General features: G+C 39.3%; 2 protein-coding genes and 1 long non-coding RNA gene across 5 annotated transcripts; 1 reads left to right on the top strand and 2 right to left on the bottom strand.

The window, feature by feature from the left end:
* Positions 1-12,824: 12,824 nt before the first annotated feature.
* On the bottom strand, positions 12,825-18,528 carry LOC124270591 (sporozoite surface protein 2-like). The gene is made up of 4 exons (XM_046705605.1): positions 18,517-18,528; positions 15,081-15,352; positions 13,487-13,742; positions 12,825-13,289 (listed from the first exon to the last, which is right to left on the bottom strand). The coding sequence occupies exons 1-4, from the start codon at positions 18,526-18,528 to the stop codon at positions 12,825-12,827; spliced, it is 1,005 nt and encodes a 334-aa protein (XP_046561561.1).
* A 3,239-nt stretch (positions 18,529-21,767) lies between these two features.
* LOC124270630 (diencephalon/mesencephalon homeobox protein 1-like) lies at positions 21,768-49,274 on the top strand. 3 transcript variants are annotated; one of them, XM_046705667.1, is made up of 7 exons: positions 21,768-21,945; positions 31,083-31,206; positions 37,222-37,313; positions 37,713-37,814; positions 42,731-43,422; positions 44,091-44,170; positions 47,456-49,274. In XM_046705667.1, the coding sequence occupies exons 2-7, from the start codon at positions 31,119-31,121 to the stop codon at positions 47,623-47,625; spliced, it is 1,224 nt and encodes a 407-aa protein (XP_046561623.1). In that variant the 5' UTR covers positions 21,768-21,945; positions 31,083-31,118; the 3' UTR covers positions 47,626-49,274. The 3 variants fall into 3 exon arrangements, with proteins under 3 accessions (XP_046561623.1, XP_046561622.1, XP_046561624.1); XM_046705666.1 differs by lacking the exon at positions 21,768-21,945 and adding an exon at positions 26,477-26,629; XM_046705668.1 differs by lacking the exon at positions 21,768-21,945 and adding an exon at positions 30,446-30,799.
* Positions 49,275-58,446: 9,172 nt separating this feature from the next.
* LOC124270583 lies at positions 58,447-70,570 on the bottom strand. The gene is made up of 3 exons (XR_006896829.1): positions 70,558-70,570; positions 67,779-67,781; positions 58,447-58,545 (listed from the first exon to the last, which is right to left on the bottom strand). It is a non-coding gene; the product is annotated as an uncharacterized LOC124270583 (long non-coding RNA).
* Positions 70,571-72,089: the final 1,519 nt, after the last annotated feature.

Here is a 72,089-nt window from a genome sequence, read left to right as displayed (position 1 = left end):
ATAACTAGTGTTTCCACCCATTAACTGAATTAACTCCCATTAATAATTCTGGACATGCGTGCATGTTAGTCGACTCAGGTGTACACATCAATATTCTCCTGACATAATGCATTGCCATCCCGCCCGTTACAGACATTGCTTTATCACAGTAGCGGGACAAGAGTAGATACAACGTTAGAGATGTGGAGGGGTGCACTTAAAAGTAAAACCAAAGCTACACGAGTGAATGTGGAATTACAAACGAAATAATTCTTTTCGGAAATAATAAAGTATGTAATCCCACACATTGCCATTTATTGTTAGACATAGTTTGTTATATTTCTTTTTTCTTTTTCTTCTATTGTGGATGGGTACAATGTGTGAAGCCCATTTCAGGTGTCCCCCGCCGTGATGTTGCTCGAATATTGCTAAAAGCGGCGTAAAACTAAACTCAGTCAGTCAGTCAGCCTATTGTGGTTGGGATGTGGTCGTGGGCATTGGGTGTGGGTGTGGGTGTGGGTGTGGGTGTGGGTGTGGGTGTGGGTGGTGGGTGTGGGTTTGGGTTTGGGGTTGGGTTGGGGGTTGGGGGTTGGGGTTAGGGTGGGTTGTGTGTGGATAACACTAAATAATGCTGTGTAGGCTTTGTAGAAGCAAACATGATTGAAACTCTCTTTCCCGAGCATAACCGCGCCCAGTTCTCTGGTAGTGGGTTCCACGTGTTTCTCGTGTTGAATTCATCACTACTCCGATAAATACATTCATACATGTTAATTTCAAACGGTATCTTGTGAATAAGATTTTAGGTGATAATGAGAAAATGCAACCTAAACATGTTTTTTTAATATCGGCTAACATGCCTTGTCACCACTGTGAAATGTGTTCTGTTGAAACCGATAAGACGTTCTTGTTTATCTGGACACTTCACAATCCGGACATTCGGAAACATGTTTATATATATCTGACTCAGTTGTGTATAAGGGTCAAGGGAATCTAGCTTGCTCCATCTTTATGTAAGTGGCGCTGTGTAGATGTACATGGACATTGTGGACAAACGTACTGACAGTTATATCAACTTATTTCACAGCCTATTTTCTTCAGTATTTCGTTTGAACCGCATCTGGTCAACGTTAAGTTGACATCAATACCGAAGTTACTTCCTTCCTGGATGTTTACTACCTGAGTGAAACGTGCCCATCTCTGGAGTGTGTAATAATTGCGAAGAGTGTCTATCCTGTCTTGTAAAAGGGGCACAACTCTCTATAGCCAGATACATAGACCAGGGCTCCGTCTCCACTTCAGCTCATAAAACACACACGAGTGAGTTCAGTTTTACGCCGCTTTTAGGAATATTCCAGCAATATCACGGCGGGGGACACCAGAAATGGGCTTCCCACATGTGTCCATGTGGGGAATCAAACCCCGGTCTTCGGCGTGACGAGCGAACGCTTTAACCACTAGGCTACCCCACCGCCCCTGACACAAACGAAACGGAATTAACTACAACAACCCTAGATTAGTCAACCGCACCTTCTCGCCACCCCTCCCACCTCACATCTCCCACCCCTCCAACCTCACATCTCCCACCCCTTCCACCTCTCTATCCTCAACCCACAACTCCCATCCTCTTCTCCCTCTTTAGTGTACCTGACCCCAGGACACGTGGGCCCCCTGTGTGATGCAGGGGGAGACAAAATGGTTAGTTCGTATTCTCTAACGTCCGGTCCGTGACAACTTAAGTTTAATAGAGAAATTACGATATTTCCAGCAATTTATTCTATGAATTTTTCACGACTAATCACATTACCGCCGCTGTGTAAAGCGAGGATGACAAAGGTTGCTGTGCCAGGGGAGGCTTTGACATGTGTGCCGGTCACGTGGTTGTCACGTGATTAGGGATGGCGGGTTATGCGTAGTCCGATCTATTTAACTATTAATGACAATATCCTTCAGATTCCGGCGTAAAGAATCGGTGGTAATTGCTTCCTCTTTGATTGATATCGTTATTATTGATTTGTTTTTGTTGTCGTTCGGGCAGGAAGCGTAATATTATGATGTAGTTAAACGTCCCTTTCTTCATGGGCTCCTCACAATCCACATGCATATACGTGGCATTCATTGTGAAACTAGATCTATACACTTGCTAGTGGTGTTCACTGAATACAGGCCTGAGCATAAAGACGAAGATTACAGCACTCGCCACCATCGCCAACTATACTACTCAAAATAATCCAAGGAACAGTGGTAATTTTGGGTCAGAAGCTTTTAGTTAATATGCTGAAAAAAAATACAGAGATTGGGTGTTATATAATGATGTCATTTGATCGACAACTGGTAATGGTTTAAAGGTCACATTATGTGAGGACGATAAACCGACAGAATTTTGAAGGGTTTGAGACATTTTCACGCAGTTTTGAGTTGCAAGCTGAGGCTTCCATCGGTCTTATTCTCCCGAATACACCCAAACCTGCTAGTGCACGTGATAGTGCAAATCTCCCAGAACATCATGCACAAATTTCCCTTATAAGCAACGTTTGGAACACAGATCAATCACATGTTGAAAACCATGCCTATACGTCGCCGTCTAAGCATTACTGACATGTGGGGAGCTCTTGGGTGGATCCATACGAGAGGCGGCGAGAAGACTTTGTTTCTACAATGAATTGACCTTAACCACCAATGAAATTTGTTTTCATCGTATCATCGCATCGTATGTGTTTTCTTTATAATAAAAAAACCTAGGGGTTCCTTGGATTCATTTGAGTAGTATACTATTACCACTGTAACCACCAAAGCCACAACCACCACAACTACCTACTACTACTACTACTGCTGCTACTACTACTACTAGTAGTAGTAGTAGTGTTGCTACTACACTTGCTGGGTGCCGTGTTAGCTGACTCATCGGGAATTGTATCCTTTTATCCCACATGTTTCAGTAGTACTTCCAGGTGTATGTTCACTGGAAGCAGGATCCTTGAACGAATTGAAGATCAGGTTACACTCAACCTGTGTGCTGCTGATGATGTTGGTAATTGTGCTGTTGTTGTCGTTGTCGTGGATGTGGTGGTCGTCATGAACAATATAATCAGGATGAATGTGATCATCATCATCACCAGCAACATCATCATCATCATAAGAGGCAGGGAAGCCTACTTACTTCCCTAAGACGCGCCACAAAACCATGACTGTATTGCTGTTGTCATCCTTACTAAGATAATTGATTATGACAATTGCTTTTAAAGAGCTGATAATCAGATACAAAAAGTGAATTGCAATCGTGTGACATTTAAGCTCTTCAGAAAAATAATGGAAAATCGGAAATAACTTCAAATCTCCGAAACTGTAAGGGGTATTAGTTTCTAGTAACGGTTCTGTGATATTAACAGAGTGGTAGTGAAGTTTGACTGATGTTATGACCGTCAAACATCCATTCACTTAGCCTTGGAGTCTAACGCACTCACTCCTCTTGTAGCGCCTGACCAAGTTCAGACAATAATGCCGTCGCCTTATAGCGTCAGCCGAAAACATTCCAGATTTGTTCCCTGGAGAAAAGGTCTAGGTCTCTGGCATTCTATGGATTATATGGATTATTATGGAGGATGAAAACTCCATGCACGGTGAGAACGAGAGGTGTCGCCCCACACGCCTTTCAAACTGGACATCAGAGGGTGGCAGTATGGGGAAAAGTGGGATTGTCTCGGTCATAGTGATGCCATTCCATACCATTCCGACCCAATGCCAAATGTATATTGATCTATGGATGACATTGGTTTAGTGTTGTTACTTGCAGATTCCCAAGTTCAAAACTACAAGAAATCAGATCCAAAACGAACTCGGTATGAAACTACCAAACAATAATTGTGATGCAATTAACACCTATATTTCCAAATTAATACAAATAACTACAAATGTATTTCGGTGCCAGGCAGTACAACATAGTATTACACTACAAGTTCAAAAGCAATATATACTGAACATCATTGAAAACGCACCACCTGTATTAGTTTGGATTTCCAAGAGCATAAATGAGCAATCGGTGTAAATTTTACATACTTTTGTAGTCCAATGATTGGTAAAGAAAAGAAACAAGAACCAATCCAGCAAAACAGTGAAGTTTTAATTCAGCTGACCATGAAAGAAAGATGGAGTCAAGTTGGAAAGTCAGTAACGTGTATGACCACCGTTAGCAGCAACACAAGCTGTGCAACGTCTCCTCATTGAACTGATAAGTCTCTGAACAACGTTTTGAGGCAATGCATTCCACTCTTGTTGCAAAGCATTCTCAAGTTCCCCAAGGTTGTTGATCTGTGGGCGACGTGAGAGGCGTTGGCCGATGTAATCCCACAAGCGTTCAATGGGAGACAAATGTGGTGACAATGCAGGCCATGGAAGTAGAGGAATGTTGTTGTTTGCCAGAAACTGTATTGCAACACGTGCAGTGTGCGCTCGAGCATTGTCCTGCTGGAATGTGTGCAGATCTTGATGTTGGTTAAAGAAGGGAACGACGTTGTTCTGAAGAATGGTGTCACGGTAGTAAAAGGCATTTACTCTGCCACGACAAACTACCAGAGCGGTTTTGTGATGATAAGTGATCTCCCCCCACACCATAATGCCGTCTCCACCCAACCGATCTTTTTGCACAACACAGTCCTGATGGTAACGTTCTCCCCGTCAACGCCATACCCGTAGACGCCCGTCAGCATTTCGTAAGTGAAAACGTGACTCGTCGGGGAACACAACACCATGCCAACGTCGTAACAACCACAAACGATGTTGTTCAGCCCATCGTCGGCGTTCACGGCGATGTCTATCAGTCAGGATGGGTCCAACATAAGGTTACGGCGTCGGACGGTGGAAGCACTGATCAAACCACGTCGGCCTTGGACAGCGTTGGCGGTTCTGGCAGACGGTTCTGGCAGCCGGCAACGTACGATCCCGAATATGGCGCCGAACAATGTCTCGATCTTGGCGAGGGGTGGTAACACGTGCCTGGCCAGAACGTTGGCGGTCCCTGGTGGTTCCTATTTGTTGGTACCTGTTGGCAAGTCTTATGATGGTGGAATGATGGCAACCAAATCGTCTGGCAGTAATCCTGCTTGGTGTGCCAACCTGCAACATGCCCAACGCCCGTTCTCGTTCCTCTAGTGACAATCTTGGCATTGCAAAATAAACTTTACTTACGAGGTACAGCTAAAATGAAAACGTTTTTTAGCCGACGGTCATTTATACCCCTAATCAGCATGTTTTCCGCATGCAATTTGTGCTTTTCGTGTTTGTTGTGCATGAATTTTGTTGTTGTCATGTGATGTGTTCCATGATGTGTTCGGGCAATCCGTTCTTTACTGTACAGCATTATTCATTGTCTTTTGTGTTATTAACAACATTTCCAACGTTCATTTTCACTCTCAAAACAATCCTATTACCATATTTCAAAATTTACAGGTGGTGCGTTTTCAATGATGTTCAGTATATTTCGAAAGTAGTGATTATAGCCAAAAGAAGACAGAGATTATAATTTTCATCTCAATGATGCAACAATGATGAGTCAGTATGTGAGTTTAGTTTTACGCCGCACTCAGCAATATTCCAGATATATGGCGGCAGTATATATGTAAATAATCGAGTCTGGACCAAACAATCCGGTGATCAACAGCATGAGCATCGATCTGTGCAATTGTGAACCGATGACATGTGTCAACCAAGTCAGCGAGTCTGACCACCCGATCCTGTTAGTCGCCTCTTACGACAAGCATGGGTTATTGAAGATCAATATTCTAATCCGGACCTTCACGGGTCGCAACATTGATAAGTTTCAAAATCAAACCTACCGCGTGCCGCACAGGTAAACTGAAGGTTCTTGCATCCGCTTTTGGTCGTCAGCATATACCTGTGTACTACATTGGTATTATCACCTGTAATTCATGACTCTCTACTTTTCTGTATGAGTATAAGTTATTAACTTGAAAATTTGGACCTTATTTATAAAGTTAATATGTTCCACAATTCGTGATCAGGAAATGTAGATGTCAATATTGTAATTTGCCTGCGAAAATATAAGATAAACATTTGACTATTTATGTTTGATGGATGCACAGCCTGCAACCTAGTTGTGCACGGACTGTGAGGTGTAATGATGTACGTTATACAGGACAAGTGACAAAGATGACAAGGCCAGACAGAGCATGAAGGTTCGCCAACATCAGCGAATAATTAACTTTTGTCAGATAGTGCACCTGACACATACACCTACACGCATATGTCACACAAATGGTCTCACAACATTATCGAGGTGTTGTTTGATTCCAGTGAAAAATTTTATCGTCGGCCACTGATATACATATTCACACAATCTGTTGCAAGATAAACATTCGTGCAACCTCCGGATAATGACTACACCTATGATATTACATTTGCGCTCGAAAATTATTGAAATCGATATCGATCAATAGGTGTCTGATGCTGATTCTGTATGGAAAATGAATGGTAATTAAGGTCGGAGAGGAGTTATCACCCTTCCCGGATGTACGTCCACTGAAGTTTGAGATGGTTTGGCGCCAATTCTGACACTCGCTGAAAAGGCGGGAAAATCTGTTGCACGGAATCAGCTTTAATAGCACGGAAGGTATTCATGCAAGGAACTTTTCATAATGTGACGTTCAAATTATTGGAAACAAAGTTAGTATCTTTAAAACTAATCGTATTTTTTTGCAAATTGCCTATGGAATATCTTAATGAATCATAATTTATCACGTTGGAGAAAAAGACAGCAGTCAAAGTGACTATGGTTTAATTTCAGCCAGAAAGAAAAGACATTTGTGGCGTCCTAATTTTACACTTAATACACTCTCAGGCTTTTGTAGCGTGGGGCCATTATTATCAATTTTGAATGTTGCAAACGATCTTTTTCAAAAATTTAATTGAAATCGTGAAATGAGGATATCCAAATGTATGTAATTGCCTTCACGCTTGACAAATGTGAAATACATAAAAAGAAAAAAGAATATTTTGACAAATGATAAAGACTCAAAGTTGAATTTGAAATCCTTTATTTTTTATTTGTTTTTGTACGTTTATACCCCCTGGCTTTTAAAATGTGATTTTAGATTCTGCAGGATTTAAGTTGATATGTCGTCCTCTGAATAGTCTTAAGGCTATACTGGCACTTAATACAAATAATACCATCTTTTTAATATTTTACATTTGCCCGAAACCATTCTGAGGCAGGTTTAAGTACTTGAAGCAACTTCGCTTGTTGACAAAATGTTTTTCAGTGTATGAAATTGTAGATCAAATCAATTTAGTTTAACAGTTTTTTGGCAAAGAATATTTCCATTTCGATTATATGACAGGTGATGAATGTCTTCGAAGTTGGTTTAGATTAGAAATTCAAAAGAAAGCAATACATGATATAGAGTCACACAGATATTCTTTCTAAGGTGATTTTGGAAATAATTTCAATTTGCAAATGCAAATGTGTTAAATACGTCACTAGCGGCTGCTTAGGTAAGCAGCAGGTTCTGGTAGCCGTCGTAATCATCTGTTGTAGTAGTCGTCGTCGTCGTAGTAGTAGTCGTAATAGTTGTCATCGTAGCAGTAGAAGTAGTAGTAATCGTAGTAGTTGTCATCGTAGCAGTAGTAGTAGCAGCAGCAGCACGTGGTAGTAGTAGTAGTAGTAGCAGTAGTAGTAGTAGTAGTAGTAGTAGTAGTAGTAGTAGTAGTAGTAGTAGTAGTAGTAGTAGTAGTAGTAGTAGAATAATGTAATGTGTATACATGTATTACGCTAACCTCCTTAACATGGCGGATGCTCAAAGTGCTGTTGTCATTATCCCGGTCAATGGAACTGTTTGAAATTGATTTCCTACGAAAGGTCACGCTTGCATCCCAAGTACTAAGTTGTCACTACTTTGGTCAGTGACTTAGTTTGGCTACATTGTGTTGGCTGACATGAGGACAGTATCCGGATTTGATATCATGATATCAGCAATAATATAGAGAAAGGTGGTACAAACTGCTCGTACATCCATGTGATATCAGTCACCTAACTATCTAGGCCAAACTATTGGAGACTGCGTTAATGGTGTGTATTACCCATACAGTCTAGGATACGCAGGTGATTATTTTTGTGATAATCGCACATGTGCTTTTCAGTTATTCTCAACGTTGATTAAAATGTGATTTTAGATTCTTCAGGATTTCAGTTGATATGTTGTCCTCTGAATAGTCTTAAGGCTATACTGGCACTTAATAGAAGAAATATGATTGGTTGACGGAACTACTTTTCATGATCAAAGTCACCGTTTCATTGATAATTAGAACGTGCTGTACTCACACATTCCGAGATTAAAAAAAGAAAACATAAACGTTAAAAAATATGAATACTCTTTTTATTAGACATTATTATTTTGCAATAAAATTGCGTTATAAATAGTAGTCTTTCTAAAATAAATAACCATTAAAAAATCCAAAACAATCGTTTGCATTGTTTGTAAACAAACATGGCCGCCATTAGGCTAACCCCGATCAAGGCCCGAAAAGGTCTCATCCAGACCCTCTCTGACAATGGTTTACGAGTACATCAAATCATGCAAATTTCCGGGCACAAAAATGTTCAGTCAATAAACAGTTACTCTTAAATTAATAAGAAACAACATCAGTCCAATTGTTTTCAAACCCTTGTAACTCCACCACTCTGCCCATTCATCCTCAGCCTCAGACTGCCACCATGACGTCACAGTCTTTGTCGCATGCCGTAATTCTTCATTCTGTACATACACTATTCTCAGGTCCAATTTATGGTAGTGTATTCCACTTCAACATCTCGAATGACTCCTCTGTCAGTCGACCATCGGCTCCAAAGAGGCGTATTCTTCCCATTGACTCGGATTCCGACTAGAGTTATCCTTCTTGGAACTGCTGTACTCTACTGGGACCAATGACGTGACTGTATCACGCCTTCCACAGAAAAAAACTGTTGTTAAACTTCAAACTTGTTGAGTTTCTTGACAGAAAACTTTTTCTAGATGTATTTGTGGGATGATTGTCTTTTATATTTCCAAACTTTTAACCGTTGACTTTCCCAAAAATTGACAGGTTTTTGCCAAGGTTTCAACACAACACCGTCACCCATCACGTGAATGAACGATGTTCCGTCGCACTGACTTGGTCAAATAACGGTTTAGCAGTTACTAAGTTCAATGATATATTTAAAAGATCATTATTATCATATCACAAATGTTAATGTATTATTCCAGACAAAATATTTTTGTTGTATTTTAAAACGATTTTACTAGGTACTATTTTCCATAGCGTAGTTATGTTATTACCGCTGGAGAAGTTTAATATGCGCATGAATACGAATCAGTTGTTTGAGGTCACAAGTCCTGTCTCCGGGTGGTTTTATTTAGTGGTTCTTCTTTTTAAATTACATTATGGGTAAGGCTCGGCACTGTGAACATTATTTCAACTCGGGCATATTCCCCGTAATCACTCGAACCTCGTTGGTTATTCTCTAAGTATTGCTAATAGGTCAGTGTAATTCCATCCGAGGTCCACACAATGCTGTCAACGATGCTGAAGTGTCTGGATCCCACAGGTAAATAAATCTGACTCCTGTTGGTGTGAAATGACAATTGAAGCAAAAATTGCATGAGGATCAATTTACATAACAATTTCCAGACGTATATGAACCCACGTGATGAATAACGTTCGAAATAACAACCTACGTGTTGAATAACGTTAGAGATAATCTGCCTGACAAATAACATTTTAGATAAGAACCTTCAGGATGAATAACGTTGAAGATAACAAGTTTCATGTATTGAATACGGCTGAAGATAACAACATTAATAGTGAATAACGTTGAAAATAACAAGTTTCATATGGTGAGTACGGCTGAAGATAACAACATTGATAGTGAATAACGTTGAAGATAACAAGTTTCATATGAATAACGTTGAAGATAACAAGTTTCATATGGTGAATACGGCTGAAGATAACAACATTAATAGTAAATAACGTTGAAGATAACAAGTGTCATATACATGGTGAATACGGCTAAAGATAACAACACTGATAGTTTTTAACGTTGAAGATAACAAGTTTCATGTGGTGAATACGGCTGAAGATAACAACATTAATAGTGAATAACGTTGAAGATAACAAGTGTCATATACATCATTAATAGTGGTGAAAATAACAAGTTTCATATACATGGTGAATACGGCTGAAGATAACAACATTGATAGTGAATAACGTTGAAGATAACAAGTTTCATATGGTGAATACGGCTGAAGATAACAACATTAATAGTGAATAACGTTGAAGATAACAAGTGTCATATACATGGTGAATACGGCTGAAGATAACAACACTGATAGTTTTTAACGTTGAAGATAACAAGTTTCATATGGTGAATATGGATGAAGATAATAACATTGATAGTGAATAACGTTGACGTTAACAACCTGCTTGGTAAATAAGTTCGAGGATACCAACACTGCGTCTCGGGATCAAGGGACAAAACAAGGAATGACCAGTGACCCCATCACCAATCTAATTGACCCGATGACCAGATTCAGTTTCTTAGCAACATGCCTAGCTCGCAGGCTTCACCGAACCCGTGAAGGTCGGGCCTCCCTCCCACAACAACCTGACACGCCGTCATCAAACCCAAACACATTTTAAGAAGGCGTTAAACCAAACTCACGAACGCACCTACCAAAGCAGCCACTGCGACAACATCAACGACAACATCAACAACGGGGACTACCAGAAAATTAGCTGTTTCGGAAAGGCATATCTCTGTACACACTGGCAGGGGCGACATTATACTCTGCCATTGCTACAGTACACCGTGTAATGAACCCCGCTAAGTTCCAATTGTAATCCTACACAGAGTTTGAAAAAATCAATGCAATCTTTTTTTGTACACCTCCCAGTGCGTAAAAAATTGCGAAAACGACGCTGTGATAAATACGTCTCGGTCGTAGTAGCAGCAGTCGTAATTGCCCTAAACTAGTTAGGGTGACTATTCCCATCCACTGGTACCAAGCGTGGGGTTTATATTGTTTCAAGGAGAGATTAGCTTGTACATGAACTTCAAACACCCTTGTGTCGCAAACTCACCCATCGGGTCATTGGGGGACTTTTAGGCAAATGTATAAAATTGTAAAGACGTGCTTTATCATAACGACTGTCAAGAGATTATCGTTTAGTATTCCGAGGATATTTGTATGTAGGGCAGCCCCTGGGTGATCTTGTAGATATCTTTCAGACCATGAATGGCCAAGCGTGGCCCAGTGGTAATTGCAGCTCGAAATGCAGCAGATTCGGGTTCAGTCCCAAACGGAGGAGGTACAGTGGGTAGTCTAGTCGTTAAAGCGTTCGCTCGTCACGCCGAAGAGACGGGTTTGATTCCCCACATTGGTACAATGCGTGAAACCGTTTCCTGTTTTTCCCAGCCGTAATATTGCTGAAACACTGATTATTGGAAGTAGCGTAAAACAATACTCACTCACTATAAACGGAGATACAGTAATCATTGGGGCAAATTATAGTAAACTTTATGTGACACAACCTGGAGTTGTAGATGATATTCTATTTTTTTACATGTAAATATATTTTAATAAGGAAATTATGCATAACAAAGAATCAATAAAGTTGTCATGAGATTTCATTACACATATATATCTTTTAGAAAAAGTAGACATATCCTTGTTTGACCCAAATGCGTAGATCGATGCTCATGATGTTGATCACTGGATTGTCTGGTCCAGACTCGATTATCTACAGACCGCCGCCATATATCTGGAATATTGCTGAGTGCGGCATTAAACAACAAGCCCACACACCTCGTTTGACCCCTACACAGGGGACTATAGACTATCAGTATATTTACACATCACGGCAACAGAGACTATCGGTTGTTCAGTAACTGTAACATGTGCAAACTGTACATAATGGCAGCAATCGTCGTTTATAATTCGATATTGTCTAGATCGAGATTAACATTTCATATCAGTTCGATCTCATAGTTGACATGCTCCTGTTTGTTACAAACGTGCTTGACTGCCATGTATATAAATTGAATTAATGTTAACAGCTAATGCTGTTACTGCCGCTCAGATAAGATGGGAAGCCTTTCTACAGGGCACGTGGCCCGAGAGGCCGGAGATAAGGGATTTACTTCATACAGTTTTATACGAGCCGACATAATAGGCGTGAAGATGTCCCGCGGCCTGTTTGCTTTTCTGATAAGTCGCTGGTTTGCATATTCGAGCATTGTTGTTCTGCTTGACAGAGGTTGTTTTGCTTGACAGAGGTTGTTTTGCTTGACAGAGGTTGCTCTGCTCGTCGGGCGTTGATCTGTGCCAGTAGGGCGTTGTTCTGCTTGTCGGGCTTCCTTTCTGCTTGATTGTGGTAATTATCTTTCTACACTATTTGATCTGCATATGGGGGGTTCTTTCTGTTTGTCGGGGGTTGTTCTGTTTGTCGGGGGTCTGTTTGGTCGGGGGTGTTTTTTCTTTGTCGGGGTTGTTCTGTTTGTTGGGGTTCTGTTTGTCGGGGGTTGTTTTGTTTATCGGAGATTGTTCTGTTTGTCGAGGGTTGTTCTATTTGTCGGAGGTTGTTCTGTTTGTCGGAGGTTGTTCTGTTTGCCGGGGGTGTTTTCTTTGTCGGGGTGGTTCTGTTTGGTGGGGGTAGTTCTGTTTGTCGAGGGTTGTTCCCATTTGTCGGAGGTTGTTCTGTTTGTAGGAGGTTGTTCTGTTTGCCGGGGGTGTTTTTTGTTGTGGGGGGTTGTTCTGTTTGTCGGGGTTGTTTTGTTTATCGGAGATCTGTTTGAGGTTGTTCTATTTGTCGGAGGTTGTTCTGTTTGTTTGCCGGGAGTTTGTTCTGTTCTGAGGGCTTGTTTGTGGGAGGTTGTTCTGTTTGTCAAGGGTTGTTTTGTTTGTCTTCTGTTTGTCGGGGGTTGTTTGTTTGTCAGGGTTGTTCTGTTTGTCGGGGGTTGTCGGAGGTTGTTTGTTCTGTTTGTCGGAGGTTGTTGTTTGTTTTGTCGGGAGGTTGTTCTTGTTTGTCGGGGGAGATTGTTCTGTTGTGGAGGTTGTTCTGGGGTTGTCGGTTTGTCGGGGGTTGTTTTGTTTGTCGTTTGTTGGATTGTTCTGTTTGTCGGGGTTGTTGTTCTGATTGTCGTCAGAGGTTGTTCTGTTTGTCAGAGGTTGTTCTGTTTGTCGGGAGTTGTTCTGTTTGTCGTGGTTGTTCTGTTTGTCGGAGGTTGTTTTGTTTATCGGGGGTTGTTCTGATTGTCGGAGGTTGTTCTGTTTGTCGGAGGTTGTTTTGTTTGTCGAGGGTTGTTTTGTTTGTCGAGGGTTGTTTTGTTTGTCGAGGGTTGTTTTGTTTGTCGGGGGTTGTTCTGTTTGTCGGAGGTTGTTCTGTTTGTCGGGGCTGGTTTCTATTTGTCGGGGGTTGTTCTGTTTGTCGGGGGTTGTTTTGTTTGTCGGAGGTTGTTCTGTTTGTCGGGGGTTGTTTTGTTTGTCGGAGGTTGTTCTGTTTGTCGGAGGTTGTTTTGTTTGTCCGAGGTTGTTCTGTTTGTTGGGGGTTCTGTTTGTCGGGGGTTGTTCTGTTTGTCGGGGGTTGTTCTGTTTGTCGGAGGTTGTTTTGTTTGTCGGGGATTGTTCTGTTTGTCGGAGGTTGTTCTGTTTGTCGGGGGTTGTTCTGTTTGTCGGGGTTGTTTTGTTTGTCGGAGGTCATTCTGTTTGTCGGGGGTTGTTCTGTTTGTGGGAGGTTGTTTTGTTTGTCGGAGGTTGTTCTGTTTGTCGGATGTTGTTTTGTTTGTCGGGGATTGTTCTGTTTGTGGATTGTTCTGTTTGTCAGGGTTGTTCTGTTTGTCATCGGAGGTTGTTTTGTTTGTCGGGGTTGTTCTGTTTGTCGGGGTTGTTTTGTTTGTCGGGGTTGTTCTGTTTGTCGGAGGTTGTTCTGTTTGTCTTGTTTTGTTTGTCGGGGTTGTTTTGTTTGTCTGGGGTTGTGTTTGTGGGAGATTGTTCTTCTGTTTGTGGGGAGGTTGTTTTGTTTGTCGGGGGTTGTTCTGTTTGTTGGGTTGTTCTGTTTGTTTGGGGGTTGTTTTGTTTATCGGAGATTGTTCTGTTTGTTTTCAGGTTGTTCTGTTTGTCGAGGGTTGTTCTCGGGGTTTTGTCGGAGGTTGTTTTGTTTGTCGAGGGGTTGTTCTGTTTGTCGAGGGTTTTGTTTGTGTTTGTTTGGGAGGTTGTTCTGTTTGTCGGAGGTTGTTTTGTTTGTCGGGAGGTTGTTTTGTTTGTCGGAGGTTGTTTTGTTTGTCGGAGGTTGTTTTGTTTGTCGAAGGTTGTTTTGTTTGTCGGGGGTTGTTCTGTTTGTCGGGGATTGTGTTTGTCGGAGGTTGTTCTGTTTGTCGGAGGTTGTTTTGTTTGTTGGGTTGTTCTGCTTTTATCGGGGTTGTTTTGTTTGTCGGAGGTTGTTCTGCTTGTTTGTGGTAATTATCTTTCTACAGTATTTGATCTGCATGTGGGGGTTCTTTCTGTTTGTCGGGGTTGTTCTGTTTGTCGGGGGTTGTTCTGTTTGTCGGAGATTGTTCTGTTTGTCTGGGGGTTGTTCTGTTTGTCGGGGTTGTTCTGTATGTTGGGGGTTGTTCTGTTTGTCGTCGAGGGTTGTTTTGTTTGTCGGAGGTTGTTTTGTTTGTCGGGGTTGTTGTTCTGTTTGGGGGGTTTTCTGTTTGTCGGGGGTTGTTCTCTTTTCGGGGGGAGTTGTTCTGTTTGTCGGAGGTTGTTCTGTTTGTCGGGGGTTGTTTTGTTTTGAGGGAGGTTGTTTTGTTTGTCAGGGAGTTCTGTTTGTCGAGGGTTGTTTGTTTGTCGGGGGTTGTTCTGTTTGTCGGAGGTTGTTCTGTTTGTCGGAGGTTGTTTTGTTTGTGGAGGTTGTGTTGTTTGTGGAAGGTTGTTTTGTTTGTCGGGGGTTGTTCTGTTTGTCGGGGATTGTGTTTGTCGGAGGTTGTTCTGTTTGTCGGAGGTTGTTTTGTTTGTTGGTGTTTGCTCTGTTTATCGGACTTCCTTTCTGCTTGTTTGTGGTAATTATCTTTCTACAGTATTTGATCTGCATGTGGGGGGTTCTTTCTGTTTGTCGGGGGTTGTTCTGTTTGTCGGGGTTCTGTTTGTCGGAGATTGTTCTGTTTGCTGGGGGTTGTTTTTCTTTGTCGGGGGTTGCACTGTATGTTGGGGGTTCTGTTTGTCGAGGGTTGTTTTGTTTGTCGGAGGTTGTTCTGTTTGTTTTGTCTGTCGGGGGTTGTTCTGTAGGGGGTTTTCTGTTTGTCGGGGGTTGTTATCTTTTTCGGGTTTTGTGTTTGTCGGAGGTTGGTCTGCTTGTCGGGGGTTGTTTTGTTTGAGGGAGGTTGTTTTGTTTGAGGGAGGTTGTTTTGTTTGTCGGGGGTTGTTCTGTTTGTCGGAGGTTGTTCTGTTTGTCGGGGGTTGTTTTGTTTGTCGGAGGTTGTTTTGTTTGAGGGAGGTTGTTTTGTTTGTCGGGGGTTGTTTTGTTTGTCGGGGGTTGTTCTGTTTGTCGGAGGTTGTTTTGTTTGTCGGGGGTTGTTCTGTTTGTCGGAGGTTGGTCTGCTTGTCGGGGGTTGTTTTGTTTGAGGGAGGTTGTTTTGTTTGAGGGAGGTTGTTTTGTTTGTCGGGGGTCGTTCTGTTTGTCGGAAGCTGTTTTGTTTGTCAGAGTTGTTTTTGTCAGGGGATTTTCTGCTTGTTGGAGGTTGTTATGTTTGTTTGGGGTCTTCGAGGTGAGGTGAGGTGAAATGGGGTTTAACGTCGTACTTAAGAATATTTCACTCATATCACAACGTGCATGGTTCGGATCATGCTGAGTTTTAGACCGTTGTTTTGAATTACAGTAATACACAAGGATACCAATAATATCACCTGCTCACCTGACACGCGGGAAGCCCGAGTTCGATTCTCGAAATGGATAATTCGTAGTAGCCGCTACTTAAATGTGTTCAAACAATTATGTAAAATCAGAGCGATATCATATCAACTCACGAAAAAACACTTTTACAAATGTGAAAAAATATAAACAACAACATTTCTACATCAATTATGAAAACAAAACAGCTTTATCTACTAGGACTACTTTCATAAGTCGTCAAAACTAGAAACACGCGCACATGCCTCCAATTGTAACCGTTCGGAGTGGGAATATCAGAATAAGTGAGGGAGACATGCATTATATATGAAGGATGAATAGAGGAAAAGGGAGGTATATACTAGTATATGCACTGATACGAGGGTACCATCAGAATGGGTGTGGGGGGGGGGAGAAAGTTGCGATATATAGACACTTTAGCTAGCCATTGTACATATAAATTTTCAATCATAAACAGCTTATATGTGTCTGTTCAGACATACAGACAGGTGAGACATCAATAAATATCTCTTCTCACCTTCCACCATTGCCCCTCACCCCACCCCCCTGTCCCTCTCTCTCTCTCTCTTCTTTCTCTCTCTCACACACGACACTTCAAAACAAAGAAATATTCTGGATTTCTTGCATATATTCCGCACAAACACTTACTATATATCATGCTGTTTTAGGAAAGATGCATTGCCTCATTGTTAGATGTGGAAACTCTACCAAAACACTGATTATGATTTTGCTCAGAAAATTATGAAACATTTTATTTCTCTGACCACGCAGTTAATTGTATACAGAACTGTACTCAATAAATCATCGTTGGTTATAGACAAATTACGCAATTGGGTTATATCAATAAATGTCACGTATCATGTCTATTTCAATCAGCTGATCGGTATAACCATGGTCGCATCCAGTGCATCTACGCATCAATCCAAATTATCAACTCGAGAACAACGTGCCTAGATGACGAACGATAATATGCAAAGTCATATACTTTGTATTTTTTCGTCATCAAGAAAGGAAATCTGGGTTTGACCAGTTGAGAAATGAGACTGTCACCCACCCGTTGACCTCTGTCTTTCTGTGTTAGATGGACTACTGGGGGTGACGTTTATTTTTGCAGACTGCTTTGGGCAATCCCATCAGGGCCTTGACAGGGACAAAAACACAGTTCTGTGATCTTTCCCAGAAGAAACAAATAATTAATGTGTTAGCACAAGTTACCTGCAAAACATTTCCGATCCAACAAGGTTTTTGTTTCACAATTTCCTAAACATTTTATTTTGCGTTTGAACAAAGCCGGTAATCGAACGTACACTTCATTGCACGGAAATAACGCTCAGAAAAACACCCGGATATAAGAGGAGACATTTCAATTAGCCTTGTAATTGAGCAACGCCTGGGTAGCGAGCCCTGACAGTCAGGGCGACGCTTTCTTTCTGTAGTCTGAGTCGCGCTCAGTCTGATCATCACTCACGACGACGTTTTGCGTTGTTTGTCACTGCATGGAGCTTCCTCCCATCCTCTCCCCCTCGGAGTCCGGCGTTAGAGATTATTTACCCTCGAAGCTTCACAGTCGTAGGGACAAACTTCGTCTTTCGTTTAAGCCTGGAGACAGTGCCTCAACTAGAGAGCTAATCAAATTTTTATCATCCGTAATTGCGCTTAATCAAATAATAAAGCTGAGAGAATAATTTGGCACGCTATCGCAAGGTTTCGTTTATACGGCGTGGTGGAAGCGAGCTCTGCTCCGTGTCAAACTTGCAGCGGGAGGCCCGTCTTATCTGTAAGAAAGCGAGCTGGACCGATGAAGTTCAATCTCCAAGCCATTCCCTCCATACTAAGTCGGCTGGCAAGCAAGGCGGCATCAATAAAACGCAATATAATTGAATAATACGATAAATGTTTTAATATGATTATGTTTGATGCAAGACATTATTATAGATATGAAACAAAGATGGCAGCTAAATTATTTATCCCCGAACCGCCAAATAATCCAATAACGTTGATAAAGTGCAGAAGCATACCGCTCTTGTGATCAGCACAGTGACATAATAGAATTTGGATGGCAGCTTGGAAAAGTGGTGGCCACATCGCGGGAGAACGGAATGCTGTCCAGATAGTATTTGGATGGAACGTATAATTGTCTATTCTGCGTATATCATGTGCCCTTTACAACAGTGCGACACGAGGAATGGAATACTGACTGACACAAAACATATGTTTGTGGCATTTCCTTGTAAGACCAATGGTACTTTCACCAATCTTTTCTAAAATTCAAATTTACAAATTGACAGATTTGATCAAGTGTATGGGAAGTTCTGAAAACCCAGACGCTGCAAGTAAATATGATTGCAATAGTTGAATTTCGCATACATTGTTATGAAATTAATCATATATGTTTACAATGTGGAGAAAATATATATTGCCAAATAAACGAAGATATGTTTTAAACATATGAGGGTAGTTGTATGCAATATCAAAACGCACATGAATTATGGATTTCCATATTGTTCATTATTTACAATCCAGCTGTTCAATTGTTAAAAAACATGTGATTAGTCATATGTCTGTATGATCCACGAGAATGATAAGATACACGCATGGACTTACAGTTTCTGCCATGTTACAGAATACTTAAGTCCACCGAATACAATTATTGCACGGATGTAAAATTATTATACTTAATGATATTGTTTTAATTAATTGCGACTGGGACAGAACACAGTGATAATTAATTTTACGACATACGTCATCATATACACAATGATAATTAATTTACGACATACGTCATCATATACACAACGATAATTAATTTTACGACATACGTGATCATATACACAATGGTAATTAATTTTACGACATACGTCATCATATACACAATGGTAATTAATTTTACGACATACGTCATCATATAGAGGTATCTAAGTACACCACGGTTTCTGTATGCTAAATCAGTACCAAATTCATGAAGGTAATAATATGGTCATTTGGATGCCGTATCTTGTACTTTGTATTAAAGGCGAAGCGACAGGGCTACCCACTGTTATCCTACCAGCAAGAAGCATAATCGATGTCGATAAAGAAGTCTGGTTGTCACACGACCGTCGCGGATTGTAAGGCGCTTCGTTAGTGTCTTGTAAGAATATTGTGTTTCATATCACCATAATGGCTGAACAATCATAATGTTGTCATTTATTCAGTGTTTGTGGATGTGTTAGTTTACTACTTATATCATCCAGTCTCATTATTCGTTACATCCGAAGCATAATAATTCCATCATATATTCTGTAGTGTAGTGGTGTTGCGTTTTAAGCCTGCCATTTATATTTTGTATATATTTGGAACTGTTGGTATAAGCGTTTCAAGCTTATTGGCAGAGTGATTAAAGGTAACTTAAATTGTTTCTGTGTATTATTTTGCGATGTAGAAATTCTAAATAGAATGCTAGTTATCAGTTAAATCAATAACATTATCATTGTAGAATCATTTTGGACATTTTCACAAACATTCTTTTTAATACTTCTGTCGAATGTCTTTTACTCAATTAATATAATCCATTATAACCACCGTGTTTAGAAAAATAACATTAACCTGCATCAACTGACACAAAACACTGACAGCATAATTTTGGAGGAAAGGGCAACATATGTTTCCTATTCTGATACAAGTGTGCTGTGTGTATTGTAAAAGTACTTCCTAAACGCAAACTGAAATGTACTCATGCCAATAATGGTTGTCACCCCCCTCCCCACCCCAACCCCACACACATCTCACACCCCCACCCCACACCCCCTCTTCAATTAAAAAAATTGAAGGGGGTTACAACCATTATTGGCATGAGTATATCTCAAAGAATATGAACGAAGTGAGCCTTGAAGAATATGCCAGTGGCACTATTTATCATCTATCATACATGTAAAAATATCGAGAAAAATAATTTCAGTGTATTTCATATAAGCAAAGCCTACACTGAAAAATAACAAACCTGCAAACATGACATGGAGAGACTAAATCTGAAATAATGCTACAATAACGACAGAATGTACGAATTGACCAAAATAAGAAATAATGCACATTACATCGGCGCTGTCTTAAAATTAGAAAAATACGCCGTATGTGTATATTCATTATTTTAATTGTGTTTCATATTTATCATACGCGTGTCTCGTAAGCTGACAGGTCTCGTAGGCCTCATATGAGGCTGACGTTGTTAGTTTCATCTATATTGTTATTTTGATTTTGCACAATGTAAATGCAAAGTGAGACACAATAATATAAACTATATTTCTTCTTCTTCTTCTTTTCTTCTTCTTGTAGCTGGTCCAAGTAACCAGTAGTGACTGAATAGGTCATATATCAATGATCACCTGGGAACAACGCATAATGTACACCGAGAGGGGTAGAAAGGTTACATTTCGTGTTTTCGAAACACATACGCTTTTATGGTCCGCCCTTTAACATATTTTAACAAAAAAGGGAATCAAATCAGTTCAGAACATTACAGTTAATTACAAAGGTACTTAACGTCCATCATGTCAGCTCCCGGGTACTTGCCATTTACACATGACTATGAGTTGCGAAAATTAAGAACCATATCAGTTTTTAGAATGGTCACTGTAAAATAGGCAACATATTCTAGACAGTTGTGACAGGAGATTGAAATAGTTGCTTAGTCTAACTGGAACATCACTGGCCACAAGAAGGAGTGTGCTTTTTAAACAAACTTGCAAACATTAAATAACATGTTTGGTATATTTTAACTTTAAAATGAACTAAAACATTTTCCACTTAATGCAAGTACAGTGCTAATAAACTTTGGACTTTGTGATTTCGTGAAAGTGTTTCTGTCAAAAACAGATGTTTCCGAAATAACATAACGTTTATTTTTTTTTAAATATATAATTCATAACGTCACGTCGTTTTAGAAAGATCACACGAAGCCAAACGGAATGAAAGTTTCCTTCAAATTCTATTAATCTTTCATTTGTGCGTATTAAAAATGTTGATTTATTGGGTTGGGGCGTTGATTCATTGCAAAGTACACCCGGGGCAACATAAAGCATAAATTAAACATATGATAAGTTAATTTTCTACTGCTTCGGTCATATTTCCCTCTAGCGATTGTTTAACGTGGCAAAGCAAAATATGTTTCACTTTTATGTGAAAACTGCAATGAGAAGCCGTGGGCACTGGTGAGACAGCTCAATTAAAGAACCGGCTGTGATGACGATCTGCCTCCGAACAGTGAACGACGACTCAACGCTGGACTACGTTGATCAGGCTGTGAGGGCTATGTCCAGTGAGATGACCATACGTTACTTTGTCTCCGGGAGAGACGAAAGGACTTACTCGCATATAAATTATGCACAAAGTAATTTGAAGTGGACACTATCGATCGCAGACTGACTACACACAAATGCGCGTGTAAATCGGCTTTCCTTCCACCGAGGGTCGAATAAACTCGAAGAATCTTTCTTTCTTTTGAGGGATTAGTGCTAATTTTCCCCACGGAGCGATATTAATAGCAGTGAAGAGTTCTTGTACGTTGACGGATGACACGAGTGCAATAAGCTCCCAGTTCGCAAGATTATTTTCGCATTTCCATCACCGAACTAAACCACCACGAATGGCTTGTTGTAGCGCTCGTTGATAAAGATTCATCCCGACAATATTAGATTACGGACTGACATAATCAAGCCTAATTTGACGACCTAGCCTTGTTTTCCAACTTCGGCTAATATCTCTCCGTGGAGAAGTCTCCATAGCGAGTGGTCGATTGCAATCGACCTCTGACCTCTCAACTCTGGCCTCCGCGGCGAGCGTTTAAAACCTCATTATGCTAATTAAAATCCTGTTGTCATGTGTCCAGACATCAAAGAGGGGTTGACGGGCGACGATGATATATAATATTGTCAGTATCCGTCGCGTCGCGAGTAGGAGCCCATCGCTGATATTGACGACGTGTGTGCATTACATCTTGGACATTAGTGACAGGCGTCACTTCCCTTTACACTGAAATAGACATCCTAATCTGCCAAGGTGAGATATATGCCTGTTGTGTATTTCTCATATAGCACGCTATCTTAATATTTTATTTGGTCATAATTCTTACTGATATTTAACACTTCATTTTTTTAAATCTTTTTAGAAGGAGGTGTTTTACTTGCGTTTATTCCGTCCTGCCTACTGATTTCGTTTACTACTATTTGTCTTTTTAGTGATAAATCTAAACAATTAACGATAGTTTAGTATTGAATATAACCTGTAGATATGGTCTCGGGTACGTAGATTACCAAAACTGTTTTAATCCGGGTGCTGTGACCGTTGTAACAGCACATCTGTCACAATAGGATGTGCTTGTTAAGCACCACTAACCATACCGACTTCTTCTAATTACAGGAATAACTAATATTTTATGTTTTATTCCAATTATTGCATGTATTTCAAACTAATCCCAAACGTCAGAATGTTGTTTATGCAGATCATAGTGATAAATCAAAGTTAAATAGAGTATTTCATTGTGAATCTGAACCGTTTACCCATGATGTACTATCTACTCTAGAACGAACAGGGAAATAAGGTGTTATCAACAGTTACCACATACGCCGTTAAGGATAACAGTTTCTACACAGCTCACAAAGGGAGATAAACTAGGGCGAGGACATTAAATTCCCCATAACGAGATTGTGACATGTTGAAGACTTTTAACGTTATTGTTTCGTGTGTTAAGGCGGATGTACACATTTTACATGATATTTATTCCGATCAATATCAGCTGCACTCCTGCTTGTGCGCAATTGTATATACCATAGCCTATAACACAATCTGGCTGATTTCAATGGTTAGACAGCTAAAGCACATTAAGAGATCACGTATACGAGGAGCCGAGTTTGACAACTTGTGTCTGTTTTGCGTATGGCCTATGCTTAACAAATGTTTTATAAAGGAGTTTAAATATTTAAGTATTTATAGATGCATAAAAGAGCAAGTGGTGTAATTATATACCTTTATACATGGAACATAATCTTGGAAATATCACGCCAAGAGAGTTCACTGTGAAGTGGTGGCATGACGTTCAAAAGTCGCTTGATGTGTGTATATAGTGTCCAGCACTACCTTTTATTCAACATAATATGTGATGGTGGGTTAATATATACCTGAAATTGATATAGCATCAACTATTACTACAACTACAAGAAGTATATAATGATTTGAGATTTATCAAAATTGTTTTACCTTCACATCTAAAACTGTTTAAAAAATACATATGTTATTTCTTCATCTAAAATATGTTCATGGTTTTAAAACAAATTTATTTTCTTTTTCATTTTATGAGAGTATATGAATAAAATAAATATTAGCTCAGGTCCCAGGCCCTCCCAAAGATTATGAGTCCATTAACGACATCTTGAAATATTTTCTTTAAAAAGGTTTGTACAGAAATATTTTATTGTAGGTTGTGTGAGTTTAGGTTATTATACATGCACATATTGGGTATATGTTCAGTCATACAGGTATAATCACAACAGGAAATTAATATTTGACCAATATATATTAGATATATGAGCGGCTGCTGTTCTGTGGTACGCAACGCGTTCTAGCTGCTTTAAATGGTGGCCCTGGCATATGTAATTTAGTTAAAAGCCCCAAGTGTACAAAAAACGAAACGAAAATAATAGCCATCCTTCCTCCAAACCGGTTATATCAGTTACACGATTATTTCCTTCTCAACCGACAAGTAAAATCCATTTTATGAAAAACTTTATCTAATTATTTAATTAGGTGTTGTTTTTAAGCTAACCTATCGAAACGAACGACGTTAATTGCATTTATCTAGTTTAAACTCCTATTGCAAGATGGGGCAATGTAAAACGCGCATTTTAAAAATACGAAGTTCCTTTCCTGGAGAGAATATTTTCCTGGGAAACAAGCCTAGAGGTAAAGTAAATCTTGAAGTTTCAAAGTCGCGCCCTGAAAAGTGTTTATCTCAAAATGTAATTGACTTATTAAGTTTTCCTAATTGATGAATGATACGACTGGGCTTGCATCATTTTAATTCAATCAAGACTTGTAAGTACGTCATTTATCACGCAAATTAGGTTATGGACAATCGACAGTATGCGTTACATCGCTAAATAAGCAAATTGAATTAGGTCCCAGTCGGTCTTTTGTCTTTTTCGATGGCTTCACCGTGGTTTGGCTTGTCGTTGAATGAAATCTCACAAGGAGCGCTAAGACAGCAGACAGCGTTTATGCAGATCTCTTGAAGCAATAAAATACAACCTTTCACAAATTTGTTTTTTGTTAGCGATCGTATGTCCTATGTAGCATTGGGGGGGATAGAGCGGGATTGGTATTGATCGGAAAGAAATTGTGATTGTTTGTTTGTATGTATGTATGTATGAGTTTGGGTGTAAATGTCTGGTGTTGGGGAAGGGTGAGGGGAGTGTTAACTGAAGCAGGGGTCGGGAGGAGAAAATCGCTGGGTGGAGGGAGAAAAGACAACAAAAGAATAAGAAAATATTGGAGGGAAATATAACCTAAACAACGCCAAAAGATAAATGCAGGCACTGATATTAAACAATTTGTTATAAAGGGAGAAAGAGTTGCGATATAAAGCCCTTTCAGCGCGCCATTGTACATGTGTTTTGTTTCTTTTTAATACCGATGGTTTTTAACATTAATATGAACAAACGAGTGAGGAGTCACAGAGGAACTGTTCCTCATCTCTTAAGAGTATATTTCATAGTTAAGTTAAGTTACGTTAAGTTAGAGAGAGAGAGAGAGAGAGAGAGAGAGAGAGAGAGAGAGAGAGAGAGAGAGAGAGAGAGAGAGAGAGAGAGAGAGAGAGAGAGGGAGCACACGGGAAAATACTTAAGAAGAAGAATATGGAACATGTGTTAATTGTTTGTGACGAGGCATAATTTCAGTATGAATTTCATTCATTACCAAGAGGAGAAAGAGACACCGCTTCTCTCCACATTAATTATTTTAATGGTTCCATCTCTTAATATTCTATCAGAAACAAGGAAGTTTGTTTACACACAGTCTTACATAATTACTCTAATTATATTTGCTCTTGTTGAAACATGTGTTATGTTTCTCAGCGCAGTTTATCTTTTAAAGGTTGCGCTAAAAACATGTATGCTTTAATTTAAACAATTAACGATATGTAATCATAGAACAATTAAAATACATATTGTATGGCAGACACTATCGGTGAATCAGTTTATCAAGTATATGGTTCATTAATGTTTTACATTTTAATAACGAAGAACAAGTGATGCTAGACAGAAAATAATATTGTTTGTGGGCTACAATCAGAAGGGATATATCCTCATAGTTAGAAAATATGTTACCTGTCAGCGGGATAATCATTATTATTCGAGAGAATAGCTGTATACATATTGCTGAAGTATTTATAAAGCACTCACTCTGCTTGAAACCAATATAACAATTGAATTTCTAAATAAGGTGTCAATTTGCGCCGAAAGCATATTTAGCTGACAAATGGAATCCTTTATTCTTCCTTTATAGAATATTCCTTGTGTATCATCCAGTGAAAGTTGCCTTTGTATGACTAAACATGACACACACACTCAGGTGCACGTACACGTACATACGGAACTCATTGTTTAGTTATGATAACTAGTACATGCATTGTGATCAAAAGTAAACTTTGATTTCGCCATTTTTTTAAAAATCCACTAATTTGTAACTAACTTGTAAGATATTAAATGAGTGTTAAGTTCGAAAATTTTGTATTTTAACTCTCGGCATATTTCGTCCATGAAATATTAAAGAATGTGTATGACCTCATGAGTGATAGCTGTCAGGTGTTTATTGCAAGGCGAATGACACGTGTCAAAACATGTACACATCAATGTTTAAATCGATGGGGAGTTGATCAGTGGAATATCAAACATTAGGGCCTCTGATTCACTGAACGTCGCCATTAAGGGCCCTGACTGACATCCCTATATATTATGCATGTCCTTTGATCGGTTTCGACACTTAAAGATGAATTTACGTGAAAAGTATAGGGAAACGAAATCACCTTAAGAGTAATACAACAATTCGCACGTGATAAAATTGCAGTGGATTGGTTGAAATCAAAGTGAGGGGATATCCGCGCCTGTACCAATATCTTTAACATCATCAATATTTATGGCCGTAATCTCATGTCGGCCTCCCATCGCGCTCTCAGACAAACCTACCGTTGATGACAAATTTGAAAATTGGCCTCAGCTAGTGATCGCAATTGGTATGTTATATGTTTATATTACCATGTCCACGGATTTGCTCTCGGTTAATCATTTGACTCTGTGAGAGAGCGCAGGCTTGCCCGCGGCAAACGCAATTCCTCATTATGACTGCTCTATTTAGCTGATTAATTGAGACTTACACCAAGTAAAGTGAATTAGGAAAAGTGGCCCCAAATCGGCGTTAGGGATTACATCGATGTAACAAACGCCTATAAAGCGCATTGGCTTGTGATAAGGCCCAGGCCACTATCGCTTGCAAATGCTTGCCAAATCACATTACGCGAAGCTATCTTGCATTACCTCCGACCGGCGGGCCCAGTCGCCCGCTGCCCAGGCAAGGGACATAATACCGTCAGTTTAAGTCTCGTCAACGAACAGACCGCACGAGCTCCGCACGCGACAGGGTGTAGGACCGCAGATATAGGAGTCTTTACGATCCCATTGGTTGACTTAACACAGTGAGTATCCGCACTACCGTGTACATAGTTTGATTTGGAAAATATTCCAACCAGATTTTATAGTTTCTAAACCACCAGTCAGTGATAGAGATTGTTTTGTTTATTTTGAAATCTGTCTTTTCTTGTTTCATCATCGCTAGTGATGGATCGTTTCATAAAGCGTAAACTTTCATTTTCATTTTTAAAATACTGTTGTTTCGTTATCATTTTAATCTAAAATTTTACACCTGAGATGTTTATGTGAGACTATAGCATAGTACTCCTTGTTTTTAATATGAAAAAAAATAAAATATCATGAGTTCAAAAGCTCAGACATCCCAACTAACAGATATTTCAACTATCCATTCATTAACATTGAACTTAAGCAGCTTGGTTTCCGCTATATGTTGGTTTAGGGTATATGTGCTGCAAGTTGCAACAACAGAAGCCTGACTTTCCTGTCAAATGAATATTATTGTGACTAAATGTGAATCAATACGTGAACGCTGTTATCTCAGAGGTAGTTGTTCACGTTTGTCAAGCACTCTGCCGCGACTGCTGTTACGGTAGGCCATTCATACCCAGTAGGGACTTAGGTTTTTTCAGTCACTTAAGTTTTGCATGTCTAATCCAAACTCAGAAGATTAAAATCACCAACTTCTACAAAACCTTAAAATCTAAGTTAGACTGCACATACGTTACACGTAGGGTGAATCCTAGACGCCTACAGATTTGCCATCAGGCAAGACATATTGAGATATCTCAAGCACTCGTCAGTAAGCCTACTTGTTTTGTACTATTTAAAATTATTTAAAAAACAAAACAGGTTTGATCTTCGAAAGCTCCTTTTCCTTACGTTTTCCAATAATCTGTTTTACCTTCATTATTTATGATAAAACGTTGTTTTGTAGAACACCGAGTCATGGTTGGTTTTGTGGGTTTTTTAAACAGAACATGTACATTGAAATGATGTATGCGTTTAGGGTATCATTACTTGATTAGTTAAAAAGGGATCTTAAAAATAGCTGTTGTATAATTCTGTGGAATAAGTGCCGACGGAAAGAGTGGTTTTAATGTTTGAAATGCCTTTTCAAACCTTTTTCAACTTGAAATGTCTCACATGCCATGTTCGTATAACTTGCATTGCTGACCTTTGACATGCATTTAAATTTTTGGATTAGTTTTCTTCAAGCCATTCATGACATCAGTCCGTTTTTAGAAGATAACTAGGAACTAGTTCATATCTTCAATATGAATGTTTTTACAAGGTGTTTATGTTATTTTGGAGCAGTATGTAAGTTTGCACGATGTGTAAAATAGGAGATAATTATGAAATCATAAAAGTTGTCATGTAAACTGTCGGAAAAAGGAAGTTCACCCCATGTTTGATGGCAGTTGAAAATGAACACCCTAAAATTGGTTACTGTACAGTTATACTGGCTTTATAGTTGTGTTTGGGAAATCACGTTTGGAGTGTTTAGGCGACTATTTTCAGTCAAGTAACGTTTTGAAAACGTTTGTAATTGATACGTCAAACCCAATTTTCAAGTGTACAGTTGGTTTTATTTTTGGATGGGCAGTTTATGAACTAGGGATCTTAACAACAGTCTATACGTTTGTAGAGTCAGCACATTACTGTCTTCAAAATGTTAGATATCATTTTAGCTACCTAAAATAAATATTCGAAACACCAAAATACTGATAAAAAAATCTTGCTATAAAAGTTGGTTTTCATGTGAATATCACAATTTACTTCCAAAGTAGTTCTGTGATTTGGTATCATATATCCCAGCCAAAGAGTCATTTCTAGCCATATACTAGAATATTCTGATTTTTTCCCCCTAATTTTAACGAGTTTTAAATTACGGTAATATTCAGCTCCAAATTGTTATAAAAATGTCATTAATTCTGCAGTCTTTATTAAATAACCCGAGTCAGTTTAGATTTATTTTACATCAAAAATTCTAAAATGAAATTAAAAATCGTTTACGATATTTTTCCGGATTAGATTAATCAATTTCTCTCTTTTTCAAGTATGTAATACACTTCTAGTATTTCAAGTATCTCATAATAATGAAATATGATGCTATTATAAAGACGAAAGTACTCAACAAATTTGCGACAGTGTCTCCAAGGCAAATCCAAATCAGTATTATTAAGATAATTATGTGACATACAATCCTATGAATATATCTCACGAATAAGAAACCAATGTGTTCACATTTATAGTTTTAATTTATTAACTGCTCTTTCCTTAATGTGTGTAAAATGTTGAAATATTGTATTTCATGTCCTAAATATGTCAAATAAGGTGGCGACCACAGAGGAATAGTTATCTAAAACGAGACCACACACGAACAGCTGTTTGTTCTGCAGCTATAACGGTAAAGTTTAATGTATTAGTTGATATACGACTGATTCTTGAAGATGCTTGAATACTTGATGCTTAATTTCCCAAAGTTGTGTTTAAGGAATGTATGCAGCCCCCTTCAGACTAACAATCATATGATGTAATTTTAACATTCACGAAATTTTAATTACTATCATTCAAATTAAAACAAAATGTTGGCATGAAAGGTATACGCATAACTGTTCTTCTTAAACTGTTCAACTGTGTAATACAGTTGGGATATATTTAAAGGAAGGGATCTATGGTTACAACTGTTCCGTTACTTTTCGCGTTTCACGTATACACGCAGCATATTCATAAATAATTATTGATTTTACACTTGTGGGCAAGTAGCACAATGTGAGTGGATATATTGTTATCTATCAAATAATGCGTGTATCCTCTGGCGGTTTACGCCAATCGCAGCTCACTTATAATATGAAGATATTATATTATTATATATATATATTTATTTATTGTGAAACATAAGCGTTTTTCATCAGCGGGTTTGCCTATTTCTAACATCTCCGTCTTGCAGAATCATGCAACAGACATTTGGCATAGCAATACATCATACACTTAAATCAATGGTTAACATTTGGGATCCATACGTGCTGATATATTGCACAAATAAAAAAACCAGAAAAAACTTCCTACCGGTTCAGTCCCTAGTGGCAAATTCAACCTAAAAACAGCAGTCATCATATGATCATTCATACTCCATGTTGCGATCACACCGATGTTTCTGTGATCACTTTACTGATTCTGTGATTTACTTTCGGGCAAAACGAATATGTGTGCAAATGATACTAAATTTAAAAACGGGATAAACATTAACATGCTCCATTTAAGAATGTCGAATAAACATTTAAATTTTATAGGAAGATTCCACATTTTAAAGTAAAATAAAAATTAAAAAATAACGTAATACTTTGTTACATTATTTTTGACTGAAATATGAACTGGATTTAGAAACATGTATTTATATTATCTTGTTATCAACAAAGATAACAGTAAAACGACGAAACACTACCAAGTGTAACTGTATTTGTTGAATGAATTAGTGCAGGTAATTATACCTTGACTGCATCTGTTTATACGCTCCGTCCTAATTCTTACTTCACCTGTCACTATACGAATATCACAGGTGTGCAACATTGTATCCAGTAGTGTCAATCACAGCTGAAATATACAATACAGTTCCTAACACGGCTGATAGAATTTAACACATATGTTACCGTCGTGTGACATCAATTATTCCAACTTCCTCATTGGAAACTCAATATTTGGGTTGACGGACTTGGTGCTAGTTTTCGCTCCAGGTGTGGGCCGTCCTCTGGCTCAGGTGTGAGATCCGGGAAATGCTAACTGCTTCTATAATTACCTCAAAGGCTTCGGGAAACTGTCAACACGTAAGGCCATAGCGAAATCCATGTATTCAGATGTGGACCATTTGACTGCACACGACTGGATAAAATAAAACACGAAAACCCCGGATCTGTTTTTTTTATGACCGACAATATGTCTCTCCAATAGGATATATTTGAAGAATGTTACCTGTTTTAAATACAGGCATTAATTTTTTCTCGGATTTATTGTCGATTGGGAAACAGTTTCAAACCTGTTACCACAAGGCCCCTTTGTTCCCTGATGAATAATTCATGTATTGATTTCGGGCGATTAACAATGACTATTTGACATAGGAAATGTTTATTTCTGTATTTGCTGTGGGTTTAATGCATCTACAAGAAAACACCGAGAATTACAGAAATTCTGCCAGAAAAGAATAAAAATGTGAACGTGTAGGCATATGTGTTATTTGTCTCTGATATATATCGTACATCGATATTTGATTCACACTATAATTATTCTAACATTTGATATGAAAAAGAGCATATTTCATAATTATTCAATAAGGTAGAGCTACAAAGGTAAACGTTGTTTTAAGCAGAATGTCACGTTTTATAATTCAGGATGTGATTTAAACGAAATCAGATAAGATGATAGCTACCACTGCTTGTTTTGCTGAGATGTTTAGATGCAGATGTACATGTGCTTGTAACTCATCTCTGCCTTTGGTTTCAGATTTTTCCCAACTCCAACCGAGGCCTGACTGGCAACATGTTTCCCTGTTTTCACTGCCCACCGTCGCTCCACCCGGCAGTACGACCCCTGGGGCTGGACTACAGCTGCCAGCCACACACACCATGTGAGTACACCGACTGGCTGTTAACTCTAGATATCGTCGTCAATGCTACTTGGTTTTCTGTCAGCTTCGCCGGGTTCGGAGTCTTACACTGACATAACAGCAACTCACTCCAAACTTCCCTGGCCCATTCACTCACTCATTCTACACCGATTCACACTTCATAACTTCGCACACTCTCACCAACGCGCCATCTCAGTTCCCCACCCCACATACTTACCCCTACCCTCCAGACCTTCCCCCCAACACATACATGCCCTCTACTCTTCGTTTTCACTTCTCACACAGCGACATATCCATTTCTCACACAGCGACATATCCACTTCTCACACAGCGACATATCCACTTCTCCTCTTTATTGCTTTCCCTTAGTTCCTCTGGGTAGTTCCTACCGTCGAAACCTATTCCTATTCACTACCTGTCGACCCCTTCACTCACTCCCTCAACCATCCTTTGACTGCAACACCGTGCCTCACTCACCTACCCAAGCACATGTCGACCCGGTCCTTCTTTCAATCACTCACCCCAGCAACTCACGACTTCCTCATTCAGTCACCCCTTTCACTATATCACCCACTCAAACATCTCCCTCTTTCATCATCTTCCCACCCTCCTTATATCCCCAAATCACCGGCGCAGCCCCCCACTCTCACCCTTTATACACTATATTCCTTCATCTTCTATGCAGTATGTGTCGGCTGTTCAGGGCTGACGACCTTCAGATGGTGCACCAGTCTGCTTGTGTATCTCGGCCAGCCATCTATGTGGTGTCTGCACGTCTACTTACTTCCCACTGTCAGTATACATGTATATGCACAACTGACTGACAACCCGACGCTGCAATGCTCATCTCTCTCTCTCTCTCTCTCTCTCTCTCTCTCTCTCTCTCTCTCTCTCTCTCTCTCTCTCTCTCTCTCTCTCTCTCTCTCACACACACAAACACTGGCTCACTCTCTCTCTCTCTCTCTCAAACTCTCTCTCACACTCTCACACACACACACACACACACACACACACACACACACACACACACACACACACACATGCATTCCACTAATGATAACACCCTAAACCATGATCACATACGTGCAAAAGATGATTTTATTTGTTCACTGGATGCCTTGCGGACCCAACATCCGACCAACTGTACAAACCTTTGAGCCCCAATAGCCCTTACTTATTGTCCAGAGTGTAGGGTTTCAGGAAAAACAAGGTTTCGCTCACAACATTAAGATGCAATCATCGATATAGCATATGGTGCAAGTGTTTACTCTATATGGGGTAATATTAAACACATAAGATCCATATAATTGTAACCCGTTTGCGCAGGTCGATGTTTCTGAAGTTAATCGTTAGACCTTTTCACTTGTTTAGACTTGATTATTTGCGCACCGCCGTCACGTAAGTGGAATATTGTTGAATGCGGCGTCAAACAATATGTTCATAGCTAATAACATTGCAATCCACATTTACGTCGAGATATCCATATAAATATATTCGTACTATCCGTACTACATCATATCAAGTGCCGCTAGTATCTACATCTTTCTGGCATGATATAACGACAAGTTATATATTTATTTTTCAAAAGAATGACATAGTATAGTTAGATTTTTGTATTTTTGTGTATTTCATGTGCAAGCTTTTTCATAATCATCAGACTTTTCAGCCATCACATTACATTGTTCAGTTCAATAATTTAACCCGACTAAAAGCAAGTTTACAATGGTATTGTGGCTATCAAGGTCAACAGTCTTCAGCAGTGTAAGTACTTCAGCCGTTCTTGAATTCCGTGGCGAAAAACTGTCAAAAAAATTCCATCAATATCAATAAGGTTAGGATAGGTTTACCAAATACCCTGAGATCGGGCTGTAATTATAGCATTACCGTTGTTTGATCTAGCATGTTTTTCTAGACCTCCTGAAGGCGATTACACAGCGCCCATCAGCCCGTGCTTTAATGCTTTGTCTTTCATGACTTCTTATATTTACATGTTGTTACAGCCATTCAAATAAAGACCCACACACCATAGAAAACATAACCGGCTCATATCGGATAAACACAAAGAGTAAATTTGTTTATTTTATAAGTGATTTCATTCAGCTTCACCATACAAGCGACTCCTTCTTGTGTTGTCTTCTTGTCAAGAACTAAGTCAGAAGGCGAGAGTTCTTGTTGCCCCGAAAACCTCGACAGTCGGCATCCTTCGACAATCTCCGTGGGCAAAAGGCGAGATCAAAAGGCACGACAATGCCAGAGAGAACATAATTATCTCTAAGTTTATTATACCGGGCCCCTAATGGACACTCTGACGCAAGGAAAGGGCTTTTTAAGCCAGAAATAATTCAATGATGATATAATTCTATTTTATCTGTTTAAGAACCTTGTGTGGTAGTTGGGGACGCTCCGCTTCTGTTGTTACAAGAAATATCCGAACGTGGTGTGGGTATTTTAGTCTTTGTAAGCTGATAATTGCCGATACTCGCCGGAAAGGAAATGCTATTTGATTCATTAATGTGTTGGTGAAAGCTCTGTTCGAGCAGTTTTTCTGCTAATTTTCTACTTAGTTCGGTCGTTTCTCGTTAAGGCAACATACACAAAAGCGTTGACGTCCTAATGTCCTCCGTAGTTGTTTTTTTGCTGTCGAAGTGGCATCTTTTGACTGCTGTGTGTTTTTAACTACAATAACTTGTTAGGAAGACAGCATTAGCTTTTCCAATCGATACGGAGGACTTCCTCTGGTTAGCGCGACGATTGCGGAAACAAATGCTTTATGCCGTTTGAGTGCGTCTATATACTCTCGCGAAATAAACAATTTCTATATGCTAAGTGTGTCTTGAAGGGGTTTATTATTCTGGTACATTATTAGATGAGTAAAACGGCGTATGTTGTTAGGAATAAGTTTCCTTAGGCACCGGGGCCAAATTCTTGGAATAATGGTTTCTTAAACCCTTATCGTCCTAATGAAAGGAGAGATGAAAAGATCTGAATTTTTCGATGTATACATAGAATAGTGACGTCTTAGAATGTGGTACTGAGTTCACGATATATATAGGCTTATTGCACAATGTAGTGTATACACATACTTCGCCTCATACAAATAGACTCACAGTGTCTAAAATACACTATGACATTTAGCGTGTTTTTAAGTGTTAAAATCGTCAGTGCATCAATTAACCATATATGTACGTTAATTAATTTTTAAAAATAATGAAAAATATAAATATTCACGATTTTATTATCAAGTTCAAAAACTATATTTCCAAAGGGATATGTAACGAGTTATTGTAAAGTAACTATGTAACATTGAGGGGAAAACTGTGCATATAATGGATACGCGAAAGCTTAATTCATTTCCTATGATGTCTCTGAATGAGGTGATAATTTCATAAAGCTCTTGTGCGACTGTATATATCTAACCAGTATGAAATATCTTACGAAAAGTCCTGTAATATGATATTTCTCTGTGAGGTAGATATTTTATTATTGAACGCTAATCATAATATAAACTTCAAAGTAGAATCATTAGTCGTATCATAAAAATAATTATGTCAGATCTTTCAATCTCCTTTTTTTTCGAAATCCGTTTATTTGTATTTTGTACTAAAATGTGTGATAACTGGAAACATACTTCTTATAATTCCCGCATGGAATGCTTCAAGGAAAAAAACACTTTCCACAGCAGCTACCTGTATGCATTTTGCCTAATTTGCTTGATAGGAATATGTTAAAGTGTTATGTTTTTGCGTCATATTCAATTCTAAATCATCATTCGTTTTTTATGAATAAAATACGGGTCTAATATTTTAACTTTTATGTCAGTTTCTACAAACGAATAACACCTTTCATTGTGTAACACATTCTTCTTGGCAGAATATCGCCATTGGCTGCAGCAGTTTCAGAATGATTGATGTAATTCCTAAAATTGTGACAATGGTATTCTTCCAATTGTTTAAATTGTTTCAAAGACAAAGAATGAAAAAGCATGAGTCAAGTTGTTCTTAATTACGAGGATGACAAGAATCAGATCAACGCCCTCTAGCGGTGAAACTGAGACGGGGGATAACTGTTAAATGCGTTTTTTCCTGTCATTATTAAAGTTCAAACACATACCTTGAAGCCGTTGACTGGTCCGTCAGTTGTATGGTTTAACCTACTCCCGCCGTACTAACAACTGTCAAGGGCTAATTGTTCAAACTTTCTTATTTTTTCCTTTCAAGTATATTTTTCTAGTTACGACAATGAAATATACCAGAAGGCATTGCGACTATTTCCGCTTCCGGCGTTCGAGACACCTTGGGACATTTGCGTCTGGGACCATCACTAAAAGAAATGACATTTATTTTTATTTGACGCCCATTTCGACAGTATATTAACCCAACTGTAAGCTCATTAGGAGCATTGTGTACGGCTTCGCTTCTTTTCTTCTTCGATCACAGTTTTTCTTCAAAGCAATTACCAACAATGAAGTGCTATTAATAATCCTAATATGGTAGCGAGTACTGGCTGTAATAGCGTTAGTCTTGACGGGCAATTATCACAATGGCAACCGTCAAGATTCGGGGCACGACTCTTCCCGACTGCCCCTGGTCGCGTCCTGTCGCCCCGAGAGGTAGCAAAAATCACAGAATGTCATTTGTGCCTCTTTTTGCGTGAATATTAGGTTTTGGGTCACAAATTAGTTTGATTTGTTAGACTCGTTTAGTGAGAATTAGTTGATTACCTGGTATCTAAAAGTGATTTGGGCACAATCAGAGAACAGAAGCGTTATCATAACGGTGGATTGGGTTAGAGGCAGGTCTTGAATGAGATTTCCTTACCATACCATGCATCTCCGACACTCATTCAGCGATTTATCGCAAGTGCTGATTTAATAGCATATTTTCTAAAGATATTTGACGTTTTGTCATAAACGGCATAATTATTGTTGAATATTCGTAAAGACTGATTAATGTATGAAGTGGCCTCCAACTTGATAAATTGTAATATCAAATCACGGTATTTGGAACACCAAATGTCATCGTGTTACCTAAGCTATCCTCGGCTCCTCACATGGCCACACATATTGGTCTAGACTAGAGGCCTTTGTACAAACAGTCCTCTGAGGGTCATTTGCCATTTGGCGCATATGAAATAGCGATGTGCAATATTTGATAAACCTCCCCGTCACTATAGTCTGTTTGCAGTGAAAACGTACCGATGAATTTCACTTTAAGCACAAAAGTAAATCAAATAAAGTGAAATTTAGATTGCGAATCCTCATGATTTTACCTTGCCAATTGAACATTTAAATCTCAAAATTTTATTCAAATTAGGATAAAGTTTGTTTAACAAACGATCATAGATTCAAATCGTTATTATTGGTTTGTATTACAAGGGGGTAAGCGCAGTAGTTGGAACAGTTAAACAAATGCACGTGCGGTACGTGAAGAGGGTTAACTTATAACAACCCTTGTCGTTTTCGGTGTTTCATTTGATGTACATACCCCCTTGTAATACAAACCAATGATAGCCATGTGAAACTATGATCGTTTGTTAAACAACTTTTATCCTAAGTCGAATGAAATTCTGAGATTTAAATGTTCAATTGGCAAGTTAAATCATGAGGACTCGCAGTCTTAATTTCACTTTATTTGTTTTACTCTTTGGTTTAAAGTGACATTCATCGGTACGTTTTCACTGCAAACAGACTATAGAGATGGGTAGTAGTGCAGCCGTTTTGGCATTTGCTCTTCGAGCCGAATCCCCAGGTTCAATTCCCTTTACATGTAAAAAATACCCATGCCTAATAACCACATGCGATCTCTGGCGTGCCAATATGGTTGAAAAATTACCAAATTTGACGTTATATTGCATCAGCTCACTGTTTCAGCAAAATCTTATCGGCGACAACTCCTCATAACATGTTTATTGCTAGGTGTCTTTACAATTACATCATAATACTTCTTTAAACTAATGAATTAATTTGTTTCATGTAATCATTATTACTTTTATTATGTATACGTGTTTTGTTTACAGATCCGGCATATGGTCTGCACACAGATCTCCATGATGACACGTTTGCGCGGCGAAAGCAGCGTCGCAACAGAACGACCTTCACCTTACAACAGGTAGGTCAACTTCCGTTGTCAGTTGTGAATTTTACACTATGAAGCTATGTGTATCACTTCTTTCTCTTTAAGCATTTAGTTTGACAATGATCCATGTTTTAGACGGTTACGTTATTTGTGGAGTATAGTGAGTGAATATGGTTTCACGCCGCTTTTAGCAATATTCCGGGGGACAACAGAAATGGGCTTCACATATTGTACCCATGTTGGGAATCGAACCCGGGTGTTCGGCGTGATGAACCAACGCTTTAACCTCTAGGCTGTCCCACCGCCTTTTGTGAAGTATACTGAAACGAGTGTCATGGCGACAACGTAGATGCATCGTGTAAAATGGTATGATTCGTAACTCGTAAACAAGGCAAGTAAAATCACTTTTCATGATGTTCTTATCTCTCGCAGCTGGAGGAACTTGAAAAAGCCTTTGCACAGACCCACTACCCAGATGTATTCATGCGCGAGGATCTGGCGATGCGCATTAATCTCACAGAGGCTCGTGTTCAGGTCAGAACTTACAAATACTAGCACTGATACTTGTACACTGTTTTTGACAAGCCAACTTTAATCAATTGTAGTAAATATTACTCACATGTATTTCGTATATTAATTATAAACCAGCAATATACATGTTGCTATTTACATTGACACAATGTAATTATGCTACTCACAAGACTTAAAGACCACCGATTTCTTTAATATCTGTCATGACATGACACATTTACTATGGTAATATGAAAGAATGGGTGTTCTTAAGTTCTTGTGAGTAGTATGTATAGCTGCGGCAGAATGTGTATTTACGCTAGGTCCCAGTATCGACACTCCGGTTCTCAATTCGATACATTGTTCAAAGTCAAATTTCGTTTTAAAGAAATGCCACTGTATAAACAAATGGTGCCATGCAATATTACACGTAAGGCAACTGGGGTTTCTTCAAACATTCCATGAAGCATCATTGCCAAATATCGATGATACGGCGTCAGAATGGTACACATATATCCACACCTTTCTATCGGGTACCCATCTACGACATGTCAAAAATAGAACTGGATTTTCTGTCACCGATAGCGTAATGGCCCGAGTAAACGATGACTTCAGATTTGTAAAACGTTAAAATATTTGGTCGTCACAAAGACGTGTATGCAATTCCCAAAGGCACCCGTGTATACGGTCATATTACTCAAATGGCGTACAACCTTGCCCAGCATCACGACCTCCTTTAATTTGGTTCATTTAGACTAAATGGGTCATAGTTTTCCTTTAAGATTACGCATTAGAATAAGAGGAGCCAAGTCTTTGATAGTGTTAGAGAGGACTCGAAAAGGACTACGTTCTGGTAATAGGATGAAAGAAGATTAACTTTTTGCCGAGATCTGTTCAAGTAAAAGCTGCGTTACATTACGAACCGCATTGATTTATCGTCAAGGTGACCAGTATCAGTTTTAAAATCCACTGATACATATAAAAGACATAAGTACACATGAATATATCTGAATAAATTTACAATACACTTGAAACCCTAATGTCTCAATAAAATCTAAGGACTACTTAAGAATTAGTAAAGGCTTGATACACATGAACATAGAATAAGTCATAGTTTTCTAAATATAATTCAGGGAGTACTTTTTGAATAGTAAATTCTTTAAATGACATTTAGAACTGATACACATGAGTATAGGGAGTGAGTTTAGTTTTACGCCGCTTATAGCAATATTCCAGCAATATCACGGCGGGGGACACCAGAAATGGGCTTTACACATTGTACCCATGTGGGGAATCGAACCCGGATCTTCGGCGTGACGAGTGAAAGCTTTAACCATTTGGCTACCCCACCACCCCGCATGAGTATAGAAGACCTTAACATCTATAAGTTTAAGTACGCAGTTGGGTACCTGCTGTAGGGTAATGCATTCAACTCTCTTGAGATCGCCAAACCATCAAAATCGATTGAACACCAGATGGTACGATGTTCTTCCACATGAATATAGGTGTTCCTCTTCCAAGTGACAATACTGTTAAATACGACATTCCTGTATTAAAATCATCCTTCATATATATCCGATATTACTTTTCATAATTAGGTTATTTCATGTTATAAAACCCACATTTCTCATTATAAATACATGTACACAATTTACGCTATTCCTTCTTGGTGAGCTCACAATCCTTCTGATGAATTCGATATGTTTTCTCATAATTCGTGTATTCCGCGTCAGAATGTCGCTTTTCATTTCAAACAAGCGCTATTCTTTCTCAGAAAACCCGTAACGACCCGGGTTTGAATTGGTCTTCAGCGACCCATGCTTGTAAGAGGCAACTAACGTGATTGGGTGGTCAGACTTGCTGACTTGGTTGACACATGTCATCATACTGCTTATGATGTTAATCACTGGATTGTCTGGTCCAGACTCGATTTACAGACCGCTGTCATATAACTGGAATATTGCTGAGTGCGGCGGTAAACAACAAACAAACAAAACCTTTATCATGCTTCCAATATTTCCTCTAAAAAACTGGGGCGGTGGGGTAGCCTAGTGGTTAAGGCGTTCGCCCCTCACGCCGAAGATCCGGGTTCGATTCCCCACATGGGTACAATGTGTGATTCCCATTTCTGGTGTCCCCCGCCGTGATATTGCTGGAATATTGCTAAAAGTGGCGTAAAACTAAACTCACTCACTCACTCACTCTAAAAAACTGTATTCCTTCACATATACCCCATATCATTATTTCTTTAACCCGATACCCTCCTTATTCAGTGGGGTCCTTTCTAGACACGGTATGATGGTAGCACCTAGTGACCATGCAAAAACGTATTCATGTGAATAAACAGAGTTAAGACGATGTTCTCCTCGACTTATCTCATATGATCAATTAGATCTGAACCATTAGAAAGTGTAAATCTGGGATGTTGAAAGAGGTATTTACGCTCTGATGTAATTTGTTTCCATCGCGAGGCAAAATGTGTAGACACCTTATGTGATTCACTCGATTTACTGGTTGAACGTGTGACAAGATCCTGACAGCGTGTTGGTGTGTGGAGTTTAGCTAGTGTCGGGATGCGCGGAAGGACGACTCACCATCCTCGCTGTGTCTTAATCAAATAGATTAACTCAATTTAAAAAGTTTTAGCCCCCCTGTATTGAGCGCGCTGGATTGACAAGAGCTTTTCTCTGCGGTAGCGAAACGCAGCTAATGCGTTGGAAGAAACAGTTACTTTGCCTCAGTGCCCGGATGTGGAAGCACACAACACCAACGCCTGAATTTAATTCAAAATAAAATTGACAAACTGACTTCGTTTGATTCGATTAGGCTAAAAACATGTCTCAAGCTACTCTTTAATGTTTGATGAAGGAAGGGAGGTGGTTTTGTCAGCCAAATGGCTTTATTTCCTCTCCGTTTCACGCCTGCTCACTTGGTCTACCATTCCGTGTTAGAATTCTCCGCACTGTTCACTGCAATCTCACGTTAGACCCCGGTGGAACTTAAGGATCCTTGGAACTTCTTCACAGTCGTCAGAATAAACAAGAAGGCGAAACAGAAGTAATCGCCATAATGACAATGGAAAAGATCGCTGATTAAATTAGAAGGTAATGGCTAATTAATGAGCAAGATGCATTTGTAAATTGAGGGACAAATACCCATCAAGACCGATCAGACTTTGAGCACATGAAATATTGCCCGATGACAGTACCAACCAGATTAAACCTAATTACATCGATTTGGGGATTTGGCTGAGAAAGGTACGGGCCACGTGACTGTTTGGATGAGAAGTTGAAGCGCTTTGTGAGAGACCGCGAATCGGGTTGTTTGGAGGTAGGAGACAAATACACAGACTTATGACGCGAGTGGAACTGCCCACGGGAGGACGCGCGGAAAGGGATAAAATCCAGTTTTCCTTGGCACAAATCAATAAATTAAGAGTCAACAAAAGTGACATTTTGGCATAATCTTTGTCACGCCACGTCTTTAGAAAATGATCCTATTGTACAGCAGACATGTCAGGGCTAATGCCGTGAAAGGGATTCGTAAAACGACAAGCACGTGACCCTGTTATGGTGTGACCTGGATACCCAGCCATCTGGCTGTGTCGAACTCCTTTCTTTTCCGAATAGTTCTCGTACGCACTTCTTTTCAGAAAATCACAAAGATATATTCGAGAAAAACACCCAAGAAAGAATTGTTTTGGATCCGTTTTTGACCAAAAGAATTTGTCTGTCTTAAATTACAGGAAAAAAACTGAAATATTTGTCTGAACATTATTAGACATATTATTTAAAAAACTGGACATGAAAGATTTGACTTCTGACATGATGAAATACATGTTTTGGCTCTAAAATTAGAGACAATACTATATGTACACCTCAGAAACGTGTCTGTTCTACATATCTCTGTATGACTCGAGGTGAAGACTCGGCAGGAACTGATTCCAGAAAACCCTAACCCAATTCATCCATGAAATATCTTGCTTTAGTGTTAACCTCCCAACACATTGTAGCCTCTGTCAAATCTAAGGTTGTGATACATCCAAAATACGTAGACATGAAAATAAATTACTTCAGTCAAAATTTATGTTGTCCAGGAACCATTAAAAAGTCGCGACATAACTAAACAATTAATTTTGCTTTGTGTTTTAAAAGTATTTTTGTTGACTCAATACACATCTGTATATTACTGTAATGTACGGTTTTCGTTCTTTTTCGTTATTTACCAAACATTAATGGATGTTGTGTTGAACGAGGACGGTGAGCCTTCCTTGCGCATACTGATATTAGCAAAGTCCACTCACCAACACGCTGTCGGGAGCTTGTCACACGTCCGTCCAGTAAATCGACTGAATCACATAAGATGTCCACACATTTTGCCTCGCGATGGAAACAAATTACATCAGGATGTAAACACCTACTTGGAATTCCCACATTCACACTTTTTAATGTTTCAGACCTAATTGATTATATAAATTTCTTTCCTTATTTATTAAATTTCCTTTTTACAGCGATTTTGTTTAGTGATGAACACTGTCCCGTCGTAAATAGGTAGTTCTCCATCATCAACGACTGCTGCCTACAACGACGTAGTTTTCTGGGGGCGGTGGGGTAGCCTAAGGGTTAAAGCGTTGGCTCGTCACGCCGAAGACCCGGGTTCGAGTCCCCACATGGGTACAATGTGTGAAGCCCATTTCTGGTGTCCCCCTGCCGTGATATTGCTGAAATATTGCTATAAGCGGCGTAAAACCAAACTCAGTCAAACTCAGTCAGACGTATTTCTCTATTTGGTGTCTTACGTATTTTCGTAACACTGCTGTGTTGTTCGATGTAAGACGTTCGTGGTTTATTTTGAAATTTTCTATTTTGTAAAATCATCGATTGCTGTGTTCTTTGAAGTAAAGTAGCTTGCCTTCATCGTGAATCTTTTTATATACACAGGTGTGGTTCCAGAATCGGCGCGCCAAGTGGAGAAAGAGTGAACGATTTGCACAACAACAACCTCAAGGGGGCAAGGGTGACATGCCCGGGGGTGAGGAGTCAGAACAGCATAGTGACACCGATATAGGTGTGGAGGTTGGACAGGAAGTTGAGAGACCGGAAGATCTTGAGGAGGTGAAGGACACATTGGGCGAGACAGGGGAAATAACTGTGGCTGAGGAAACGAAACTTTCAGTTGTAGCATCACCCGTTTTAGAGTCTAAGCCTATTGTTTGTACAGAAACTCAAGATGTTAGTGACATTCCAGAAAACCTTGTGATCAAAGACGATACGGAAGAGTCTGATCGGGAGAATAAAGGTGAAGGACGGGATTTGTGTGTGTCTGATACAGAAGGGCGGGAGACACCAGACGACCACGAAGGGGCAGACGACAGGAGCACGACAACAGACGACAGACAACAGGTACAAACAGAGGAGGATACAAACAGACCCACCTCGTCTGAGTTCGACTCCCTGGCGTCTGGTGAGCCTTCCTCCCCAGCAGGTCTGAAGACATCGGTCAGCGGTATGCCGTCTCTTGGATTGCCACAATCAGACTTCTTCGCTAAAGTGAGCGCGGGGCATCTTCCGTTCTCGCAGTCGCTCCTTGTGGCCTCAGCATCAAGGCCTGGATTCTTCCCGATGTTTGACGGGTAAGTGGAACTAAGAACCACGGAAACAATACTCCTGCTGTTAGTCATTGTTTATGACCGACTGACGAATCTCCGAGTGTGAAAAGGTTGTGTAATATTGAAATTGACAGTAACACATGTTCATCAAAAATTATATGATCCATGGTGAACCTATACATGTTCTTGTCACCTCAAGCTGTGACCAACACACACAACAAACTAAAGTCACGGAAGGCGTAGCCATTCGCTGTGGCGGCGGGTTCATGCGGATGCGCTGGTCGCGAGTTTGAATCTGCCCGACCATGATCTTAGGTTTGATGGCGCCAGGTCCGTGTTTGATGGTTTAATTAAATGCTCATGGTTTGCATCACATTTGGATTTTCCTTCAGCGAAATCCTGACATGATTTTAAATAGCCGAACTTTTGAAGCGGCTTTAAACAAAAACGCTCACTTTATGTCTGATTTGGGGCGATGGGGTAGCCTAGTGGTTAAAGCGTTCGTTCGTCACCACGAATATCCAGGTTTGATTTCCCATATGGATACATGTGTTGAACCTATTCACTGTGTTCTTTGAAAGAGGTATTGTACATTGCTGGAGTACTGCTAAAAGCGGCTTAAAACGATACCCCTCTACTTCCTATATGGCCGTGTGCTTCTGTGTCACTCTAACTTTTACTTTCTTCATCAGGTCCAGCATGAAGCCATGCTACGATGCTCATTTCAACCACAGACCCCTGCTTCAACACTATCCACATCCAGCTTTCAAAGGTATGTACGCACGTCAAACCGGATTCGACAAGTTCGGCATTATCGTTTTGTTAGTATGTAACTGCAACTAGTTCATGCTACATGTAGGTATATAAGTTAAAAGTCTACTGACGTTTTTTGAAAATAGTTTGACTATACCTTATCCACATATCTCACAAAAGGCACGTTCCAGCATTTGATTCAATCACACTCAATTGCGTTATTGAAATAAGTGGACTTAACTCTCATGTTGTCAATAAAAGACTTCGAATCTACTTATCCTAGGGAAAACCGTTAAACCTTATTGCTAAAAAACTCACAAACGTGTCATTTAGTATATTGAGCGAGAAAACTAGATTTTACCGTTCAAAAATTAACGTCATTTCCAACTTGTAGTTAACATGATCAAACCGGGCTAGATATATTCTTCAGTCGAGGCATCGTGTCTCCGAACATGGATTGATGGTAAACGTTTCCCATGAAATTCTAATCCTCTAAACGGCTCGTTTCCCCGGCAATCAATACATATATTTGGGATGCAACTCACGTATACAGTTGAGTAAATTAGATAGTTTTTCTCGATAATACAATTTGAGCAATGTAATTATATCTTACTAAAACATTTTAAAATAGATTAAATTTAGACTTGTTATCGTAAGAGTCAGTGACTTATGGTCCATTGGGAACTCCAAGCATAGCGGAATCAATTTATTTGGTCTTTGCCACCAAACCTGTGTCATCCAGATTCGCTTGAGTGTCGCTGCGACCTCATTTAAGCAGAGAAAAAACTTTAATTTTCATCCAAACCTAATTTGCCCCTAGTTTCTTCGACAGAAAAAAACCAAACGTATCTGTGCTTGGCGTACTAAATATTTTATGTTGAAGCAAGAAGCTGACTAGATAGGCAGTGTGTGAGGCAAGAGTTGCACAGATCACAGCGTGAAGTCGCAGTATTACTCGCCAGTAATTTAGTGTCGTACACAGACAATGAAGATTGGACGTGTCTTGACTTCATTATCAGTGTTATGAAATGCAGTGGGTGAAGATGTATTGTATTGAGGTTAGAGGCGATACTGTAGGTGCTGTTCTCCTAAGCAATGTGTTGTTAAAGTGGGAGAGTTTACATTTAACGTCGCTTCACATATGTTTCACCCGTAAGTCGAAGTGGTGTGGTAAAGGAAACGCGAGAATGCGTAGATCGTTGGTTCATATAACCGCCGAATTATAATTTGATGGTTAGCACGGAATATTATAATATATTTCCCATATGCAGATACACAGGTATTGTCAAGGCTTTATGTAGGCGGACAGACACAAGGTGGTTAGATAGGCAGAACATAGACAGACGAATACGTATACAGTTGATACGTATACACAAGTATACACATTTTTACCAACCCACGCTTGTCGTAAGAGGCGACTACGGGATCGGGTGGACAGGCTCGCTGACTTGGTTAACAGATGTCATCGTATCCCAATGGCGTAGATCGATGCTCATGATGTCAGCCACCGGATTGCCCAGCCTGGATTATTTACTGGGCGCAGCGCTAAACAACACCAAACAAATGGATTCAGAGATTGGAGAGATACACCTTATACACCTTTTGATAACCTTGGACATTGCACCTCTGAGGTACACAAGCGAACTATAATAAAGTTGGAAACGAAGATAGAGCTTAGACTAAGGCTTAGTCTCTGAATATATATAATTTTGAAAGTAACATAAACCCATTTAAATTGAACATGAGCCCAAGTCAGATGGGAAATTCAGAACCTGAGGAAATCTAGATTTGCTTCATTTAGGACTTTAGGGAGGGCCAGGCAGTAGGGGAAATAATGTGGTTCAGGGACCGTGAGACAGACTAAGAAAGGACTCTGCCTTTATCGGAGTTTTCTGATGATTATGAAAATGGTTTGGTGTTCAGATGAAAAATGTCCAGTGTACATGGTAGTATAAACCTAGATACCATAACTGACAGGAAACATTGTAAGTGAATCACGCACAGTCCTTCACCTTGCTACCGGCATGTTACCACGGGTCCCCCTGACCCTGTTACCTGTGTTTGATACAAGACAGACACTCCAGCCTCCGATAGAGATTGACACATCAAACATTCATTTACCACAGTTTACCATGTTGTGACAGAACCTGCAGCAGTTACGATTATGACATGAAGTTACTTTGAACATATGCCTCGATAAATTGTTTCAAAGGGCCATTAATGCTCTGATGCCTTAAAGTTCCATGTTGACAAATGACATCAATTTATTGAGTTAGTGAGAATACTTGTCATCAGACTATAAGTGCCACGGATGTAGTTTTTATCTGATTCTGAATCAACCATGGGGTGACTTTTTATAATATCCCGTTAAAAAACTTGAACAAGACAAGATAGTAGTTTTTCAATATCTTCAAAGCACTTCAACGTCACGGAAATAATTGTTGACACCAATGGCCAAAACCCATGGCGCTTTTGATGTTTTTATCGGTCAATCTCAACTATTTCATGAAACATATAAATAATAAATTGAATGGATCTTATTTTGATATTTTATTTTTATGTGTTATTATTTATTATATTATAATCAAATAATTTGGTGTTTAAAAGTACGTAAATGTTATTATGGTTTAGGCTCTCTCTACTTGCACTGTAAATGTCCAATAGATGTAAAACACGTTGTGTGTGTATGTCCTTTGTCTGCCGATGCACGTACCGCTTGTTACGTTTTAATAAACAACCTAATCAACGATATGATTTCTATAATTAATTGTCAAAGACTTCAAAACCTATTCCATCTGTCAAAGTATATGGTAGTATGTTTATAATGTAATGCTTTCCACGATGCATTTGCAATGTAACCTAGTTGTATAATATACATCTATGTTCCCAAACAGAACTGAACTGAACACCCAAAACTAGAACCGATAGAGCTTTTTGATGTTTGTATCGTCCAATCTTAGTTTTTGTCATAACACATATTAATTTTATTACAGTATGTGGATCTATATTTCGCATTCACCTAATATTTCCATATGTTCCCCAAAATTTATAGATTTTGTACGTATATTATATGATTGGGAATACCAAAGGCCAGACGAAGAGCAAATTCATATTTATATAGGTTATCCTTATTATTTCAAAACGCATATATATATATCAGAATGAGTGGCTCTATATTGTGCATTCACATTTTCTACATTGTTTTCATTATATACAGATATGACATTGTTGTATACTTTTTCAGTTTTGCGTAATAGATTCCATGTCTCGATATATTAACTCACAAGGATGTTTTTGTTTCCAGGTTGTATGCCATTTTGCCTGTGTTCCAACCCGTCTCGACCAACCTGGCCACCATTTCTAGGAATGCACGAGCACCGGAACTCATCTGTCGCAGAACTGAGGCGGCGTGCACGTGAGCATGCAGAAGCCATGGTTGCCAGTTCAACCGACCGACTGTTTAAACCAGAGTAATCACCCATCCAGTCATTACACCATATCAAGATAACATTGTAAAATAATTATGATCACCATGTATCATAAATTAAGAATATTTCAACCTCTAACGTAATGGACATTGTGTTATTCTGCATACGAAGCCAAAGAATCAAGGTCATTTTACCATGTGGGCGGAAGGACGTCTTATAAAGAAGTGGACATATCATGTGACCGGAAGTTCAGATGTCATCACGTGGCCAAGATGGCGTCATGAACTATCAAAAATAGTGCTGTTTTGTATATACTGATTATTCAGGCCAATAATCATACATGTTACACTAGTTGATCCACATATGTAAATACATATCATGCCAAATGACATGATCTATACACATGGAGAAAGAGAAGTCTTTAATGTATTATTTGAACCCTCTGAGCCCATGACTGATCACATATGAATATAAAGATATTGTCTGAATGTGAACTTGTCAGTGTAAATATGACGCGTTTGTGTGTATGTACGACGATTACCGTTATGTTTACAACGATATATTACGGATGGGGAACGCTTTTTGCTTCGTGTAAATGTTGGCAAGAAAATGGAAATATGATTTTTTTCACAATTATCCTTCTATCGTAACAGCGTTTATTATGATTTTCATATTTTTGTATTAATACGCATCGTCTCTGTGATATTTCATTCTTTTTGTTTGTTAGTCTAATCATTTGATAATACAAATTGCGTAGATCGATGCTCAAGCTGTTGATCACGGGATTGTCTGGCCCAGACTCGATTATTTACAGACCGCCGCCATATAGCTGGAATATTGCTGAGTGCGGCGTAAAATTAAACTCACTCACTTAATCATTTGATAATACTATTTGGACATAAGAGGTTATGACATTTCAAAGAACTCATATATATTTCCGCTATTAAATGATCACGATGAGGATATACAGAGGACAAAAATCATTTAGAACATCATTGAGATTGTATTCATTTTATTATACCGAAAGAAACTGACAAACAAAAGAACGTAGGCACGTGAAAACAGGATGTGACAAAATACAAACTACAAATCGTTACACAACTTACACAAATTCGAATCACCTGTTCATGTTTGTTTTATGTTTCACCACAATATACAACATGGGTGAACACTTTCCTTTGTCGACAGTTTCTATCACTGATGCGAACAAGGTTTAAAACCATTGAAATTATTTGTTTTGCGAGCGACTTCAAACAATATAACTATTATTATATAAATAACATGATCGTTGATCCATTATGCCAAAGGTAGGCATTCATGTATTCTAAGATTATATGAATTTAATAATAGTTGTCAATACATCAGTGTTATAATATGATTATTTTACCTGCCCTGAATCAGCATAAGTAACATTTGTGTTTATTGCATACCTCCTCGTTATCTTTGCTTCTTTTCTTATGTTGTAGTGCTAGTGCAATAAACTGACATGCTGTCATGTCATGCAGTCTTGGTGCATTTGTTTAAGCCATGACATTTTGGTGCAATCGTTTATGTCAGCAATTTAATTTATATTTTTATTTATTACTTGTGGCAATTTTGTATACTTACAAAGTGTATATGTACGTTCAAATGTTGTAATGATTGTTGACATGTTGAAATAATGTTTTGTTTTGAATAAAATAATCGAAATAGAAACCATTTTCGGGTAGTGTTTTGTGAAATCAGCCAGCAACGTAGAGCGGTTGAGGATTTACATTACGTACTCCCATAAAGCGGGAGCGAACACATTCGGGTCGGAATGTGAAGCTCATTTACTATGCCCGTCCTTGATATTGCTCAAAGCGGCGTAAAACCAAAAGGACTGTCTTAACATTGAATACGTCATCACTTTACTATAACTAACCTTCATTGAGTTTGATAGTTACAATAATGTAGAGAATAGACAGTGAATGGTTAATCGTCATATGATCAAGTGAATTTCATTGTTTATCTCATTCTGCTGTGCTAGTTAGCATGAGAGTAACTTAGCACCTCTATTAGCAATATACCAGTTATATTATCTTGTGACGTCATTAAGTACAGGCTGCACGTGTAGAACCCATTTGAGAATCGAACCCAGTATGCAAAGAGGGTGCTCAAACCGTCTTGAAAGCCAATCCAGATGACCTCGATCATTTTCACAATTCCTAATAGGTGGGTATGTCAAGCTTCTGTCGAACATGCATCGAGTTACTTATAGTTCGACACATGCAGAGTTTCGATACAAATGTTTATAAAGGGGTCGTAGCTTTTATAATATATATAACGATAACTTCAAATGGGGTGTGATGTATGGGATGTATTGTGACATAACTCAGTATCGAAGTATCGAACATCGAGTTACTTGAAGTTCGGACTGTGTGTATGTTGTACAATTTGTAGCAGGTGTCTGGGACTAATCTGTTGACCTGGTGGTGGCTTATATTACACAACCTGAATGGCCACAGTTTGCTGCCAGTCGAGCTGCAGACAACAGATGCCTTTTGTGTTTTACATCTCAAAACTCCCTTACTGTGTGATACGGCTGGAAGTTATTCCAATGTCTGACGAGCACCATTACCATGGGAGCGAAAGGGACAACTTTGTTTTCTCTAAGCTGTCATTTGCATACTAGTGCAAGTCGAAGAGCAGGCAGATGATATAATAGTAGACACACACAATACAAGGGATGCGTGGCAAGTGAGATGTACTTTAACCCTTAGTACACACAATACAAGGGATGAGTGTCAAGTGAGATGTACTTTAACCCTTAGTACACACACAATACATGGGATGCGTGGCAAGTGAGATGTACTTTAACCCTTAGTACACACACAATACATGGGATGCGTGGCAAGTGAGATGTACTTTAACCCTTAGTACACACACAATACATGGGATGCGTGGCAAGTGAGATGTACTTTAACCCTAGTGAGATGTACACACACACACAATACAAGGATGAGTGGCAAGTGAGATGTACTTTAACCCTTAGTACACACACAAATACATGGGATGCGTGGCAAGTGAGATGTACTTTAACCCTTAGTACACACACACAATACATGGGATGTGTGGCAAGTGAGATGTACTTTAACCCTTAGTACACACACAATAAGACATGGGGCATGATGTACTTTAACCCTTAGTACACACAGTACAAAGGATGAGATGTAGATGTACTTTAACCCTTAGTACACACACAATATAATGGTGGCATGAGATGTACTTGGCAAGTGAGATGTACTTTAACCCTTAGTACAATACATAAGGGATGCGTGGCAAGTGAGATGTACTTTAACCCTTAGTACACACACAATACCAGGGATGAGTGTCAAGTGAGATTTACTTAAACCCTTAGTACACACGCAACATAAGGGATGAGTGGCAAGTGAGATGTCCTTTAACCCTTAGTACACACACAATACATTGGATGAGTGGCAAGTTAGATTTACTTAAACCCTTAGTACACACGCAACATAGAGGATGAGTGGCAAGTGAGACGTACTTTAACCCTTAGTACACAAACAATACCAGGGATGAGTGGCAAGTTAGATTTACTTAAACCCTTAGTACACACGCTACATAAGGGATGAGTGGCAAGTGAGATGTTCTTTAACCCTTAGTACACACAAAATACAAGGGATGCGTGGCAAGTGAGATGTACTTTAACCCTTAGTACACACGCAACATACGGGATGCGTGGGAAGTGAGATGTACTTTAACTCTTAGTACACACACAATATATGGGATGAGTGTCAAGTGAGATTTACTTGAACCCTTAGTACACACACAATACAAGGGATGCGTGGCAAGTGAGATGTACTTTAACCCTTAGTACACACGCAACATAAGGGATGCGTGGGAAGTGAGATGTACTTTAACTCTTAGTACACACACAATACCAGGGATGCGTGGCAAGTGAGATGTACTTTAACCCTTAGTACACACACAATACAAGGGATGCGTGGCAAGTGAAATGCACTTTAACTCTTAGTACACACCCAATACAAGGGATGCGTGGCAAGATGTATTTTAACCCTTGTACACTTGCCCTTAAACCCTTGTACAAACTTATGCAAGGATATGCGGCAAGTGAGATGTACTTTAACTCTTAGTACACGCACTATATATTCACGTACACTATATACACTATTCGGAATATCCAGACCCAGGAAATCGAATATTTTTAGAATAATATATAATTGAATAAATTAAGATTTCAAAACACATTTTGTTCACCAACGTCTAATCCTCTTTCAACCTACACAGCTTCCAACGTTTTTGAAAGGTTCATTTTCGGCATCATCGAAGCATAGTTCATTTTATCGTTATCAGTATCCTAACGCGGTAAGTGACGGCTTTACAATGTTAATGATACTAATGTGGACAGGTATACCCTTACTGCTTGGTTATAACTGAGTTAACACTTACTTAATCGACGGCCTTACACCGAAACTGGTTATTGATTATAACGTAATGACGTACCTCATCCGCATTACAAATCAGATTTCCCCTTACCTTGATAGTATCACACCCATCACACTATTACCAGCCAATCAATCAAGCACCTAACCAACCACACTACCTATCACGTATTGCAAAACATCGGCATGACTTACAGCATTATGGCATTAACTGTTTCAAAATGAAGTGCTGCAATAATTACTGGTATTCAAAACTAAATGAAACATACCCACGTCCTGTTTTCCCCAAACAATCAGAGGCCTTCCAGACATGAGTGAATGAATGCTGTTTGTTGCCGCAGTAGCACTGAATCCATATCAAGGCGAAAGTAATTGTGTCTGAACCATGCTATCTCGAGGCATATGTGGGTATGAAAACGTGTAGTCCGCTAACGAAACAAGCATGGCCACCCGATCTCCTTTTGAATGTGCGTGTGTAAGCGCGTTGTTTAACGTTGCATTGAGTATTATTCCAAGCATTTGGACGAGGCCTATTAATAATCGAGTCTGGAAACAAATCCAGTGAGTGATATTGTGAGCATCGACCCATGCCGTAGAGGTAAATTGACATGCCTTCAGTCTAACCGCCGAGCCGAGCCGAACTAATTTGGTGGGGGAGGTGAGATTGAAGGGGACGTTGTGTTCAAGGTTATAGTACTTACCATACTGACGTACATACACCACTTTCAGAGATCAGCATCACACTGTTGTTTGTTGTATGATCCCCAGGGAGTTGAGATTGTTAATACGATGACTGACATCCGATTGTCGAGGGAAAAACAAAGCGCCTTTGAGCAGCTGAGCTGGATATTGGCGCTATACAAATAATAGTAGTATAATTGTTTGTTTTTGTAACAGTTAATCACATGGTGCCAGACCCGTGAAGATCCGGGTTAGAATTGGTCTTCAGTAACCCATGCCTGTCGTACGAGGCGACTAACGGGATCGGGTTGTCAGGTTCGCTGACTTTGTTGACACATGGCTTCGTATCCCAATTACGTAGATCGATGCTCATGATGTCAATCACTGGATTTTCTGGTTTTGACTCCATTGTTTACAGACCGCCGTCATATATCTGGAATATTGCTGAGTGCGGCGTTAAACAACAAACAAACAGACACGTGGTACAAGCCATGACGACCTAGGGTTGAATTGGTCTTGCGCATCCCATGCTTGTCGTAAGAGGTGTGTCTTCAGAAACGGCTTACGAGATGGGGTTTTGATGCACCCATCGAATCACAGCTGGTTACAAGGATGTCAGTCATTGGTTTTATCTCTTCAGACAGGATTATTACATACACCTTTATATTGCTGCAATATTGCATAGCCCCGAGTTAAACAACTGACTGACTGAGTTTGGTTTTACGCCGCTTTTAGCAATATTCCAGCAACATCACGGCGGGGAACACCAGACATGGGCTTCACACATTGTACCCATGTGGAGATTCGAACCCGGGTCTTCGGCGTGACGAGCCAACGTTTTAACCACTAGGCTACCCCACCGCCCCCGAGTTAAACAAAGAATTCATACGTGTCGGATTTTGATGGCAACACTAACATATGACTTTACTTATTAACAGTTAAATGACTGCATTTATTGCATATTATCACCACAATCTTGTAAATATTTCTACAAGACCGTCCACCGAAGCCATGTTATGTTGGAGACTTTACTGCAATTTGCTTCAGATCAGCTGCAAACAAAACCACAGTCAAAACCGCATCTCGTCTAGAATTACGTTACCGTGAATTCACATCACCTAAACGACACCATATTTTGCATCCCGCCCTCCAAACCAACAGAAATTACTTAATAGCCCTAAACTGACACACAGCTATGCTATACCATACTTTACAACGAGATTTGAAAGTAGAGTGATTGCTTGAAAATGGTTTGATATGATATATATTGAGTAATACGAAGTAAAGATTATAATGGCATAATGACTATGTTGGTAATGTATTGAATCTTACTCAATGTAAGAAAATAATATAAATAAATATATACATACTGGACAAGGATAACACTGATAAGTGCGATACGTAATGGTTATAGGGGTAACTTTCATAGATCCTTGTATGAACTTACTTGATTCCTTTATATCAGACATAATTGTATGCACTAGCATTTTATTCACTTTGATACAAATTGTCTGTTTTGAACATCAATAAAATTGGCATCTTGCTATATCGTTTCAAATATTGTGACAGGTAATGTAATTTTCGTTGTCAATTATGCACCTAAGTATTGCGCAGAGGCTCAGACTAAGCGCGTTACAAGAGAAAATAATCAATGTGCATTTTTTTGTTGGATGCCATTATTCCAATGTCTTTATGTTCAAAATATGCGAGGATCCATCCAGGCTGACAATATATTCTTAATAAATATTTTAAGTGACTGATTATACCCATAAACATCTCTAACATTAATGTTAATCATTCTTTATTGTAAAAATGTAAAGTTAAGTATGAACACCACTAAGCTCATAAACACTAGTTTAGAGCATTGTGTCTGTGTGGGAATAGTCTTATAAGAGAGTGAGTGAGTGAGTTAAGTTTTACGCCGCTTTTAGCAATATTCCAGCAATATAACCGCTGGGGACACCAGAAATGGGCTTCACACATTGTACCCATATGGGGAATCGACTCCGGGTCTTCTCGTCTTAACCATTAGGCAACCCCACCGCCCCTTCTTACGAGAGAAGACTATCTTGAATTGAAGATTATCTTGTGCAAAATGAGTGTTAAGATTGTAACACGTACTAACATAGATTTAAAACTGGCATTAAATGTTTTCTACCTTGTCAAAGAGGAAGTTCTAAGAGTTTTCAATTCAAATAATTATAACTGTGAAATGACACCGGGTGTCTTTAAAATACAAAAAGCAACGGAGAAATATAGTTTGCTGTTTGTTGTTTAACGCCGCACTCAGCAATATTCCAGCTATATGGCGGCGGTCTGTAAATAATCTAGTCTGGGCCAGATAATCCAGTGATCAACAACATGAGCATACATCTACGTACTGGGATATGATGACATGTGTCAACCAAGTTAGCGAACCTGACAACGCGACCCCGTTAGTCGCCGAAGAAATATAGAGGTTGTAAGCTGGGGCTGATAGTATATTGGTTGACGTAATATGAAAACACGATTGGTAAATCAAAATCATCCCTTTTCTGGTGGAGATTGGTTGCCCTCATTTTGAATGTCTGTGTACAGTCTCAGATAGGACGCCGATTGTTTTAATCCATCAGGTAAACAGATAAGATGAGGAAACCTATTTATATTGGCATTGTTCGCACCTATATTACTTCGATAAATCTTAGATTCACATTATAACATATATCTATCTTTATTACTGAATCTATCTGTCAAAATATTTTATTGCATACTGCGTAGTTTAACAAATACTGAATCGAATTCACATTTCACTACAGAAGCTAAGCATACGCGGACATTATTCACTGTTGATAGTTTCGCTTAAAATAGCATTTAACTTTCATATCATCACATGCGGATGGGGTGTTCAGCCTTAGTCATAGAAAAGTAATAACATACATAAGATTTTAGTATTTTGGTTTAAATAGTGTTTGGACGACTTGATAACCTATGTCAAACCTCATTTTGTGGCAACATCAAGTACATATTTAGAATAGATTTGTTTTAGTCGAAATGGAAATGAATTTAGGATTTTATACATTTCTTGACTAGAACCCAGGAGGTTATTTTGTATTTACGTGTGATCATAATATCGCATGAGGACTTCCAAGAGGGTTTGTAACGTGGAAGACATTTCAACAGATACCCATTTCCTCTCAACAAATATACAGTATAGTTATGAGTCAGACAAGAAATTTGATCTTAGTGTACATTTCACTGCATATGATTATATAAAGAAATATTTGCCACCACCTCACATCTTACAAAAATTACTGATACCATAAAGATATGTTACAATATCAAAATTATATATCTTTTCCTACACGAGGATGAATTACATTCTGTGATTCCGTGGTTAATGACACAATCTAAATATAGATTCAACTCAATGGCACTGTTGATCATTTGATTAGGTTTAGACATTAAAAACATATCCATCTGGTAATGTCATGCACATGTGTTAAGGAGCATTATATATCATAGGGAAAGAGAAAATAATCAAATGAAAACAATTTTTCAAATGATATTCTACATCATATTTGTAAATTATTCTATCAAATATCTTTCATTTGCTATTTCTGTATCCATTTTTATTGTGAGCAAATTTCTGTTAGTACAGGTGTACTCTCTTGAAATGCTTCTGCAAATGTTTATATTTTTCATCGCATGTTTCATGACTTAGTCTCTCTGCATTTGGAGTTATGTAATAATGTGCGTAAGTCAAAAAGTTTTACACATACTTAAAAAGTAACAAAAATATTTCCATCATCACAATAATTTTATCTACTATATTCTTTATGTATAATGAGCTAACAACGAGGAGAGTTCTATGGATATACAACTTCTTTAATATAATATGAGCGACGTTTCTGTGTAGCTACTAACACCGGTATCAAGCAAATGATTTGCTTGATAACGGTGTTAGTAGCTACACCGAAACGTCGCTCATATTATGTTAAAGAAAATAAATATTGTGTTAAATGCCACTCAAACAAGTTGTAATGAACTAATCCCGTATAAATCGAGAGCATACATTTTACTGCATGGCTGCTTTTAAGCCCGCCATGTGTTGGTGCAAGGCCCTTACACTACAAGCATATGTACGAAGATGTCATAGAAAAACGTCATTGCATGAACATACGAACATTAGATAACAATAAAAAAATTGCATTTAGATATGTACTCAAAACAAAAACAAGATTATGCATTTTTCTGTCCACTATAAAGCACATAGATGTCTTTGAACGTAAACTCTATGTATAAACATATTATACAGTTGTAAACTAGATTGGACTATATTTGTACAAACGTTACCAGCCCGAACACAGTACGCGAAACACTGCACACTGAAGGTCCAAAACACAGCTATATTTGACAGTTAGAGGTATGCTCGCAAAATGGAATATCCCATACTTTTTTGAATGGTATATATACAGAGCTATAATATGCTTTTGAAGGTATTCACAAATTGTCCATTTCTGTGTACACCCATTGCAAAGACATTGTTTAATTTACTTCTTTGGGTGGCATTTTAAAAGTTGGAAGTACAATACTGACACATTTTATACTTAACGTATTTCGTGAGTCCGACGTTTCGATACAGATTTTTGTACCGTTTTCAAGAAGGAATGAAATATGTAGAACAGGGGATGTTCATATACAGAGTATAACAAACAGAACAACATAATTGGCATAATTAGCTAGTTGATAGAATTAACAAAGGGATGTGAAATGGAAGCAAAAGATGTACAAATCAAGGGAATAGTTTAGAAAGAAGATTTTTACACAGCTGATTGGGTTTGGTTCAGGAGTGCATCAGAAGATGATGGGATGAAATGTCCTTTGACCTTGGTTGATGGTCGGCTTTTGGCTTTTGTTGTAAGTGGCCTCGGTGATTTTGCGTTTGCTGAAGTCAGTTTGATTGTTTGCGAGAATGGTGATGTCAGTCCAGTTTATTTGGTGATTGGGGTTTGATTTGGTGTGATTAGACATGACTGAATGGAAGTATGATATTCTTTCACTCGGGTGCTTGTTTTGATGTGTCGGAAAGTTTCGCCATGTAGCTTCGTCAAAACATACAGGTTATTTGGAGCCACTGCAACAAATTAATTCCAGGTCATTCCCTTGCCTTTGCATGTGTTTGTGACGTTTACAAATTACAGGAACCTTTGATGTCATCACTATGTGACAGAGATTCATAAACACATGCTTACAGTGTAATCGCACAATGTAATCTGCTTCTGGCAGAGACGTATACGTCAAAGCACATACAAGAACATAGCTTTGAATGTACACTACAAGCACGTGTATGAGAATGCATATGAAGGCACACGACACACACAAAGCATATATAGCAGCATGAGTTTCAAGTTACCCTCAACGCATAAACCAATATAAGTTTGAAAGTACACTCAAACCAAAGGTAGGACTTTAGGCATGCATTAAAAGCATTAACAATAGCATGGCGTTTCACGTATTCTCAAAGTATTTTGATGGCTTTTACTTTGAATATAGACTCAAAGCATATACGTATGATTCTGAATTAGACTTAACACTTACTTTACAATTCAACATATTGACAAATCGAAAGCATACTGGTGTACTGAATGTATACACTGTTTTTGAGTTTCTGACACGCTTTATAGATAACAACTTCATTTTGTTCATTATACGACGTTTCAGAGCTAATTCTTGCGGTGAATTCAAGTGAAAGAGCTAATTTGGTCTGAAACGTCGTATAAAGAATAAAAAGAAGTTGTTATCTATACAGCGTGTCACGAATTCATGTTCGTCTAACTTCTTAATGCCTTTCAAGAACTTCACTGATATTGTACAAAGCCAGTTTTTCAGTAAACATATAACACATAATGTATCATAATATTTTATTTTATGTAAATCCTCTTTAAGTAAGAGTCAAAGAATCAGTTGTTATATATAATCTAACAGGTGTGATCGGGTAGGTCAGTAGTGTTTTGGCCTGGCGTAGGAATTCACGCAAATCTTTGCAGTTCTAAATGTGCATGAGTGCATATGTGATGCATGTGTACATGTATCTCTATGTAGAAGCAGATTGTGTACACCATGCTATAACACGTCATATTTACGTGAACGACAAAACCAACCAGTATCTGCCTTGTTGATGAAACAGATAGATCTCGTTAACTCCATAAGATTACTCCGATGAAGCAGGATGCGCTCACCTTTTCGGGAACACCCGGTGTCGTCGATGTTTGATAGTTATTCATGAACGAATGCTCATGATACACTCGGACTCAGATATAGTCGACTCTTCGCATTTAGAGTAATTTTTGTGGCAGTGGAAGGGGTCTTGTCTTGTTTATTCACAATGTCATAAAACTTGGTTCCGTGTTGATGATATTGTTGGAATCGTAAAATGGATTCTGTTTGGGCAGACATTTCTCACGATTAATGAATTCTTTTTGCCTTTAATATAACCTGAAGAGCTAAAGAAAGAATGAACTCTTTGAAACACAAAGAAGAAATGGTCATTCAATGGATGGGTACTGACAAGGTATCATAGTTGTTGCTTTTTTCGACATTATGTTTTCAGTTTTGAACATTTTAATTGTTTTGATAGATTTCTTTGTTAATTCCAAGCGTATATTTTCTTTTGCCTGGTAGTTTAACACATGGACATATGAACGTATTTGTAAGTGAACATCCCCAAACCCACCTGGCAAATATACTCCATTCCATTTCGGGTCTACTAGTACCAAATGTATGCCGTGAGGGGGAGACGATGAAACAGAGAGAATACAATGTCTGCTTTTAAGGATAGGTCATCGTTACCCGATGTCGCTGCCCGTTATTCATAACATCAACCATTGTTTATCTACAGCAAAACTTACTTTAAAAATATCCAGCGCATACAAAATACCGACTCTCTTGTTTATGTTTCTTAATAAGTCTGTATCCTGGTGGGGATGGCATCAATCATGTTCTGTGTGGCGATGGATTCCCCTCGGTATTTACTGATGAAGATGCACGTGGGGATGTGTTCTGGTTGCAGAGTTGCAGAGTCGGATATGATAAACGCTGACGACGCCGCTTTCAGCACACCAAACCAACAGGTGTGAATTTCACACATTTAATTCACGCAAAATAGTTTGGCACAATTCAATAGAACATACACTTTCAGCTTTACGAGTCATACAAAATGTCTGTCGACAATGTGAGCAAACACTGCTGGAAGTGTTAAACACATTCAAACAAAGTCTATGATAATACCAAAATAAGCCATATTGATGATATTGCAGTTTTCAAACCCTTCCTGTGGTATTACCTGTGTCTGAACACTTCAAAATAAATTATCAAATTTTCTAAGGGTGATGTTTTGTGTATTGTTTGTTAAAAGACTTTAAAATTTAAGTTAAGAAAGTATCACTTCAAAAATGTAACGCCTAATCATCTTAACCGGTTTTTATTTTATTAATTTATTTGTTTATATTAAAAATCGCTTTATTTATCTTCATGATAGTGCTTAAAGAAGCGGAAGTGACATTTTTTAGCAGTTAAGTACACCAATAGCTATATGTCATATTTATCATGTATTGCACACACCTCCATTTTGATATTATTACTATTTAGTATATTGGAGATGGAGACGTTGCAGACGTGGTCGACGGCGTCAGACGATACTACACTATTTCATTATCACAAATTCCCCAACCCAAAATATTCAATTGAAAGTTTAGCAAATACCCCCGTGATGAGTGTTGATTGATCCGCGTGCGGAGCCTCAAGTCTGTATCCCCAATCAAACACAAACTTTGATGTGATCTTCCCTGCGCTGATTACCTCCAGTAAGACTGCAGATCTAATCAAAATCTATTTTATTTGCGACTTAAAACTTCATGATTGCAAAATTAATTCAAATTGACTCATCGGCGTCCTCAAACGAGTCAAATTCTCTCAAATTGCGTGATTAGGTGGACAAACGGACGGATCTCATGGTCACCACGCGGGTCCTCCCTATAGCCTTATAGAAACGTGGCTAAATCCTATGAAAAGTCAGCCGAGATTTAGTAACTCTTTCGGCAAACTTAATTATCGCCAAACCATGTCTTGGAAAGAAAACCATGAATTGAAACCTTAATCTCGAAGACGGGTGTCCCCGGCCGCGCCAAACAATGGTCGTTCCCCTAAGTCCGTCATTACCAAGCTTACAGAGAGATCAAAAGTGCGGGGTCATGTTATGAGGAATTTTCTTCCGCAAGTCATGTGTAAACACGGCATCATAGGGCCACGAAGGCAGAAAATCATCCTCCGAGCTGAACAATGTGTAATTGACAAAATATTTTTCGACCAAATTAGTTCGCTGATTCAGAAAATTACCTCAAGTGTTCGTACAAATTTCATCGTTGAGGAAATTACACACGGCAAATGAAGTAATGGTAAGGAGGGATTACCCCCGAGATCCCTAATGACTCCTCGGCCCCGGTTTCTATTCACCGCGTATTCTCTGGCACTGTGACTCAATTTAATTCTCATCTCCCAAGTCGAGAGCTGGAGCTCAATACACATGGCAGCCTTGCACACTAACCGGAGCAGCATATTGTTCGCGGTGGAAGACGTTTAGCGCAGTTGAAGAAGCGAAGCCGCTCCAACCAAGCTAAAGTCATCGTCCGGTAACAAAGGATAACCAGGCAATTGAATCCCCCTGGCGGCAAAAAGAGGAAATTAGGCGGAGACAACTTCGCTGGGCTCTTCCGGCTCGCTCGTTTTGCCTAAATTTGCGACAGGAAAATACACGAGTTTGAGTACGAAGGTGCAAATAGCTATCGGGTATTCCCGTGAATAGCCGGTCATTGTAGCAGTAGTCGCGCGACTTACGCCATGGGGCCAGCGAGATGCTGTGTTTCATGCGAACAGTTTACTGAATAATGCAGTTAGCGTATTTTCATCGTTTTTTCACATACACTTCCCATCCGCAAGTTCATCTCTGACGTAAAGAAAGTTAAAAGTTAAGACATCCTGTAAGAAAGTTTTTATGAAATTAGAGCGTAGGATGATATTCAAGTAATGTGGGTTTTGCCCTTGATACAGATTCTTGGTCATATACCGTTATAATATATTACGATGCCTCAAGCAAAAGCTATTATACCATAGGTGCCGTCAGTTAAATAGATAATGCTGTTTTCAGGGTTTAAAGCTGGAGATAAAGAGCTTAATTCCTATTTGCTTCCCCGAAATCGAATCATATACTCAAGTAAGTAATATAATTGGGCAGTTCATTGTCTACTTTGCAAGTTATTTATATATTAAGTTTACATGGCAGTAAAAAGCAAACCTGCTTTAATACGATAGCGATATACAGATATCTAGATATTCTATTTCGATTTTGTGAGATTCCGAAGCCAGTGCCGGTCAATGCCCCTCTATATGTATATGCACGCGCGCACCCACCCACCCACCCCCTGATTAAAGGTGTAAATGCCATTCAATAATATTACACCACCCGAAGAAGGGGCAAGAACTAGCCCAGAAGCGTTGTGAAAAATAAATCAAGAAGTTGTTATTGATAAAATTTGTCTTGTAATAATATTACACTTATGTTGTGCGCTTTGTGAATTATCGAGCCAGGACTAGTCCGCCATACAGACCCTGGCCTGAAACAAGTATATCCGAGAAAGTCCATGCTTGTCAAGAATATGTGGCAAGTCTCGGTTTATATCAGATGCTGTTTCAGGTTTCTGAAAGGGAAGTCTCTGGGATCCTTTTTATTGTATTTTATGATTAAAATTTAGGAAGTTTAGGGACCATATTTTTCTGTAAAATATGTTCATTTCAGAGACTTGATGTTAGACCTGAAAGACCAGTATTTACCGGCGTTAGTTGACCAAGCACCAAGAGCCGCTGATCAAACGGGTCACGATTAGAGACTTCTTTTGACCAGTGGTGCGGGTGTACGAAACTACAACAACTACAACCATTTACGTCCTCGGAGGGCCAATGTGCCGCCGGAAAAGGAAACACTGCCTTAGTAACACTTGGAAAAAATTATCATAAGTTTCAGTTTGCGTCTGAATTATTTGTCCGTATATATCTGAAATATTTAACCATCTTGAAAGAGAAGCGCGAGACAGTCCGAAAGAAAACATAATTAGGCATACTTTTTCATAAAAGATGTACAGATGTTATAGATTTTGAGAACGCCCCCAAAACTGATTGAACTCATGCTATATATATATATATATCATTTTGAACGAAATCCCCTTGAAAATACATTAATAATTTTCTAGCGTAAATACCTGTAATGCTTCGATAATGTTATGTCGTCGATGGTTGATGGCGTATATCAACAATTTATCCTTATTGTGTCTCATTAATTTACCTGGAAGGTAATAAACATTTACAACCAAGTCTGATTGTCGCGACACCTGCTGAGACGGTCAGGACAAGTTGGTAGGGAAATGTTACACGCCAATAAAGATGGCGGGTGGCCCAGGCTGTTATTGTGGTTAGGTACGGAGCTACCCTGGCTTCTGATTACAGAGAAGAGTGATTTTATAACCGGGGTAATAACGACAGGAATACACTTCATTTAGCTTTGATTGATAGTGATGTTTAAACAGCGGAGGGCGGCGATTAAAACTCTCATTGAGGAAATAACGTCCTCTTATGAGTATCCGATAATTAATTATGGATGTAATTATCGAAAAACAAAGTGAACTGGTTTTTTTGGTTCATTGAGGTGATTCTGTGAAGTTTTGATATATTAATTTGGATTTAGCCAATTTCGTGTACATGTACGCAGATGGATATGAACGCAAACGCATATGAAACTGAATATGTTCTTGGTGAATTTCGAAAATTAAATATTTTAAAAGTATACGAGTATATTATATTATGTGGGTTTTGTTTGATTCGCAAGCACGGTGGGTGATATCATTCTTGCATAAACACCCGTCTATGTATTTAGTCTGGTCATAAACATGTAACTATGTCATTATTGTGTCCATGTTTAGGTGCATGCCGTTCCCATCGCCATCGTCGTGGACGTCGACGGATGAATATAGTTTAACCAGAAATTTCACCAAAGCCTTAACAACTCAAAGTTCTCGATTTTATATTTGACACTAGTTGACTGAGTTGAGTTTAGTTTAGCGTTGTTATGGTCAGTTTTCCAGTTAAATGACGACGTGCGTGTTTGAAGTGGGAGGGAACCCCGAAGTAATGTCACTTTTATGAAACCCACGGGCAGGGTTAAAGTGTCGAGAAAAGTATAAACAAAATCCGGGCGAATCTGGGTTCGAACCCGCAATTAAAGATTTCTGGCACGCCTGAATTACGCAGCTCTGCACTTTGAGTACCCGACAATAGGTAGTGTAGATGGCGTACTTTGTGTGCCCGACAACGTTGTGTAGATGGCGTACTTTGTGTGCCCGATTAATAGTTAAGATGGCGTACTTTGTGTGCCCGACAATAGCTGTGTAGATGGCGTACTTTGTGTACCAATAGGTTCTGTAGATGGCGTACTTTGTGTACCCGACAATAGGTAGTGTAGATGGCGCACTTTGTGTGCCCGACAATAGGTATTGTAGATGGCGTACTTTGTGTGCCCGACAATAGGTATTGTAGATGGCGTACTTTGTGTACCCGACAATAGGTATTGTAGATGGCGTACTTTGTGTGTCCGACAATAGGTAGTGTAGATGGCGTACTTTGTGCCCCGACAATAGGTAGTGTAGATGGCCCACTTTGTGTGCCCGACAATAGGTAGTGTAGATGGCGTACTTTGTGTGCCCGACAATAGGTATTGTAGATGGCGTACTTAGATGGCGTACTTTGTGTGCCCGACAATAGGTATTGTAGATGGCGTACTTTGTGTGTCCGACAATAGGTAGTGTAGATGGCGTACTTTGTGTGTCCGACAATAGGTAATGTAGATGGCGTACTTTGTGTACCCGACAATAGGTAGTGTAGATGGCGTACTTTGTGTGCCCGACAATAGGTTGTGTAGATGGCGTACTTTGTGTGCCCGACAATAGTTTGTGTTGATGGCGTACTTTGTGTGCCCGACAATAGGCAGTGTAGATGGCGTACTTTGTGTGCCCGACAATAGGTTGTGTAGATGGCGTACTTTGTGTACCCGACAATAGGTAGTGTAGATGGCGTACTTTGTGTGCCCCACAATAGGTATTGTAGATGGCGTAGTTTGTGCGCCCGACAATAGGTATTGTAGATGGCGTACTTTGTGTGTCCGACAATAGGTAGTGTAGATGGCGTACTTTGTGTGCCCGACAATAGGTATTGTAGATGGCGTACTTTACTTTTGTGTCCGACAATAGGTAGTGCAGATGGCGTACTTTGTGTGTCCGACAATAGGTAATGTAGATGGCGTACTTTGTGTGTTGACCCGACAATAGGTAGTGTAGATGGCGTACTTTGTGTGCCCGACAATAAGGTTGTGTAGATGGCGTACTTTGTGTGCCCGACAATAGTTTGTGTTGATGGCGTACTTTGTGTGTCCGACAATAGGTTGTGACGATGGCGTACTTTGTGTGCCCGACAATAGGTTGTGTAGATGGCGTACTTTGTGTACAATAGGTATTGTACAATAGGTATTATTGTAGATGGCGTACTTTGTGTGCCCGACAATAGGTAGTGTAGATGGCGTACTTTGTGTGCCCGACAATAGGTAGTGTAGATGGCGTACTTTGTGTGCCCGACAATAGGTATTGTAGATGGCGTACTTTGTGTGTCCGACAATAGGTAATGTAGATGGCGTACTTTGTGTGCCCGACAATAGGTAGTGTAGATGGCCTACTTCGTGTGCCCGACAATAGGTAGTGTAGATGGCGTACTTTATGTGCCCGACAATAGGCAGTGTAGATGGCGTACATTGTGTGCCCGACAATAGGTAATGTAGATGGCGTACTTTGTGTGTCCGACAATAGGTAATGTAGATGGCGTACTTTGTGTGTCCGACAATAGGTAGTGTAGATGGCGTACTTTGTGTGTCCGACAATAGGTAGTGTAGATGGCGTACTTTGTGTGCCCGACAATAGGTAGTGTAGATGGCGTACTTTGTGTGCCCGACAATAGGTAGTGTAGATGGCCTACTTTGTGTGCCTGACAATAGGTAGTGTAGATGGCCTACTTTGTGTGCCCGACAATAGATAGTGTCGATGGCGCACTTTGTGTGCCCCGACAATAGGTAGTGTAGATGGCGTACTTTATGTGCCCCTCTGATAGTTTCAAATTGGCACGGCTCTTTGCTCTTGCGAGTACCAATACTTTATGAAAGTGGTCAGATGTAACATATGTTATATTTGGGAAATACGCTTTCCTAGTAAAGTACAGATGTTAGTACTTTGGAGGATCGAGTCCCCTACAGGAATAGAACAAACCGTCTCCGAATGATTTCGTGCCACTTGTAACCTCACTTCATGTCGCTTTACCTCTATCGTCATAGAAAGCCATTCTCCAACTGTTTTTTTCCTAACACACATGTCAACTGAAACGTAATAATATGTACATTACAAGTCATCATTAAATACACATACATTTGGTACGATCGCAACATCGTTCAGCTGATGTCATGCGTCAGTACAACCTGTGGTCAGGGAAACACTATCACGGGCGATTTCGGTTAGATCAAACAGTTCATTGTTGTAGTGTGGGCATATTATCACATTACAACTGCCTGTAGCGGTTAGTGTTTATGGCCCAGGTGGGAATAACTTATCCCAGCGAAATCCGGTCCAGATTTTCAACATCCTGGTTAGTTTGTTTGCAAGCGAGACCGCGGGCGATTACAATGGATGTAAATTTGTCAAAGCAATTCCAATATGGAATAATGGTGACATGTCAGATGAGCAAGAACGACGTCAGGTGCAGCATATGGCGAAGTTGGGGCCATATCGGCTTCGACTTCCTGAATTGTGTTAACAATAACAACATACTCAATTAGCTGGTTTGGTTATCTGGAAATCAATATGATTTAATTATCTTTAATGGATGGGGATTACACATTGTCGTATGTATATAAGTGGCGAGTAGTTTGATGTATGATAGTATCTCAAACAGATAAACATCCACAGTACTGCACCGTTAGGTTTAATCAGAAGTTCACCACTAAATGTTCCAACTGAATATAACGTCAATGCATTTAGAATCGTTTTATGTGTTCACATGTACCTGGGAAAATCTTTGCAAGTATCGCATAGGCGGACTGCAGGGATGCAGTTGATTACATAACCATTGAAACTCTCCTGAAAACTAACTGTGCACCACCCACCCACCCCCTTTCTCAAAAAGCTGTATCCGCCCCTGCTATAAAGGACACACGATACGTATCACTAAAGAATATAATAATAATTCGTTGTTGTTTTTTGTTTACCCTGGCTCTAGCGATAAGAAGTGACCGAGTTTCCAGATTGGCATTTTTAGTTCTGAGGGTAATTTATACCTTGTCGACACGCAAATGAAATACAAAATACTATTTACCCGAAAACCTTACATTCAGAAATCCTTACATTCGCATCCATACAGACACAGATGGCAAAACAAATAGAAGGTGAAAGATAAAAAAGGGTTACCTGACAATGTTATAGGTTCGCGTTTCTATTTCTTAAGGATATTTTTATTTTAACAAACGATTTTATATAGGGTAACTAAAAACACAAGACAGAAGTCTTTGCCTACATAGAGTTTTAAAAGGTTAGAATATGGATATACGATGAGGTAATGATATGTACCCGACCGAAGTGCGACATCGAAACAAATCACGACTGTTTACGTTCTTAGTGTGCGTCGTCCAATTAGTAATTCAGCCTGCTTCAATGTGACAGTTTTCAGACAGTTTAGCATTGTAAACGTGCAACATCATGTCCTAGAACCAGTAACTGGCATATACTAGGGTTTTTTCATTTTACGAAGTACATTGTATGAGGTGAGACAAACAATCTGTCTGTCTGTATGGGTTAGTACAGCTGACATGCGCAGAACAACATTTATTGATCGCTCCACACACAGGTCTGATTCAACGCAGTACAGATCAAATGTTTAGACATATATTCTTGTATCCGACAAACTGGTAGCGGCGTATTGTAAACTAAGACTTTGATCACTGACTCCCGTGACACTTGACACATCCATGACAAGCACTGGCAACAAATGAAGACTGACCAACGTTACTTTGGTCATTGCGTCCACAATGTTGACCTTCTGTATCTGACATGCTGTCCTGGACGGTGTCAGCGCTACTTGCTCACACATCGGCGTGACGGCAACAGAACAACGTTCCAGCGTCCAGTTTAGTACAGCGAGAAGCTTAAGTGTACTTGCTCACACATCGGCGTGACGGAAACAGAACAACGTTCCAGCGTCCAGTTTAGTACAGCGAGAACTACAGAACAAGAATCTTCCTTCTAATCAATGATATTTTGACCATGCTACTTCCAGTATAATCCAGTATAAATATGCAAATAGTGTTGACGTTGACGTCGAACGTTGGGCTGGAGTGCCTGGGGGTGTGCGCTTGCTGTACATGTGTGTACGTGTGTGTGTGTGTTAGAAGGTGCCTCTATTCTCAAGGTGACAGTTCTTTCCGAAGCATTTATCTACGGGCAGTGTCGGGAGCAATATTTCTGGGGCTTACTCTAGAATCGGGTGGCATATGTGTCCAGTGGGTTTGGGTGTCCTGTCGTGTATCTAATTAACTTTGTCACTGGTGGCCCGATGGTATAAGATGATTCTCAAATCTTAGATTCGACCACACTGTGATTCTTGCCCTCTACGCAACATGGTTCGTTTCGGAAATATTTTGTTAAAGATAATGGCACAGCATTTACCTCATTCTGTTCATCGGTTCAAAGGTAATTGTATGTCTCCTTAACAAAACAAGATAAGAAACCTGTCTTTTTAAAGTAGTCACAGAAACATTATTCAACCCCTAACAAGTGTACAGCTAAGATCTTGTCGGTATCAATAGTTTCATAACAACTCTGGGGCGGACACAGCTTTTTGAGATGAGGGTGGGGGGTGGGGATATGCACACTATTGAGAAGGGGAGTACACACTTTATTTTCAATGGTCATTTAAACAAAAGAGGGGTGCGCACCTATGCAAATCTTTCAATCTTCCTAAAACATTGTGTCCAAATATTCAAGCTGGTACTGTTTACAATATATTGTGAGCTGATACTTGTGTGACCATTCAGTGTTTAGTTTGACCCCTTGGCATCATGTATGAATAAGTGAAAACATTAGAATAAGTTATGTCCTTATGATTACGTCACCTGAAAGGGGATGGGTAGTGTCTCCAAAACAAGCTCTTTCAGTCAACATGAAGGAGGGAGTCACTTTAACAAGCGATTGTAATTTCAAATTGCTTATTTATGAACTTTAATATCTAAGTGTGATTCTTGGAGACTTATATTAATCTGAAACACACAAAATATTTCTTGTATATTTTGTTTCCTGAATTTTTTAATGCATTTATTTTAGATTTTGCGGGTTTTTTTAGGGTACCAAGATATAAGGTCAAAAATAATGGGAATCGTGAGACTGGAACATAGCAAAACCAAATTGCTTGAGCTTGACAGATAATATGAAGAAAAATATAACATAAAAAGACAGTACTGCATTTGTATCGTTTTCTTGGTGACTCTACATACTTTTTGATCGCCCCTCGTAGCTCTGAAAACTATATGAGTGGATCACAGAAAATCAGTGACGACACCAGGTGTCCGCGAAAGGATAGGCATGTCCTGCCCAGCTGGTAGCACCAGACTTGTACAGCAAGTACTTACAGCCCCATGCAACACAACAGTACTGCTGCCATGCGACCTCGACCTGTAAACAAACCAGATAATATAAACAACGATGAACCAGGAACTCCTGTTAGTTCATTTTGAATTTCGACAACTGTGTAAAATGTTTTGGAAATATATTTGTTTTACAACACAGTCTTAATATTTATGCTTCGAACCAAACATTTCTCTGGCGGTTGTCTATAAATGGACAATATAATTCATGTGTCAGATGGCCAGCATCTTACACAGTATCGAACTGATCCATGAACCGAACTTATGCCCAGTAAGACTCGCCATCCAGTACGCCGGTTCCTTTCCTGTAATAACGTTAAGGGGGCGCTTTTCCTGCATCATCATCCTGTCTGTCGACCTCCAAGATCGCAGATAACAGGTATGATTGTCATATAATGAGCTAGAATTAACACCATCTCGTCAAAGATGTTTCCGAAATAAAGCAATGTGCGCAAACTGAAGATCATTACATTTCGACAAGCATCAAAACCTCATGAGACTGATAAACCGTACTGATGAGCGTAGCAAGAAGTAATGAGGCTAGTATTGTGTATATACCAGATTTAGGGCTATAATAGAGCTGTTATGCGTTCTAGATTCGTCAGAAAGAGCAAGGGATAACAACACTAATCTTATTAGACAGTCTGAACACAGCATCTGTCAAAGGCGACTCGACCAACATCTACTATCGGAGCAGATCGATAACATCCGGGCCACCACGCCGCTACATTGGGGTCAACCAGTAGATACCCACCTAGCATTCACTGCGGAGCTGATAGCATTGGAATGCACTGCGGAGCCGATATGTCTTTTCATTGATGGAATGTCTGATTCGATTGGGACGATCCGTCATCTGAGACTCAGTTTCACTGGTGGGTTTTAGAACTCTGTAATATTTCAGGCGGGGATCGTTTGGCGACGTTTTGTTATAAGAGTCTGAGACTCAACATATGGAATAAACAAAAAAGAGTTCCTACCTTACGTTTCGTATACAGAAAGGTTCATGAGTACAGAATAATGTCTTGTTGCGTTACCACCAAACAGTATCATTTTCACCTCGTGGGTAGCACATTATACGGTACATAAAATGAATTACAGTTACTCGCTGGCAACCACTGAACGTGTAGAAGTAAAGTGCAAGGGGGATTAGAAGTTAAATGATCATTACGGGACGTTGTACCAGCTGCGCAGAAAACCATGCATTATAACTATTTGCGAAAAGCAGTGTCGATTGTACAATTCTGAATATCATGAGCAAATATATGATACCAATTCAATGTTCACGCAAAGGACTCCATCAACAACTGATGGAAGTAAGATCGGATTATGGTTTTCCTATCAAATTCATTTCTGAAGAACAATTCGTTGCCCTTGATGAAAAAACTATTTCCTTTTACCCATGCGATCGTCACGTAAAAATACCAAATTCCAAATGTCAGGGAAAAGTTCTTCATACCTCCTGTCAGTATTATCATTTAGCCGATAGCGCACGTCTAACCAGTAGCGATTGAGAGGTTCTGAGCCGCACCAAACAGCGGAATGCGGTCAAGAAGTCTTTAAAACCTCCGTAAAGGAAACGGTACAAGGGATGACAGAGTGTATGTGGAGACGTATTCCAGCGATTACTGCCTTTGGTGGCTGGATTTCTCAATTTTCGGCTGGATTTCTACAAAGACTTCGATGTGCTATCCAGCACGCCCCTTCTAGAAAAACTTCGAAAAGTATCATATAAGACACTGCTCAACAGGTGGCTCTGATTACAATAGTCAATGCTTCTGTAAAGCATTCCAAACGTTAAATGGCTGACATGCGCACGACTTTGCAAATGTGACACGCAGGTAACAAAAATGATCGTGCAATTTTGAATTGTACCAAATTTTCACTTGAATGTTCAGTTCAACAGCTGCCTTGACTTGTATCATTACAATCTGACAGCAACCTAAACACATACGTATATGGTCGGTTCTTCGACTATCGTACTTCCGACATTTCTTCTGACTCTAAGGGTTCTGACGCCATTGTTTCTTCACATACGTCTTACGACCGATTTATATAGTTTACTTTTGAACCAGAACTGACACACATTGCCACAAAAAACAATGGTGGTATGAAACACCAATTTGTAATTGAGATAAGTGAAATTTAATAATGATGTCACGCACTTCGGAAGTATATGGTACAATCTTGGTTCGCCTGAAATATTTACTGCCAAGAGGGATCGGGTAAGTAGCTATTTCAAACATAGTATACATTGTCCTTCCAATAAATATGCGACCCGTGAAGACCCGGGTTATACAGTTGGTCTTCAGCAACCCATGCTTGTCGTATGAAGCGACTAACGGGATCGGGTGGTCAGGCTTGCTGACTTGGTTGACATGTCATCGTATCCCAGTTGCGTAGATCGATGCTCATGCTCTTGATCACTGGATCTTCTGGTCCAGACTCGATTTCTTACAGACCGCCGCTATATAGCTGGAATATTGCTGAGTGCGGCTTTAAACAACAACCCAACCAACCAAATCCAATAGATATGCACGTTGTCCCAAGCCAAATATTAATTTATGAGTCACGTGT

Source organism: Haliotis rubra, unplaced genomic scaffold, assembly GCF_003918875.1.
Source record: "Haliotis rubra isolate DU_JTF1 unplaced genomic scaffold, ASM391887v1 Scf153, whole genome shotgun sequence".
Classification (NCBI taxonomy): Eukaryota; Metazoa; Mollusca; class Gastropoda; order Lepetellida; family Haliotidae; genus Haliotis; species Haliotis rubra.
The sequence above is the reverse complement of the archived record's forward strand: the minus strand, read 5'-3'. Positions and strand labels throughout refer to the sequence as shown.

What these genes read in the sequence shown, in the direction of transcription:
- LOC124270591 (XM_046705605.1), bottom strand. An exon ending in CCACATGCAGATCAAATACT is followed by an intron (nt 13,743 to 15,080) that starts GTAGAAAGATAA and finishes TCCCACAAACAG; the next exon opens with AACAACCCCCGACAAACAGA. An exon ending in CAAACAAAACAACCCCCGAC is followed by an intron (nt 13,290 to 13,486) that starts AAACAGAACAAC and finishes TCCGACAAACAG; the next exon opens with AACAACCTCCGACAATCAGA.
- LOC124270630 (XM_046705667.1), top strand. Translation starts at nt 31,119, where the DNA reads ATGTTTCCCTGTTTTCACTGCCCACCGTCGCTCCACCCGGCAGTACGA. An exon ending in CTGCCAGCCACACACACCAT is followed by an intron (nt 31,207 to 37,221) that starts GTGAGTACACCG and finishes TTTTGTTTACAG; the next exon opens with ATCCGGCATATGGTCTGCAC. An exon ending in TTCTTCCCGATGTTTGACGG is followed by an intron (nt 43,423 to 44,090) that starts GTAAGTGGAACT and finishes TTTCTTCATCAG; the next exon opens with GTCCAGCATGAAGCCATGCT.